The sequence below is a fragment of the Notamacropus eugenii genome, chromosome 6 (genome assembly GCF_028372415.1).
Source record: "Notamacropus eugenii isolate mMacEug1 chromosome 6, mMacEug1.pri_v2, whole genome shotgun sequence".
Taxonomy (NCBI): Eukaryota; Metazoa; Chordata; class Mammalia; order Diprotodontia; family Macropodidae; genus Notamacropus; species Notamacropus eugenii.
Genome location: NC_092877.1, coordinates 361,791,299 through 361,863,387, shown reverse-complemented (window position 1 = coordinate 361,863,387; position 72,089 = coordinate 361,791,299). Strand labels below are relative to the sequence as shown.

Below are 72,089 nucleotides of genomic sequence, written 5' to 3'. Positions count from 1 at the left end.
TTATTTAGGTTGGGTTAGAGACCAAAAAAAAAAGACTTTAGTAAGTGTGATTAAGTGGGTTTGGAGGAGGGCAGTTGCCATGAGAGTGGAGAAATGAAGACAGATAGAAGAGATGCTAAGGTAGAGTCAGTGCCTCTTGGCAAGTTATTGTATATACAGGATGAGAAAGAATGAGGAGTCAGGGATAACAATGTGTCTGAGAACTTAGATGTCTAGAAACATGATTAAGTAGTCAATCCTAAAAGGAAAGATGAAATGAGGGTAGATAAGAGGGAAATGACAAATTCTTTTGGATGTATCAAGTTTGAGATGCTATAGTACATCCAGATCCACATATCCAATTGGCAATTGATAATGGAGGAACGGAACTCATAAGATAGACTAGACAGGGGTAGATGTAATGGTGAGTCATTTACATTGGGATAATAATTAAACAAAAGGTAATAATGACTTCAAATTTTTTTATGTAGTAACAAAAGTGGAAAAAATGTACTATTGCAGAGACACAATATACTTACAGTTAGGATTTGAAATATAGGTATAAGATAGCAAAAGCAACTGAAATGATTATTTAGGCATCAAGAGAACTAAAAGATAAAAGTATCAAAGAAATGAGGAGAGGAGAATTTATCTAGGAGCAGAAGATAATTAACAGGGTCAAGTGCTGCAGAGACCCAAAAATGCTGAAGAGTGATGAAGAACCACTTGGTCTGGGAATTAAGAGACCATGGACAATTTTAGAGAGAGTAGTTTCAGTTGAGGAATGAGGTCAGAAGCAACTTACAAGGGACTGAGAGATGAATGAGAGAGAAAATGAAGGCAATAGGTATGGTTTTTTTTTTTTCCCTAGAAGTTTGGCTGTGAAAAGTAAAAACCTGGGATAATAGATTGAGTAGAGGGTTGGGTTGGGTCAGGTTGGATCCATGTTCTCCATGACCCAAGGGAGAAAATCACACTAAATAGCAACTGAATACAAATATATAGAGCTTGATTTTCAACCTAAGGCATCAAATGCTATTAATTTAATGTATTCCTGATTCAGTGTATAAGAAAAATCTCAGTATGCCCTTCAAACAAAGAAGAAATAGTAATCAACTTAACCTGAAGTGCTTTTAGGTTATTTTAATCAAAATTGTACTTTGGTGCTTCACCCTGGTATGGTGGTGATTCTGGGTTCTCAATGGCTATATCAACATAATAAAATTATTGATAATTTTAGGCACATTAGTTGGAATTTGGCAATATCTACCTATTTGTCTGTCTGTCTGTCTGTCTATCTATCTACCTATCTATCTGCATGTCTGTTTTCTCTGTGCATATCCATATTTCAGTGTCTATCTTCTGAAGACTAATCTAAGTATGAAATATTTGTTTAAAAAAGATTGAACACCTTCATTAGATGATAAAATTTGGGGGTCATAAAATCCCGTAAATGAAATAAAATGTCATAGAAATAAAATATGGTCCTCAGTCCAGTCCAGTCCCTTTCTGTTCTTGCAGGGTTAGTGGTGATATAATAGAAATGGGGACAGAGGTGGATAAGAAATGCAAGGCTAACCTAAACTATTAATTAACTCTTGTTTAAGAGGAAGAATTAAAAAGAAGATGAAAGGTGATGTGGCATAGTCCACGGATATACAGCTGGCCTCAAATCCAAGAAAATTTAGGTTCAAGTACCACCACAGACAAATATTGGCTATGTGTCTCTGAGCTATACAGTTAATCTCGCATTACTTTGGTGATTCTCTAGGAATCTTCTTTGGGGAGGAGGTACTCATATGAATTAGTAGAAAGTTCTGCTTTCCCTGGAATTTCACATTATTAAAGAAATCACAGTTCTATTTCCTATCTCCAAACTACTATTTATGCAACTGTCAATTAGATCATTCACAGTGAAATAACTGAACCATATCCATAGTGACGTTTTCACTCTAAATGAAAGCAGAACACACAAAGAAATTACATTTAGGTGAAAACAGAGCTCACAGCTTTTCCTTAGTGAGGTAAATAAAGCATATGCTACAGTTGGTTTCATGTGCTAATAAATCATTTCCTTTGATCTTGATCATTTTATCTTGCAGTCTTGATGATGAACATAAACGAATGAAAAACCACCATGGCAAGAACATGGCGATATACACAATATTTGTAGAGAAAAACCTTTAAAATTTAAAGAATGTGAAAAGATCTTTCGCATGATGGTAACGTGCTTCAGTATCTGATGATGTCAATTTAAAAGTGAGCATGGGGCACACGCCAAAAAAACTGCATTGGAAAACATAAATAATAAGGAGATAATGAAAACCCTTGGTCAGCCTTCCACAGCTAAGGGGTATCAACCTAACTAGCCATCATGAGTATTTCCTCCAAAAAGAGTAGCCACTATGCCAGGCATAAAAATAATAAATGTCTTCACCACAAATCCAATACATTATATGTTTCTAGCTCTTTACCCTGGAGAAGTCACTTAGGCTTTTATTACTCCAGGTGTTTTTTTGAGATTATAATTTTTAGAGCAGAAAATTATGTATGCGTTACTTTAAAAATAGTTTAATGAGAATTTTCAAATTGAGTCACAGATCTCATGTGAAAACACATAATGAAAATAAATGTAACAAAAAAAATCTAATTTCTAAATTTTGTTTATTTCCCCAGAAACTAGTCAAGTTCCATGAGTTCAGTATGTGTTAATCACATAATTTCATTGAACTGAATATTAAAGTAAATCTACTCCGATGGAAGATGACTTTAGTTACATGATTTTGTGTAAGCAATAAATTAGAAATAAAAATAACAAGATAATCACATTTGAATTTACAATATCAATGTCAGGTATGCAATTCTGAAAAATTAAATGGCCAAAGACATTGACTTTACCACAATTTCCTTAAGTAATTTAACTAAAGCAAAAGAGTTCCTGGTGGCTCCCAAAGGCACCTCAGTCAACAAACACTTAATATCTTTGACAAGGAGACTAATATGACAACTAAGAGTAAAGAAGAGTTTAGAGTATGGATTGAGTTTGCAAAACACTACAGAGCAAGTTGAGGGACAGTTCCAAACACCATCCTCCCACTAAAGAATAAAATAAATTTTGAAAAGAGTTTCATGAGAAAACCATCTACAAAAAAATTTCTGGACAATTTTGGTAGATTCAATCATTTCAATTAAAAAAAAACAACTTTTATTAAATACCTGTTATATATAAAAGCCACTATGCTAATTGATGGTGATATAAATGGACAATGAATAGAGGCCAAATACCGAGGGTTTTTATGATGCTCTATTGTTTTGAGTGATGGGAATAGGTATTATTTTTAAATTCTCTCATCTTTGTATCTCCAGTGTATACTAGGTAAAGAAGATGCAAATGCACTTACAAAAGATAAAGTGTTTTCATTTTCTTTCTTTTAATCACTCAATCTTTCAATAAATAAACATTTTCCAGGCACCCCTAGGTGCTGGGCATATGAAGACAAAAGTGAAAATACCTCCTGACCTCAAGGGAATAGGAGTTGATCCTGACCAAATGCTTAGAGAATAAATCCATGCTGTTGATAATATGATTTTAAAAGACATTCAATCGTCAAGTCTCAAGATAACCCAAAGAGAGGAAGTTCCCAAGAGAATGAACAATGTTGTGGTCGGGTCAGTGCTTTTCCTCAAAGAGATGACCAAATAGAGATATATAACTGCAGGTCCATATATCTTCTTTTTTAATGGAATTGTACAGAAAATATTAAAGCAATTCTTGTTGAAAATATAAAAAGGAAACAGTGTCTGGGAGATTTTTTATAGTAGAAATTGTCTTTGAAACAACACTATTGCTTGAAAAAAATATAGATGATATGAGGTACCACTGTGGTTATTGCTTTTTACTGAAAAACACACTTTCAAGTTCTCCTCTGTCAAGATCCCTACCAGAAATACATAATAATCATGGATGTCTCCATGACAGATAAATCTATGGAAATACATTTTTGTAATGATTCATTTGAGTATTGATATCCAATAAGGTTTTAGTAGAGGCAAATGTATTTATCTGAGGTGTTCAGGAGGGTTATTTTTTATTTTTAATGAGTAGAAACTTCAACCAAAGAAGTATTTTCTCATGGTAGAAAGATTCTCCAAATAGACACAGACCTGTTTTAGTTACATGATGCTCTAGAATTCAACAAAAATTGCTCAAATATAATTTACAGCAATATGAAAGTGACTGACCTAACCACCCAAAGAAAGTGACAGACAGAAATGGTTATTGTCCATACCAGGGCATGCAAAGAGGTACCTGAGTTAATTAGTCTTTTAATATATCAATACTGATAAGTATGTGTGTATCTATGTTTATGTCTGGATCAGCATATATATGTATGTGCATGTATTGTTTATTTGTATCAATGTTTCTGCAGGTGTCCACATGTCCATTTTTCTATGTATCTATATAATTACTATTCATCTCTAAATGTGCATTCTGTTTATCATTCCCACATCTTTCCCACATGAATTTTGGACTTCACCTCAAAACCATCCTGTATTTTTCCTTTATATTACCTAGAACCAGTTTTATATTTCATATTTGGCTATCCCCCAAAACATCTCATTCTCTCACTACTATTCCAGATACACTATTTAAGTATTTTCTCTCCTTTAATCTGTCTGACTGTCTGTCTCTGTGTCTCTGTCTCTCTCTATCTGTGTCTCTGTCTGTGTCTATGTGTTTCTGTCTCTCTGTCTCTCTCTTCCTCTCTCCCCCCAAATCTCATTTTGATATCTGTGTAGTTCTTTCAATGATACCAAACTACTTACTGATATATAAAACAATCTTTTAAATGAGATACGCTCCAGGTAACACTATATATTGGTGGATTGTCAAATACTATGATCTTAGAATAAATCAAAATAAGAAATAACACAAAATATAATGAAAAGACATATAGTATAAAACTCAGTGTGTTATCACCAATAGGTTACATATTGAAAATGAACTAAAATATTATTGAGAACATATATGTTCAGGGAAACTGGTGGACTCCATCATGAAAACCACAATTCGAAAATGTACATCATTTAGTGGTCCACTCAAAACATTAAAATCATAAGATGGAAAACTTTAAGGGAGGTAATCTTACCCTATATTTATGTTTTAGGGTCATGGAGCCCATTGACAGTTGTGTGAAATCTATGGACTCCTTCTGGGAATGATATTTTTAATACATAATGTAAAATGCATAGCAGTACGAAGAAACCTGATTATACTGACATACAGTTCTCACATCCCAAGTTAAGAACCCCTGAGCTGTGTTGAGTAAAATGAAGCCCAGATATGTTTTAAGTCCTTTGGCCAAGATCAAACAAGCTAAAATTGATAAAACTTGCTTTACCATCAAAATCTTCTGACTTGAAATGAACAAAGTCTTTATTTTCCATAGTGCAATTTTTTAAAATTTCAAAACACAAAATTGTGGGGGTTTTCATGTACTTCCATCATAGTGTCTGACTCGTAGTAGACATATAATGGAAATTTGATGTTGCTGAATAGAACTGCTTTAAGACCGTCTTTCAACCTCTAAAAAAAATTATTTTATTTTGAGCCTTCTATAGACTCCCAAAGAAACTTCAAGTCGAATCCAGGTGGTAAATGAGGCTAGCCAACTTTAAGATAACTTATAATAGGCCATATTTAAGATGAAAAGTGCCTAAACTCAAGGAGAAGAGGACCCAAAGGGGGAATAGAGGAATAACAGATTGAGTTGTTGAATTCTTTGAAAATTTTTATGCTCAAGTACAAATCAAACACGTTTCAAGTTTTAAAATACATTTTAATAGGCAGAATATAAATGTGATGCATTTCTGATATGTAAAAAGAAACAAAAGACAATGAAAACTTTTTCTTTTGGTCAGTGCCACTACTTTTCTTCCCATCTCTCTTCTGCATTGGAAAAATCTCAACTTCAAGGTCATCTTAATGTTAAGGCGACTTATTTTTACCCCCATGCTTAATATAATGTATACACCATCCTTTTCGTTTCTCCTTGAGAGGCATGTATACAGTCTTTTTTGATTATACGTTACAACTAGTTTTATAATTTACAGTGTACAATTGACTTCATTTTCTGTCAGTTAAAATCACGTTTTCTTTTACTTGTTTTGCTGTTAGTGTTTATGATGGGAGTGAAAGTTGAGAAAATGTTTTTCAGCTGACTAAATTACTCAAACAATCTTTCACCTTTTCTGATAGAATGAGTGCTACCAATCTACTCTGCAATGAAAGAACCTTTTGTTTTATGAAATTCTTCGGTGTTCTGGGATCCTTCTCTGTGGTGCTGCAGTCTTCCATAGTGGAGTGTGAGAACTTTCTATCAGGTAAAATGAGATATTCACTAAAAAAGGATGTCTTGTGCTACTTCTTAGCCAGTGAATCATTTCTGTTCTGGGGCGAGGAAATCAGAAAAGAGGGAAGACCACAACTGGGAAGTTTTTACTAAAATTTATGGCAGATTTAAGGTGCTTCTCATTGACCTGGAAAATTTTAAATGTCTTCATACTTTGTGTTTTCAGAATTCCTGAAATAGTGTTGGAATTAATGGTCCTTAAATTACCTTTCAGTTCAATCTATGAGTCTAAGCTTCAATGCCTACCTATCTCTTTTCACCTAAATAAGAGTTCATGCCTCATTAAAAAATGAGTATAAGTATTTCAACAACATAGTTGACTCAAATAAAGCAAATAAAATAAATACTTTTAAAATGCACACTTATCGTAGAAAAGGTACTATGGTATTTGCTGGGAACAGAAAAATTTAAGAAATCTGGTCCCTGATGTCAAGGAGATTACTTTCTACAAAACTCTGAATACCATTTTAAAGTCAATTTTAAATTGTGACGTAAGAAGTACTGCAACTAACACTGGAAGGAGAAATATTTGGAAAGTATAAAAGGAAATAAGAAAGAGTTAGTGGGGCCGGAGAGGAACAATGACCATCCAGGCTCTGCTTATTCAGAAGGCATTTTGGGAGGTGCCTGGGTTTCAGCTGCCTCCAAAAAGCAGACATTTTTATCTTGTCATATGTCACTGGGAAAGTCTTCCCTTCAGCTTCCTAAGTCAAATGCTCTGTCTTTGCAGTATAGCACGTTATTTTTTGTTTTGTTTTGTTTTTCAAAAGACTCAACTACCCTTTTGCCGGCAGCATAAAAGCTAGGTAGATGATTATATCCTTAGAAAGGCTAAAGTAGAGACCTGAAATCTGCTGAACTACTAGGGAAAAATGAGCAGTTCCTTCCAAATTTGTCTTAATGTTAACTGCTAATGGGGAAACTCTACTTATTTCTAAAATGAGTTACTTAAAACAATAAGCTAACATGTTTTTATGGAATTATTAAGTAATAACCACAAAACAATCACAATAATTGCTGAAAAAAGGATGAGTTCCAACCACATTTTATGTGGGTCCAGTGTCTGTTGAATGATGTTAAATATAATGATTTGGAGACAGATCTGTTCAGAGTCAGTGTGAGGTGGGTGTAACTCAGAAGAAAGAACACTGAATTCAAGGATGTAGGACCTGACTCTGCCACTCATTTTGTGAAGTTAGTTACTTAAGCTACTTCGGTATGGGGAGATACCAGTATGGAAGATCACTCTACCAAAGTTCAGTTAATCGCTACGTAATTTATAGGTTTAGACATTTTCCCAGACACTGAGAGATTGTCAAAGAATACTAGCTAAAATTTAAATAGGACTTCAGGGTTTGCAAAGCACTGTATATGAATTATTTTATTAAATTCTCAAAACAATCTGGTGAGACAGGTGTTATTACAATCTGCATTTTATAGATGAAGGATCCAATATTCAGTGATGTTAAATGATTTAGTGCGAGTTGTATAGCTAGTATGCACCAGAGGCAACATCTGAACCCAGGTCTTCCTGTTTCCAAAACTGACACTCTATCCACTATCCATAAAACCTTGCTGCAAATAAATTTATACCTCCCAGCAACAAAAACAAAACAGCACAACTTCAACAACAACACTAACAACAAAAGTTATATCTGGAAGAAACCTCAGAGGCCATCTAATCCAAACCATGAGGAAAGTGAGGCACAGAGTTTAAAGGTAACATTGGAATTGACACTGGCAACATTTGAACTCAGATTCACTAAAGCGGCAAATACAATGCTCTTCCTCTTGGTTTATGTGATTTCTCTTCTACATATCAAACAGGAAAGCTTGGAAAAAGATAAAATATATGAATTGTAGTGCAATGAGGGAGACACCTTATTAGAGCAGGAATTAGAACTTTGTATTGTCCACAGCCAGGTCTGTGTCCACAGTCACTAATTGTGTGTGCCAATCAGTTAAATCTTTCTGGAGCTCAATTTTCTCTTTTGTATTACATTGGTGGTAGTGAACTGGAGGATGTCTAGGGTCCCTTTCAGGTCTAATGCCCTATGATTCAATCAGTAATAGACTTGTAAAATTCATCTCACATCTAAGATGCCTCATAATGCTTTGTTCTGTATTCTTAAGTATTTCCTATCTGTATCCCCCTAACATCAGCTTATCCCTCTACAGGGTCCTTTGTTGAAGTAACATTTCTTATAAAAGCATACCTAGCTACCACTGAATTGATTAGGGAGGAATTCTAGATTTGAAATTCACTGCATGGTCAAAGAGGAGAATATACTCTGGCTGTTAAAAATGCATCTTGCAAGGTCATTCAAATTCCCAGTGCCTCAGAGGAAGGTGCTTTCTTATTCTTGGTTCTGATGTATTATTTTTCTTCAGAGAAACTATTTGTCTTTCCCCAAACCAGTGAAGGACAGGGAAAACGAAGTTCCCAATTTCATACTTTTTTCCCAGGCCATGAGATATGCATGTCAAATTTTTTAACTCATATATCAGAAGCCTAACACTTATAGTTCAGTCGCTCAGATTATTTCTTTCATTGCCCTTCAGAGTTGTTACACATATAAGCACATTTTATACTCAACACAGCAACGTATGCAGAGTACTATTGTCTTTTCTCCATGTATTAAATCCAATTGTATTAATGTGTATTTCCCATATGAGCTGCTGCTGCTTATGCTCCATGTATATAATAGCTTCATTCCTTTCTCTCTGTTACTTTTTGGTACAAAATTTCATGAACTGCCATCTTTTCCTATCACAGTCAAACCAATTGACTTGCATCTTGCTATTTAAAACTTATGGGTCTTTGGTCATGTCAGATCACTCTCTTAAAATGCCATAATGCAATTAGAAAGGTATTTATGTAGCACCTACCACGTGTGAAGCATCTTATAAAATGACTGTCCAATTTACCTAGTGTTGTATGTAATGGGTTGGCAAAGTGCTTGCAGGTCTATCAGCTCCCTTGATCCTCATAAGGGCTTGAAAAATCTTTTTTTTAATCATTAAAAAGTATTTGCATGTTACTCATATTTATAATTCCATTGTCTTTAATTCCTTCCTGCCCTAGAAATGATTTACTGATCCTTGATATATTTCTGCCTCATTTCACCACTTCTGACAAGTTATTTCATCCATTACCTTAATATGATCTAAAAGTCAGCATACCTCTCTGAGCTTAAGATCACAGATTTAGCACTAGAAAGGACCATAAAAGGCACCTATTCCAACCCTCCTGCTTACACATGAGAAAACTGAATTGCAAAAAGAAGTCATGTGACTAACTAAAGCTTATGCAGGTAGTTAAGAAGCAGAGCTACGTTTCAAGCCAGGACATATTGATTAGGTGCTAATCATCTAGTTCAATTCTATTGGACAGATGAAGAAACCGAGGCCTAGAGACCTTAGATTATTTACTCAGTCACACAGATGGCAAATGTCAACACTAACATTTGAACTTTGGAATTCTTATCACAGATCCAGCTCTCTTCTCACTAGACTTTTTGCTTCTTCAGTCATATTTGTTGGTCATTTAGTCAATTAGCATATCTTAAGTTCTTACTATATGTTAGACATTGTGAAAAGTACCAGGGATATGAAGAAAAAGGAAAGGCAGAGTCTCTACCCTAAGGGAGTTCACATTCTAAGGTAGATACACATGCAAACAACTATTTACATACACAGTACACATCGCATTGGTGGAAGGTAACCTCATTCTACAATGACTATTTCTTTTGCCCATAATTTTTTTTTTAAGTATACAGGTCTTTTCCAACATCTTTTATTGTCTTTCAGTCTATTAATATGTGTCTAACAATAAACATCCTTCAAATCTCGATTCTTATATAATAATCCTAGATATTTGACTCTGCAGGTCATTGGTTTCCTTTTGGTCTTCAGTATTCCTGAGATGTCCCTCATGCTGTGTTGAGGTATGAAATTTTAACCTTAAGTATTTATTGTTTTATTTTATGTTTCCTTTACGTGATGGAGTGGGAAATATATATTCCCATACCTGGTCTTTCTGCTGCCCAGTCTACTTCTGTAAGCATCCTGTCTGCAACTCAGACTTATACATATTTTGTATATCCATTTAGCTCATGAATTTTAAACAAATATCCTATCCTTTTATGGCTCTCTTTTGCTTTTAAACAGTGTGAAGGGTCCCCAAACCCCAGTCCCTTCATGCACAATCAATGTTTTGTCGTATCTCCTTGGTTGTTTGTACAAAAATTACTTCCAGTTTGCCTCTACTCCCAGCTGTCAGCAAATCTGGAATGATGCCTGTGGATGTGGTCAGCTGGGGAACCTCACAGGTTATCAACACTGATCAAAGGCAGTTATTGTGTGGCTTAAATTCCTGTTCAGAATATCCCTTCTTTTTGTTTACTGGCTCTGGGCTATCCACCTTGTCCCTAGCCCAGCTCTCTCCAATTTGCTCGCTGGTACTTGTCTATGTAGTATTGGATGGACTGCTTCTGTGAGGTTTTTTCACTTAATTGTAAGGTGAGAGGGGGTTGTGCATTGAAGCTACCAAGGATACCTGGTGCACCATCTGGCATCTTCCTTATGAGTGAACTTGTGTGCTGACCTCACAGTTTGGTAATCAGAGAGAAAGCCAGTGCATCTCAAGAAGCCCATGTCACTACTTGACATCTTGGGATAAAATAGTAGGGAACATACTCCTCATTCTCCCCAGACTTCTTGCGTGTATTCTTCAAGGTATTTGTCAGGGGACCATCTGCTGAATGAATAAATTAATTAGTTTAATTTAATTAAAAAAAACATGTATTAAGAGCCTTCTATGTGTAAAGCACTGTGTGAAGCAGTGGGGATAGAAAGAAAAATATGTAGACATTCTTTATTTTTAAGGCGTTCATGTTGTAACTGAAGAAGAAACAAACAAAAAAAAGTTTAGTGGCAGGGCAGACAGAAGGACTGTCAGGGAAGAAAGCCAGTGGTCTGTCCTTCAACTCTCTAAAACCAATAGAGTTCATGATTCTGATCGCTGTTGAATAATGAAATTGGCTAGTTAACTAATGGATTCTAAGAAGTCAACAGCTAAAAGACAGAGTGAAGAAAAGGGAGAAGGATGATCCAAGTGGTCATGGGGCTTCCCAGCTATTGTCAATGTGTTCTGGTGTTCAAAGATCAGGCTGGCTAAGTTTAAAAGAAAATTGCTACTAGGTTGGGTTCACAGTGATAGATTATTTTTCTTCTATAGCTACTGTTACAAACACAATCAATTAAACTGGGACTGGAAGGGCTTTTTGGAGGATGGAGTATCTGTAGACACAATCAGATAAGCGATATAAAGCTGAAGCTCTGGTCAATAATCAGAATAGTGTTGAATATAGTTATTTTGGTGTTTGCATTCATGAAGGAATTCTTTATGATCAATCAATTGGTGAATTGACAGCATTTCTTAAGCACCATGAACTATTGTGTGAAACATTATGCTAGGTATTAGGAATATAAAAACTAAAGCAGAAAAATCCCTCAAGGAGTTTAGATTCTTTATAGAATAAATTTTGTTGATATATTTTGTTTTTATATCAGCTAAATTTTCCATTGTATCCCTTCTCTTCCTCTCTTCCTGAAAGTCATTCCTTAGAATAAATAATAAAAAAGGGAGAAAGTATGCTTTATTTTGCATTCATGGTTTGGAGCCTTCTTTCATGTGGTTGGCAATAGTTTGCAATCTCTTTGAGAACTATTTGGGTTTTTTGACCACTTCGGAATATATCTACTGAGGAATGACATTTGATCATAAATTTCTCTTATTTATCAAGGTCAAATATTCGGTCCTTATTTGAGTTATTGTTAGTTTTCTCCCAAAGTGAAACATTCTTCTTGTAATCATCAAAGAGACAGCCCACAAGTACTTACTAAATAATTACTAAGTGTTAGTCACTATGCAAAGTCATGGTGATACAGGGAAAGGGGTCAAAAAAAACCAGTTACAGATCTCAAGGGAGTTAGGACATGAATGCCTAGTGGGAAGGACAAAATTAAATGTCTCGGTACACACAAAATACAGAAATTTACATTAAAATAGTGCAGGGAGAGACAATACTATGGTGGACATAGTTGCATTAACTTTGTTCATGCACATATTTTCAATAATATGTAATCCAAATTATTTTATTGGTTATAATTGACTCTTTCTCTTGTTTATTCAGAATTCACCTGCTATCCATATATAAAAAGATATAGTATATATCTAGATCTAAATATATATAGTAAAATAAATAAATTTTTATGTTTGACCAGAAATCTCAGCTCTGGGATTGTATGGACTAGGTTTAATCTTGGTATCATCTCTCAAAAATCATTTCTATTCTGTATTTGCCCCACTCATGATCCTCCCTGAGGATCATAATATAGTTTACGCCTACGTCTCTGAAGTCTTGATTCTCGCATGTAAGCCCTCAGACTAATAGCTATACTCACACACTTAAGTACTGTAATGAATCTATGGGCTCATGAATTTAAATTTTCACCCCAATAATGAAACACATCATCAATTCATTGATCCCACCCATCCTACATGAATCTTATTCACATCCTCCCATCAGTTCATCAAAGACTGTCCACCAGCAATTCTAAACAAGGAAAATAAATCATAAGGTTGGCGCATACAAATGTCCGCATTGTAGCTTCCTCTCTTGCTGCTCTTACAGTTTGTTTCTCTATCAGGACATTTTGCCTGGCTTACACACATGCTGTGTTGCCACTGCCCTCCTCTGTTTCTTACTAAATCACTTGCATCTCCAGAGCCTAACACATTGCCTGGCACATGATGGGAGCTTAATGCATACTTACTGATTGTCTATTTTCTTGATCATTTCACTTGAATTGAAATATAGTATTTATACAATAGCCCACCAGTCCCCCCACTTTAGTGGCTAGAATGATTTCTGGCCAATCTGCACCCTTTCCCTGCTCCCTAGTGAAACATTTAATACTTGTTATGATACTGTGAGATCAGTATGGCAGATTTCCTCACTATTTCACAGGAAAAGAAATTGAATGAAAGAGAGATCGAATACCTCGTTCAAGGTTACAGGGACATATTTATATATCAGATCCCTAAACAGATACTAATTTACAGCTAAGTTTCTTTAAGACCTGCTCAAGAAATGAAGTATTATCTTTTAATATTTTATAAGAAGACAAGAAGGAAAGCCCACTAGTACATCTGGATATGGGTGCCGCTTACCTTGTTGTCTGCTATAGAAATCAAAAGCCATCCAAAGGTGTAGTTTTTCTAAGATGTTGTGGTTTGGGGAGGGAAGTCTCTAGCCTGGCCCTCTTCAGTTTAAAAGACCATAGTCATGCTTGAGTTTCTAAAATAAGGTGCTAGGAGTGAGGGGAAAACAAACACAATTTTGCTCAAGATCAAGATCACGTTTGTCCTGGTTTTTTTTTTTTTTTTGGATCCCAATAAGGTAATTTACACTTACCTGAGTTCAAATCTAATGGTACTTTCTCCATGTATTGAAGTAGCCCAGAGTACTGGGATCTTAAATTACTTGTGCAGAGTCACAGACAGTATTTGTCATAGAGGGAACTTGAACCCAAGCCTTCCTGGCTTGGAGGCAAGCTCTTTCTCCTCTATACTCCCTTAACTCAAGCAATAATTAGAAACAAGCAATTCCCTTTGGATTTAAAAGTCTACTAATTGTTCATCCTTGCAATATGTGCAGCCTGACTCTTTGCCATACTTTTTGTTTAAAGATCTAGTTTGTTCATATAAACATATACAGATATAAGTATACACAATGCATACACTTCTAACACATTTATATGTCTGTATAATTTGTTATACTCTTCTGAGAAGCATCCATGATATGTTTGATAAAAAGATGGCTCCAGTGTTAAGAAGTCCTGGGTTCAATTTCTGTCTCTGACATGATGTAATGGTAATTTAAATGGGAAGATCTTTTCCATTCATTAATAGGCCTATGTGATCTGCCTGGGTCACATGGAAGTCGAGTCACATGGAACATGTGGTGGGAGGAGTTTGTTGAATAGGTGGAACAGGAAGAGGCGGAGCTAGAGAATAACTGAGAGGAAATTGGTCAGAGTCTAGTCAGAGCTAGGAAGGGTACAGTCAGCTGGCATAACTGAAAAAGCTTGTTTGTGATTTATTTGAGGGTGTTGGCTTGTGGGAATCAGGGGGAAAGCTTGGGGATGATGGTGTCCTCCTCTTTGTTATTGTGCATAGATTATGATGGATCTGGCTTTCTGGTGCCTGAATAAATGTTTTGATTCTTTCTTCCATGTGGAGAATCTGTGACATTTCACAATTCAGAATTGTGCCAGGATATTCATGGCTGTCAGGGGCACTGAATCACATTGGTGTTATACATGGCCATATAATTCCAAGCAAACCATTCAACCTCTCAGAGAAACAGACAACACCTTAAGTCTATAAATTGGAGATAAAGAAGGAAGAGGACATTTTCTCATTGTTTATCCATTATGGCAGTATGATTAAAGATCTTAAAGATCTAGTCCAATAATAAAACTTTTCTGTCTATCCACCATGTTCAGAACATTAACACTGACACCATAAACTTCAAAGGACTTAAAGTGGGTCTAATCCATGGAATTCATTTTTATCCTTATGTCATAGATATCCCATCACTACCATCTTAGTCCCTTCCAGTGGGGCAATGAAGCACTTCGCTGCATTGACAGTCTTTTCTATAACTCTATCTGAGATTCAGTCCTTACTTTTTGTTCCTTATCTGTTATATCAAAATTTGGGGTGTCTAGTTTTTCTTTAATTTATTCATCTAAGAATGGTTCAATTAATTCTGACTTGGACATATTTGTTCTTATTACATTCCCCCAGAATTTTTTTCCCTCCCCTTTTCCATAATTGGCATTTCCATTATTCTTGATTTGAACTTTATCCTTGGCAATCTCAGCCCTATCCATCATTTGCCTGTGTTGATAATGCAACCAGTTCTCATGACACAATCATAGAATGTGAGATCATACATACCATATATGTCATCTGACTCTTAGATTATTACATATTTTTTCCTGCATAAGAAAAACTGCCTTCATCTTCATTAATATACGTTTTTTTTTCTTTTCCAAAATGCTCTGGCTTCATTAAGAATATTTGATAATCACATTATTTAATATTTAGCCTTCAACTGTTTTAAAATATTTTTTATTACTATTGACAATTGGTATATACTGACAAATGCAGGGTAGACGTAGATTGAAATACAAAGACACTGTATAGAACCTCCTCTATAAATTAAGTCACTTGTTCTTTAATGTTTTAACTTTGAACTTTCCCAATCAGCTTTGAGGACCTGAGAAAATGTAATTTCCTCACAAGAGCTTCCCATTCTGGATAACTAGGTGGCATAGTGGATAAAGTAATAGATGTGAGATAAAGAGGATCTGATTTTTAGGTACATAGAGGTGTGACATTGGGCACATTGTTGAATTTCTAAATCTCATTTGCGTATCTATTAAATGGGAAAAATAGGATCTACATCACAGGATCATAAAGAGTAATCAAAAGAAATAGTATGTATTTATACTTTGAAACCTTAAGGACAATATAAATGTAAGACATTGTTATGACAGTAAAGTCATTTTAGTACTCTATGCCAAACAATCTCCTCTTCAATAGGCACTGAACTCATCATTCCAGGGCTATTGTGATATTTACAGTTTAATTCATCTAAATATCAGGAAGTCTTTTGAGGATTTTTTGTCATATGGCTACCTAATGACTTTCTATTTTGAGCATAAGATGATGTTCCCAAGTTGGCTTTTTGCCATCCAATGTTCCTTCTCGTGGGTCCATACATTCCTAAAAGATAACTTGAGCTATCTTTCCTAAAACAGATTTTGTTGTTATCTATTATTTTCCCCTTATTTGTTAAATGCAAAGGGGGAGTTTGAGAGGTAGATAGAGGTGAAGAAGGGAATTCCAAGACTTCAAAGTGTTACTATAGTTTGGAGATTTTCAGTAAATGGGGAATTCAGATATTCTGTGCTATCAGGAAGGAAAACATTGGCCTCTTCTGAAATTGAGACAAAAATTTTATTCTAATGTCAATGAATATCAGTTATGAATTTCTGAAAGTTGACATTACATTGGATCCAAACATGGGCCTAATTTGGTGTCATGAATCAATTGAAATGAATCCAATGAAACTCCATTCTTATCTCATGGGCCTCTTCTTTACAAATACTGAGTATTCCCTTTGCCAGACACACACACACACACACACACACACACACGCACACACACACACACCCCAGATTCTTCTCTGTGTACTGAACTGAGGAAAGGTGGGGGCATGCTATCACTTTTTTCAGTGCAGCTGCACTACTTTTCGGTATCTATTTCACCTAATTGATGTGAGCCTTAATTGATATAATGGAAAATCAGAGAAAATTTTTATATAAACACCTTTTAACCACGAAGTCCATTGCTCTTTTAATTATGTCACCTACCTACTTCAATATGTGGAGTGATTTGTAAGTTACAAAGTGTCAAAAATGACAGCTACTATAATTATTATTATTGCTATTAGTATTATTATTATAAATGAAATTCCTTCTTGACCATGCAAAATTCTGAGTTTAGTTTTTGAGAGAGCTTGAGTTTTCCATGTGAACAGCAAGTCTACTGATATTTGAAGATCTATTCAGAGAGGATCAGAAAGCAAGCTTGAAAAATATACCAGTCCAAGACCTGGCATGTTGCTAATCTTGAATATCTAATTTCCATCCCAGCATGCTGTAGTCATCATAATTAAACTGACTGACATTATCATTTGTGACTGCTTCTTGTCAGCAAGTGCTGCCACTCTCTTCCCCAGAAAGCAAATAATTAAACTTTACAGGCAAGATTTTTTTGTTTTCTGGAGCCAAACTTTACAGCCAAATGCAAGGCTTTCAGTGAACAAGACTCAGCAAAGCTAGAGTGGGTTGTTTATATAGTTTTGGTTTGTCAGGCTGAGGCAAAAGGAGACAGCAACATAATTGGCATCTGGAAGTGAGTAGGAGATTTTGTACGAGATGGAAAGACAGACCAGTAAACATGTCTTGTAATTTCAGGATATCAACTCATTTATTTTCACGGGTTTTTCAAATAAGTCAGTTCCATATCTGAAGCTGCCAGAGCACTTGAAAAATTGTGAGCAATGTGGACAGTGTGGACAGTGTAAAATGTAGTAGGTGTAAAACTAACTATTCTGACATGTAATATTTTTGAGGTTATAAAAATCCTACATGACCTTTGAGTATTTGATAGTGCCAAATCACTTTCTCCCTCTGAATTCTAATCTCCCTTTGAGATTTTCCTATCATCTCTCTCTCTCTCTCCTCTCTCTCTCTCTCTCTCTCTCTCTCTCTCTCTCTCTCTCTCTCTCTCTCTCTCTCTCTCTCTCGGTCCGTTCTTTTGACTACTTTACTACTCTTTTTAAAAATCCATCCCCAGCCCTTTATCTTTTCACACCTGCCACCTTTAAGTGCAAACTCTAAGCATATGTATCACATCTGCTACTTCTATTCTCTGAATAGGATGTCCCGAAGGCACTTCAAACTCAACACATCCAAAGTAGGACTCCTTTTCTCCTTCAAACACATCCTTTTTGTTGAATTCTCTATTTTGTTCAAGGGCACAATTCTCCTTCCAGTAGACTGTTTGGTAATGTTGGTCTCTCAATCATCCAACATAAATAAGCAGCTGCAAAATCTCACCATTTCTACTAACATCTGCATGCGTCCTGTTCTCTTCACTCACACAATTATTATCCTACCTAGTTCAAATCCTTCTCAGCTTTCACCAGGAAAATTGTGATCACCTCCTTCTTGATATCTCTGCTTTGAATCCCTCCTCATTCTTTTATTTTTTTCCTTCACACAGTTGTCAGCATCATTTTCTTAAAGGACAGATATGACTTTATCATTTACCTTCTGAATAAGCTCCAGGGGCTCCCTCTTATTTCTAGCATAAAACAAAAATTCCTTTGGTATGTAAAGCCCATCACAATCTGGCCCTCTTGTTAGAGACTCTTCCTCTCTATGCACCCAATGGTCCAAATTGAGATAAGGAAAAGGAAAGTGATAAGACTTTATTAAGTACCTACTGTGTGCCAGCTACTCTGCTAAGCTGTTTTACAAATATTCACTCAATCGATCCTCACAACATAACTACGAGTTATGTGATATTATCAATCTTGTTTTACAGATGAAGAAACTAAGACAAACAAGGCTTAAAAGACTTTCCCAAGGTAAAGCAACTGATAAATGTCAAGGCCTAGATTTGAAATCAGATCAGTACTGCCTAACTGCCATTCACTATCTTCCTCTTCCTCATGGCACTCACTTTCCTATGGCTGCCTTTGCACTGGCTATATTCCATGCATTGAACCTAATTTGCTCTCAAGTCTATTTTGAGGATAGCTCAACTACCATCATTTACAGGAGCCTTTTACTTGTCTCCCCAGCTGCTTTCTTCTTGCCTCAACCCAACCTAGCATATATTATGTCTAAAGCTATATAAATCCATGATGCTCTTCCAATGTCAGGTCCCAGGAACTGTTACATTTACATGTTTGAATCTTCAGCATCTAGCCCATTACCAGGCACATAGTAGGTACTCAGTAAAGGCATGCTAATGGATTAACAGAGCATTGTTCAGGCACATATCTTCCTCATTAGGGGTCTCCACTGCTTGTTAACTGGCATTATGTTTCTAATTTTACCGGTATTCATTTACCAATCACCTAAGGACTCAATCAAATTTCCTAAATGCCATTTCAGTTAGGAAGGCTCCCTTTCTTTCATTCCATACCCCTTAGTCAAAATGTTATCCTCAGCCCCACCTCCCCCAGTAACATATCAATCGATTAGCATTCCTCAATATTATAATCACTGGCAGAGATTGGTAGAGTGATTGAATACATGAGGAAAAGCATAAGTCTAGATAATTATAACACTCTCCTACCTCCCTCCCCGATAATGGTCAGAGTTTCAAGTAATAGCTAACTATCTTGTGTTTGTTTACATTGGTTTCCACATATGTGTATCTTTATAGTTTATGGGGCTGAGTTCATTCTCATTTCTATGGCAGCCAAAAGATTGTTATAAAGCCTGAATTGTGGTTAGTTCCTGAAGTAGCATGGTTGAAGGAGGTAAGGACTCTTCCTCTCTCAGGGTAAAGGTCAAGGTGAGAGCTGGATGTCAAAGCAGTCCTGGGTTGAAAAGCCTGAAAAAATAAAGAAAAAATATTGCAAGATAAATCCAAGAGAAATCAGAGATTTTAGTCAGTATTATTACCATGATTTGCAGTTCTAGGTTGGGTGTTTGGAATAGGTTTTGGATTTCTTAGGACTGCTTACAAAACCCTGAAGTTTAATAAAGGAGCTGTGGTCTAGTGACTCAAGAATCTGACTTGGCACACATAACTAAACAGAACCATCAGCTAATGCCTAGAAATGAGGAAGACAAAACAAAACAAAGCACACTTTTTGGAAGAAGGAAGTTGTAGAGAAGGGGTAGGGATTGTAATTTCTCCAGCGTATATGATTTCTAGTAGGGAAATTGTGTCCACCAAAGCAAATCAGTGATTCATATTAAATGTATTGTTTTCAAGACTTAATAGTGGAACTTCGCATATTTGCTCATGATCATTCAGTAAAGATGTGTCAGAGACATGGCTTCAACTCAGAGTTTACAGATTCTAGGCCAGTCTTTCTTCCTCTATGTTAAGGATTGGGAACCTGCGATCTTGCGGCCACATGTGATGCTCCAGGTCCTCAAGTGTGGCCCTTTGAATCCAAACTTCACAGAACAAATTCCCTTAATAAAAGGATTTGTTCCATAAAATTTGGACTTAGTCAAAAGGTTGCACCCAAGGACCTGGAATGCAACATATGGCCTCAAGGCTACAGGTTCTGCATGCCTGCTCTGTGCCATGCTGCGAACTTCAATGCTATGTAAGCTTTTTAAGGATAGAGACCTGATCTTCTTTATCGTTGTATGCTGCCTTATGCTTTGCATTACTGAGAATTCAAGAAACATTGATTACTATGTAAGAATCAATTATGCAATAAAGCTTTTATAATAACCTGATTTGCCTTCAAGTTCTTGCCTTTAAGTAACTTACATTTCATCAATGCCATACTGTATGCCTATATAACCATTCAGAGATCATTTATAAAATAAGTAAAGAGAAATTTACAGAAGGAAGAGCTTTAGCAGCTTCAGAGGTTAGCTGAGGTTGGAAAAGAGCCAAGCATTCTAAGAGGTAAAGGTGAATGGAGAATGCATTCCAGGAACAGAGATAAGACATACAATACTGACTATAAGGCACATCAAGAAGTCCACAGAATGTAGACTCATACATGATAGGCTGGAAAAGTAAGTAGGAATGAGTTTATTGAGGGCTTTGAATGTCAAACACAAAATTTGTATGTGATCCTAGGGAGAATGGGGTGCTGACAAAGCTTTATGAAGATGTGTTCAGTAACTGTGGTAATGAAGCTACCACAAATAGTTAAAACAAGTACATGTCTTTATGTACTATTTTTCTTCTCTTACATATGATGTGTAAGCTATTAACTTTTTACTGCAACAATGTTTTTCATAAGTTTTGTATAGTGACTTTTCAAATATCCCATGCCCAGTCTCATGGTGATGGCCTATTTTCCTTTCATCATGTAAATTTCCAGTACTCCCAATTCATAGAAACACCTTCATAAATGATTCCTTAGGCAGTTGAATGATTTGTTTAGATTTATAATCCTTTAGTTTTACTTTACAAAATCACACTCTTGCAAATGATATATATTTTCCTTTAAAAAAAAGTAAAAGAATTTAATTTCTAATTGGATGCCACAGGTGTGAAGAATTGCTAATAACCATTACAATACTGAGAAGTCCAAACATTTCAAAAAAAGAGGAAAGAACAGAAGAGATATAGATAGTACCACAAAATCATTTGGGCTTTAATATCTAATTATCTAATCTTGAAGTGGGAAGTTCTGATTTACCCTTCACCAACACAAATACACGTCTCTCTCCCCACTCTCATTCTTGTCATACAGCTGTATTGTCACTCCTTCATTCAATGGATTGATCACACACCTAAATATTACGAGTCCCTGGGTTGAACTCACATAAATGAACCATGTAGATTACTATATCATCGCAATACAGAAACAGGTAAATGAATGGAGTGCCCCAATCTCTCTCCATCTATTAATTTCTCAAAGAGTCTGAATATATATATATAATATACATATTTAATATATCAAATATATTATTTATTATCATTTAATATATTAAATATGTTATTTAATATATTATATATATATTTAAAGAAAATCTACCTCATTCATTGCCTCTTTAGTCACTTATCAGAGTCATACTTTCCAGATTTTATGTGACAGTTATGATTTACAATAATGGCTACAGTTGTCACCATAAACCATCAAAATAACCTACAAGCTCCAATGTTTGGTCAAATTGTTATCGTAAGTCAAGTCAGTAAGCTTTACTCTAAAAAATATAGCTAAATAAAAAAGATTGAGACTCACAAAATGAGCAGTTCTACACACTGAAGATATTTTACAATGCTCACAGAAGTATACTCATATTAGTCTATATCTTGTGCACATAGTATGAATGTAAATGGTGGTTATAGCATAGCTGGTTCTAGGATGCACAGCGTAACATTGATGGGCTGGGAGAAATCTCATTCACTAGCTTTCATTGATATAATCATTAAGCATCGTCATGAATGTAGATTATCAGAAAATAATGTGGTATAATAAAACTTCTGATATATTTCAAAAAGGAAGTAAAAACTTTAGAGAGGATAGAAAAAATAAAAGACTGGAAAATCCGAAAGACAAAAGAATGGATACAGGGAGAAATAAAAATACTTCAACTTCTTTTTGCTTTGAGTAAAGAAAATAAATTTTACACTTGTGTTCATGCTTTAAAAATATATATTATGTACTTCCGGATTCTTAGGTAGTTAAAGAGAACATTCTGAATGACTGCACAGAAAACATTATATCTGATTTTGGGCTGGAAAATTGGACCAGCAGGAGATCATGGCTGGGCAGCAGTTTTATTGCAGGACCAAATAGTTCTGTGATTACTGAAGTATGGCTGTCACTGGAAATAGAAACCTGCAAGGAGCCCATCAGAAACCCAAGCAATTTCAGGCTTACAAATGTTTAAAATTAGAGTTTAGTAATCTATCATGGACATAATTTCTCAGCTGCTTTGTGAAACTTTCTTAGCTTAATTGGACATTTTGATTCATAGATTTAGAGCTGAAAAGGGCCTTGAAGATGATCTGCTCCCACTGCCTCATTAACCACTGCTCCAAGGATTAGTGATTTCTTAAGTAAAAATAGAGTTGTAACCATCACATTCCAGTTTAGCTCTAATATGTTAACTAGATGAGAGCAGGTCTCAACTAAGCAACCTGGAGACGTTAGACTAAGGGTGACTAGTCCTTCCAGCTAAAAAGATATTGCACAAGTTTCATATTTTGTTCCCCCAACAAAACTTGAGCACCCTATCTCATATTTCCAAGGGAGATGAGAAGAATAGGAATTGAATTGAGCGTGGAGTTCTAGCTGTGGGGTTCTTTTCTAGAAGGAACTGCCTAGAGTGCAAGGAGATGACTTTGAGAGAAAGATGTCCTAACTTTGAAGATTCCACAGTATATTGTAATTAACTTCTTCCTATTGGCGTCCTAGAATTACCCCAAGGGGACAGCATTAGCTCTCTTCTTTCCACTGCTGTCTTGAATGGTCCTCAACAACGTCAGTATTATCAGTAGCCAATGGCAGACTGGCCTCATAACTCTACATGTGTTCCAACAAAAAATCGATGACCATGCCTAAGAGGAAAATCTTAAGCACCACAAGAGTGGGAGCAAAGGACTTTAAGCAACCAGAATTTCTGTGCTAACATTTCCCACATGTGCTTTTTCTAAACTTGGGACTACTTTCCCTTGAACTATGTATATATTTGCAAGAGATTTGGCATGGATATTTGAAGACTCTTTTCTTTTATTCCACTTATTCTTATTGTATCATCTTAGTAAACATCCTTTTATAAAGCCTACTTAAGACTGACTAAGTAAATGATTCTCATCTAATAATGTAATAGGTGGGGGGGGGGGGTAGAATACCAGTAGGGGCTCAAGCAAATAACATTTGAGATTTACCCCTGACACCTCAGGATTACCCCTTGGAAACCTGAGCATAAGATATAGATGGCCTGCCTCTGGAAATCTGACTTGTCTGTGACAGTAGGACTACAGGAATAAAGAGGCTCAAAACTTATTCACATGGGTTACCCTAAAGTCTGGAATGTATCTTTACTGATTCTGAACAGAATTGACCCATGGTTTGGTAGATAAATCATAAAAGTTATCTGAGACTGAAAGAGGCTATCATTGCCTACGATTATACAGATTCTAAGCGTCAGAAGAATTAGTTAATCAGGTTTTTCCATTTCTAATTCCAGAAATATACCTACTATATTACTTATATTATACTTATATGATCCTCTCTGTTGTTCATGAAGGAAGGTAAATTTCTTCACCTAATGTATTTCATCCTAAAATATTAGGGAAGAGGATTTATCTTCCTAATACATTTCAAATCTTTCATTTGATGAATGACTAACCTGAGAAGCAAGATCATATTACTGGCTAAGAACAGAGCCAGAAAAGGAACCCAGGGCTCCTGAGACCCAGCCCAGGGCTTTTCATGTTGTTATTTTTTAATTTTTGTTTTTCATTACCCTAAGCAGTGAGGCTATGTCTGAAAGATAGCTCTCAACACTTTAAAGTGAATTCAGTGATATACTGGATTCAATATTAGTTGGGAATAGGAGAGGGAATGTAAGACAGCAGCCAGAGAGTCAACCTCAGAATTCGAAGATCTGAGTTGAAATTGACTCTGATGTGTGTAAGGTGGGTGACTTTGAAAAACTTGTATAACCTCTTGATGCGTTAGAGAAACTCTTTAAGCCAAGTGAAAGAATTATTGCTTATCTATCCTGCCAGGAGGGGTTTTCCTCACCAAGAGTTCTGTACATTAACGAAAAGCTAGAATGTTTCTTAACTACTATTCCCCCAAAAAGTCCTCTCCCAATTTGGTAGAAATCAAGCTTTTCTTTTTACCTGCAAATGATGATTCTTCCATGTCACATCTAGAACCAAAGCAATTTAACCTGTTTCCCTCTGTCCCATAGGCATTTGTGTCTGCTACCAGATAAGACTGTGGCAGGAAATAATTAACAGGTGTTGCTGACTTTTGCTGGTGATATAATGGTAATTAACCGTAATCACCATTAAACACATCCTTAAACCTTAGTCACAAGGGAGTTGGAGTAGTGATATCAGTGTCTTTGGCATAATGATGAAGCTAATCACACAGAAACACAGAAAAATGTGTTTTTCCCTTTTAAAATACTCATGTTGCTCATATGTAGGTGGGCACTATAGGAAGTTTTTGACCAAAATATTTGAATCAATAGATTCATTCTAATAACATCAGAGTGTTATTTCTTTCCCAATAATGGCAACTATGGCTTGGAGGCAGGAGAAAATTGGATTCTATACTAGCTAAGATATTTAATAGTTTTGATAAGAAATTTAACTTCATTGAGACTCAATTTCCTAATATATAAAATTAGGATCTCATGGCTTTTACTATCTCCCTCCAAAATTATGTTGTAAGGAAGACATTTCTTAGAACTTAATTCATGATACCCTTTGACCTAGGAACACCACCACTAGGTTTGTATTCCAAAAGAGATAAAAAAAAGGAAAAGAGCCTATATGAATAGTTGCTTATTTCTGGAGGGCAAAAAAAATAGAAGTTGAGGAGGATGTCTTTCAGTTGGGGAATGGCTGAACAAATTGTGGTATGTGATTATGATGGAATACTATTGTACCCTAAGAAATGATGAGCAGGATGCTCTCAGAAAAACCTGTAAAGATTTACATGTGCTGAGTTAAATGTACTGTGTACAAAGTGACATCAATATTGTACATTGTAAGATGATCACCTGTGAATGACAGCTGTTCTCAGCAATACAAGGACATAAGATAACTCTGAAGGACTTAGGATGAAAAATACCCTTCATCCCCAGAAAGAAGTGATGATGTCTGAATCCAGACTGAAGCATACCTTTTTTTAAACTTTATTTCCCTTCAGGATTTTTTATCTATGTATTCTTTCACAGAATGACTATATATACATGTATACACAAATACACATATATACACATATACATACAGTACATATATATGCATACACACACACACACACACACATATATATATATATATATATATATATATATATATATATATATATATATATATATATATATATATATATATATATATATATATATACACACACATAAAACCTGTATTGAATTGTTTGCCTTCTCAAAGAGGGGTGGGGATGGAAGAAGGGAGAAAATTTGGAATTCCAAATTTTAAAAAGGAATGTTAAAAACTGTTTTTACATGTAATTGGGGAAATTAGTGATCTCGTGATCTCATGAATACACAAAATCCAATAGGATCGAAGACAGAGAGGGAAAAGAGCATCAGAGGTTAGCTAGTTTTATTCTCTTATTTTATCTAAAAAGGATAATTTAAATCAACACAATTAGCTTTATCATCATCATTAACAATTCCAGGAGAACAATAATAACGGTGGGGCATTTTTGAGCATGGAAACATCTTCTTGAATACAAATATTTTACATTGACATTGTCATGTGATTTTGACTCAAAAATACAATTTCTGAATATTTTTTTCAAACTAGAGCTTTTTAGGTGCATCCACAAAGTGCATGATAACTTGTAAGGGAAGGAGAATAAAAACGTAATTGAAATACAAGTTACAGTCCATTATTTACAGATAAACTATTAGCACAAGAGTGATTTTCAAATACTTTAAATTATTCCCTAGGTAGACACATAGGGTAGAAGAGCAGCCTCAAGCATGTGAAGATTTCTTCCAGTAGATGAACAGATGAGAATAATGTGTTCAAATGGCCATAAAAGTGGCTGAAGCAGGCACTTTGGAATGCTTAGAGCTTGATCAGACATGAAAGATGCCAAAGTCATCCACTGCATCCTGGGTTATCACCACTTGTCTTGAACTTTTGTTTCAACACTGGACTTCAATGACTTTGGAAGAGAAAGTGAGGCTGGCAGTTGTGCATAACTCTCACCTCACATAAATCCAATTAATAGGTAAGTAAAGATATCACCCTGAGATGTCCTTGGTCCTCTTCAAAAATGGACTAACAAGAAGCTCCCATAAGCTATTACTGTGAACATTAATGACCCTTTCTCTGAAATTAGAGGTTATCAAAGAGCTTTTCAGCTGGATTCTTCTTTTCTATAATTTGGCTCTTTCAAAATTAAATCTTGAGATATCACTTGGCATGCATAGTGCCAATTTCTCTAGATCAAATGTCTACCCTTTTTTTTGTGTGCTATTCTGGTTAGGCCATATCTGAAGTGTTAGTTTCCTTTTTGTCTGCAACATTTTAAGAATGTATTGTGAACGTGGATGCTACAGAGAGTGGATGGAACAGGATGTTAAATGGCCTTAAATTCTTTCCATGAGAGAAGTTCTTGCAGAAGGAGAGGTAGAGAAGCATGTAATAGCTCTCTTCAAGTACTTGAAGTGCTATCATATAGAATAAGTATTAGATTTTTTTTCCCCTGCATGACCTCAGAGGACAGAAGTAGGAGTAAACTGTAGAAAAAGAAAAAAAAAAGACATAGATTAGCCTCAATGGCAGAGGAAATCAAAACAAAACAACTTCCTGAGTTAAAGCTATTCCATATGAAAGTGGTTACCTGCAGAGATAGCTGGCTCCCCTTTGTGGGAGGACCATCTCCTAGGAAAGCCTGGATGACCTTGAGCAGAGTATATTATAGAAAGGATCCCTTTTCATGTAAGGGGTCATGTAAGAGGTCCCCTCTCACTCTGAAATTTTGTGAAAATTATTGTTGGTATCACTTTATTTAGATATCTTTTGTATTTCTTTTATTTGTATACTTAAAAAAAAAAACTCATACTGAATGTATTTTGGATAGACACTACCCTCAAATACAATTAAACAAAATTGCTAAACAATGTTTAATGAATAAGAACCTCTCTCTCTCTCCCTCCTTCTCTCTCTCTCTCTCTCTCTCTCTCTCTCCCTTTCTCTCTCTTTCTCTCTCCCTCACTCCTTCTCTCTCTGTCTCCATCCTTCTCTCCCTCTTTCTTTCTTTCCCTCTCCCACTGAATAGTAGTTTATTTTTTCCAGTTATGGGTAAAACTAGCTTTCAATGTTCATTTTTACAAGATTTTGAATTCCAAGTTTTTCCCTCCCTCCCCAAGACAGCAAACAATCCGATACACATTATATATGTGCAATCATGTTACATATCTTTCCAACTTAGTCATCTGAAAGAAGAAGCAGAATGAAAAACACATGAAAGAAAAAAAAAGCAACAAACAAAAAAAATAAAATGTTATGGTTCATTCTGCATTCAGATTCCATAGCTCTTTCTCTGGATGTGGATAGCATTTATGAATCTTTTGGAATGGTCTTGGATCAATGCTTTGCTGAGAAGAATTAAATCTGTCATAACTGATTGTCAAACAATGTTGCTTTTAGTGTGTACAAAGTTCTTCTGGTTCTACTCTCTCTCTCTCTCTCTTTCTCTCTCTCTCTCTCTCTCTCTCTCTCTCACACACACACACACACACACACACACACACTCACGCAAAAACACATTTTTTTTTGTCCTCTTTGGTCCACTTTCTGTGATTTCCACTCCCTGTACAAGTTAAAAGTTTACAAATGTCTAATACTTACATGCTTAGAGATTTACCTGCCATTGTTTTTTGATTTTTTAATTCTCCTTAAAATCTCATCATTTAAAATAGGATCTTTAACTTCTCTCCTGGGTATGATTCAAATATTATGTTTCCACCACATTTTAGTATTTTAAAGTTTGAGTTCAACACATGTTGTCTTTTGAAAGTGGATTTTTATTGCTTTTCATTAGTGAGTTAGCTTGATATTTACAGTGGGCTGATATGGCATTCTTTAAGAAGACAAATAATATTTCTACAAACCATCTGAAGTGAAATTTAGGCTTATTTCAAAGAACTTGGCCAGTCAGTGAATGCCTTTCCCAATACAAGAGAAAATGGACCAGATATTGGATACATAAACCAAAAGAGTTTTCATGTGTTAGTAAGCAATTAACTATAATGATGGATTTGGTCATACTGGCACACCAAAAATCACTAGGTATGGTTCCATTGCAAACCACTTTCAAGAGCATATAATAATAATAACAACCATAATAATAAATAATTAACATTTACATAAAGTTTACTATGTGCCAGGCTCTGTGCTAAACACTTTACCACTATTATCACATGTGAGACTCACGTCTTCTCTGAGAGATAAGCACTATTATTACTTCCATTTGATAGATGAGGAAAGTGAGACAAACAGAGATTAAGGGACTCACCCAGGGTCACAGAGCCAGTAAATTCTGAGATTCCATTTGTACTCGTCCATCCTGACTCTATCCACTGCACCACTTGCTATTTCATTTACATCTAAGGAATCAAAGTATACTCAGAGTTAAGTGACTCTGTCACCCAAACTAGTATAGCAAGGATTCTGTTCCCTAGAAATGACTTTTATTGGTTATGTTTTGCCTTGTTTTTAATTTTTATCACTTTCACAGAATTCCTGGCACATATTAGCTGTATAAAAAAAAATACTTGTTTTCTTGATAAGGCCGTAGGGATTCATGATACTGTGTAATGTTGTCATATGATTTCTCCGTGATTTAATTCTTTTAACAAAATTAATTGAGTAAGAAATTTTAAAATTGATTTCTTAAGGGTTTTTGCTTGGAAATAATGCTAAATCAAATCCCTAAACAGATTCTGGAGCAGCAGAATGTAAAAAAAAAGATGAAGTGAAACAAATTTCCAGCTTAAGATACTTAGAAGGACTTCAGGAAAGGTGTCTCACTTGGGTCAAAGGGGAGCAAAGCCCATTGCAGTGTCTGGGCAAGTCAGTGGGAGGCTATTAGCCACAGCACAGATTAGTAACTGAGGTCCCTCAGTGCTAACTCGGCAGGCCAGTGGCACAGTAGGCCAGCTGTGAGGCCTCCAGCTTTCCTACAGAAAGCAAACTGCTAGCACCAGATGAATAGATGAAGAAAATAAAGTTATCTATAGTCATATTAAAAAAATCTGCTCTAAATCACTATGATTAGAGAAATGTAAATTAAAACAACTCTGCCGTAGCACCTCAGACCTATCTGGCTGGCAAATATGACAGAAAAGGAGGAGAATATGTGGGGAAATTGGAACACTAATGCATTGATGGTTGTTGTAAACTGATCCAATCATTCTGGAGAACAGTTTGAAACTATGCCCAGAGGATTATAAAACTGTGCATATTCTTTGATCCATAAATACCACTACTAGGTCTATGTCCCAAAAAGATCATAAAAAGTGGAAAAGGATTCACATGCACAAAAATATTTAAAGTATCTCTTTTTGTAGGGGCAAAGAATTGGAAATTGAGGGGATGCCCATCAGGTGAGGAATAGACGAACAAGCTGTGGTATATGAATGTAATGGGTTATTATTGTTCCATAAAACATAATGAGCAGATGGATTTTGGAAAAACCTAGAAAGACTTGCATGAACTGATGTTGACTGAAGTGAACAAGACCAGGAGAACATTATACACAGTGAAAGCAGCGCTTGGAGATGATCAGCTACGATGGACTTGGTTCTCAGTAATACAATGAGCATCCTAAGACAATTGCAAAAGACGCACAATGTAAAATGCTATCACATCCAGATAAAGAACTATGTAGCTGGAATGCAGATTGAAACATGCTATTTTCACATTTTTTTCTTTCTCGTTATTTTTTTCTTTTATTCTGATTCTTCTTTCACAAAATGGATATGTTTAATATGATTGTACATGTATAACCAATATAAGTTTGCTTGCTGTCTTGGGGAGGGGGAGAGAAAAAATTGGAACTAAAATCTTATAAAAGTGAATGCTGAAAACTATCTTTACATGTAATTAGGCAAAATAAAACACTATTAAGTGGAAATAATAAATTAAAAATCTATGTTGTCAGGTCTCAGAGGCTTTTCCTATAACATCTACCTGAAAATCTGATTACACAAATAGGAGAAAATTCCAGAGAAAAGTCAGTCTACAGGAATTTTTATACAGTCAGAAACTGCTGCACCTGGCAGTTGAAGTGGTTATAAGCCAGGAAGCTGGCGACAAAAAGAGCTACAATTTTAGTGTAAGAAGCAAGAGTCTAATACAAAGTTTTATATAGCCCTAAACATAAAAATTACAATGAGATCACAATTTTTAAAAATTAGCTGTACCTTTGGCACCAAGTATACTTATAATCTCCAAACACAAACCTTAAACTAACACTTTCCCTTAGAAAACAAAATACTGCAGCATGCCAACATGGCCAAATTTCCATTCAGTACCATAGTTACCAAAGTCATCTTCACTTTTGGAATTCTTAGAGAAGAAAGATACTTTACTCACATGATAAAGGTCTGAGAACTTACTAGTTTTCTGGAATTTCTAAATTCTAAGGAAGCTTTTTCTCATAGTCCTGAGAGTGATTTGAACTATCATGGTCTTTAAACTAGAAAGGAGATAATCTCCATTTCGGAGTTTTAAAAGGAACTCACACACAATCTTTGAGACATTTGACTGATAGATGCTCCATTTGTACTTTTGTACACACTCAATTCCTGCTCATCCATTCCTGAATCATTGCTTCTTCTGGATCCAGAGGTAATTAGAAAACTTTTCATCACTGCCTGATACCAAGCCTGAGTTACAATGGCAGGAAACTGTTTTCCCAAAGTTTTCATATGGACTAGGTGCAGGCAAAAGAATATATGCGCATACTTCAAGGACTGGGTCTTCATTGACCACACCTACTATTATATATAGAATTGCTGTTACCTTCTGCTGGCTATATCTCCATCCCCTCACCTTGGCTCATTATATCATTTTTATAATGGTAATGTGCATAAATCTGTCTCAAAGCTAGGAAAATCTGAATTCAAGTCCGATCTCTAATATAATATGGCTGTATAATGCTAAGTCACTTAACCTCTCAGCATCCTAGGAAACTTTATATATAATTTGGAAAATGTCTACTTTAGGGGGAGTTTCCTTCCCTGGGTTTCCCCTATACCAATTAATCATAATTTCAGTATAAATCTTATCTTTATCCTTTGCTGTACATCTGATGGCCCTGTGACACTCTATCCACTCCTTTGACAGAAAGACAGATGACATATTCATTCCATTGAGTTCTGAAATGCTATTTTAATAGATCTATATTATTATTTACCTTCAAATGAACTATATATGCATATGTGTGTCTGTATATATATATATATATATATATATATAATATATATATATATATATATATACATATATAATAACTACCTGCTTTAAGATAAAGAGTGAAATGTAAACTAAAATATTGCCCTTAGATCTTAAACCTTAAATTATATTATTTAATGCTATTCTGTTTTCTTGCTTTCACATTTAAATTTTGGATAGACCATAACAAAGACACTTTCTCCACTCAGGTTTCTAACCCCTTTCCCCGATCCCCCTTGGACTTTTTAAAGGTAAGTTTAAAGAATGAAAAAAAAGTATTGTCTTCTCTATCCTGAAAAACCCAGGCTTCATGTTATCCTGCATTTCATTTGCCCTTGGTAGCTAAACTCCTCAAAAAGGCACCTGTCTACAATAGGTGTCTCTACTTCCTTTCCTTTTTAATCCTTTAATCTAGCTTCTACAGGAAGACTTTCTCAACTACTCTTAATTGTAGTATTTTCCCTTTTAATTATTTCCTACTCATCCTTTAAATAGTTTGCTTTGTAAATATTTGTTGTCTCCCCCAATAGATTGCAAACTCCTTGCAGGCAGGGACTATCTTTTGCCTTCTTTGGTATCCCCAGTGCTTAGCATAGTGCCTGGCACGTAGTAGGTGCTAAATAAAGAGTGACTGATAAGAACAAAACACAACAAAAAAAAATTTCACCTGCAAGTTCAAAGTTAAAACATTGGGCAATGCTGGAAAAAAACCATATTTCTGGAGGTTTTGATCATTTGGAATAACAAAAAGCTATTTTAACATCACTAACTGATCCCCTGCATGGATTTTAAGAGGTTCATAAACTTGGATGGGGTCAAAAATATGTATTTATTTTCACTAACCTCCGGATGAAACTTAGCATTTCCTTCAATTATGAACATAGGCAGCAAATATTATTAAGAGATGTCTATAGACTTCACCAGATTTCTTAAAGGGGTACATGAAACAAGACTCTGGCTTAAATGGAATCATCATCATCACCATCACCATCACCATCACCATCATCATCATCATCATCATCATCATCATCATCATCATCATCATCATCATCATCATCATCATCGTCTCCCAAAGGGGTCACAAAAAAAAAAACAACATAACCGAAATGGCCCCCAAAGATCTATAAAAACATTTTATGAGAGTCATCTCTATATATATTGAGGTCATCCTTGAGAATATTAGCAGAAAAGAGGCAGATTTTTGACAGCAATATTTTTCAGTAGACCCTATTTCTCAACATGCCAATCAACTGAAAGATATAAGAGAATGCAAGATTTCACTGGATTGTTGTTTGTTTGCCATAAAAATAGGATTGGGGTTATTTATTCCTTCTGGAGAAGGAAAAATCATATTGCCTGAAGGGCATTTGTTCTGGAAAGTCAGGGTACTGTGAACCCCAGGTAGTACCAAGGACCATTCATTCAGAAGGGAATATCAGTTAGGAAATCAATCTCATAGGACATATATAAACATACAATTGCATGTTATCTTCTTTGTTATACACTCAACTTCCAGGGCTGGGATTAACTCATTTTTCCCTTTGTATTTCAATGCCTCGCAGAGTCTCTGGCTTAATAAGCACTTAAGTTGTATTCATAATTGAGTGATTCCACTGAAAATGTAAAGAAGCAAAGGCACGTTGTATTAAGAATACGTCTATTCATCAGTCTATTCTCTGATTTACATGTGGCATCAGTTACATGGGTGGTTTATAGAACATTGACTTTTCTATGAATCCTGTAAACTCCACACACATTCTAAATACTCCACAAATAAGTAATGCATGGAATGCACTGTGCCCATTTTGCCAATGTTTCATTTAGCATGAGATATGTTTCTGCCATTTTCTGCTTTCCTATCGAGTGTATAGAGAAATTGAAACTGAATTGTGTCTAGAAACGATTGGTTTCTGTGTATGATCCCTCCCTCTTTAAGCTGACATTGATTGCCTGGACATTATGTGATTGCAAAGGCAATTTGAACAGTTACTTGCCCCTCTGACTACTCTGATTTTTATCCAATGCATTGCATAGTTTTACCTTTCCCCCTCCCCTAACCTCCAAACCTTAATCCCAATTCACTCTGGAGCTCATAGCCTGGACATCAGGTCCCTACTCACCTAGTACAGAATGAATGTAAATACTAAATAGGAACTATTTCTCTTTTACCCAGGAACCCTGAAAGTCTTTCCCTCCCACTTTGATTTTTTTTTATTGTTATTAAAAAGGGACATTCTTGGAGTAACTAAAAAGAGGCTTATTCATTGGATGGGTGTATCTCACTCAATAACCTTAGTCTAAAATGATGAGGGTCTCACATTGCATCCTGGGCCATCTCCAGCCATCCCGATGAATATCAGGCCACTGGACCCAGATGGCTTTGGAGGAGAAAGTGAGGCTGGTGACCTTGCACAGCCCGTCCTCACTCAAATCACAGTCACCTGTAAGTCATGTCATCATCTTGATATCAAGGTCCTCTTCAAGAACAAAGGACAAACACAACCCCTAACCTATATCAGAGATAATTAAAGTTTAGATTTCTCTGATGTATTTTGATTAAAAAGGGCATTTTGAACTTTATTAATTTTTTTTCCAGTGAGAACTTACTTCTCTAACTTGCTTAGTATAATGGGAACTTAGACAACATTTCTCAGGTGGTGTTTACATGTGTAAACCCATTTAACAATTTTGCCTTAGCCAGTAGAGTCAGACAAAAAAAAAAGCAATTGTTTTAATCATGTTGATAAGTCAAAAAAAGCTGAACCATTTGTGTCTGTAGACTATTTATTATTTTTATAGCTCTTCTAAGTTTGTGAATAATGTTTTACATACATTACTTCATTGGAGCTTCATAACAGCTCTGTAATGTAGGTGCAATCATTTTCCTAATTTTACTGATGAAGAAACAGGAGCTGAGAAAGCCGGAGTGACTTTGTCAGGAGCACACTGCCTGTAACCGACTGAGGTAGGATTTAAATTTAGGTCTTTTTGACTTCATGTACAGCCTTCTAGGTACCATACCACCCAGTTACCTGACAGGCTAGAGAGGCAGGAAAGCAAACACATGGAACGGACAAAGGCTATGTATGATCCTTCTCCCTTCCCTTTTAGCTCCTACTCAAATGTGACTACAGAATTGTCAATGGCATTTTAGAAATAATGGAAAATAAAATGTAAGCTTCTTGAGGCATCTCTACCTACTTCTCTTTCTTCTCTGTCTCTGTCTGTCCTTCCATCTCACTGTCTCTATCATTCTATTTATCTATATACTTCTTTATCCACTCTTCATTCTCCATGCCTTAAACAAAGGAGTTTCTTAATAAGTATTTGCTGTTTTCAATTGAATGGAAAAGTGTCATGAGACCAGAAATTATCAAATGCCTTTCTCTTCTTTCTCCCCAAGGAGGCTGAGAGTACGGAAAAATTAACCTTGACTTTAAAATAGGAAGGAGAAATAGTGCAGATAATCTAAAGTACTAATGATAGGAGAAAACATGATTTCAGGCAAGTAGCAATGGAAGTGGAGTCAGAGGGTCGGTGTTCTAAACTTGGCTTTGCTAATTACATGGCTTGCAAATGAAGGCCAAAAATACATTTTTTTAAAATTTAAAAATAGCTTTATTTCATCCATCATTGCAAATGAAAGCAAGGACAAGTATTGGTTGGTTCCCAGAGAAAGCAGGTATTAAGCAAGTGGGCTTAAAAATGGGATATTTCCCATAGGAGTTCTTATGATTTATTAAAAAAAAAAACATGAATACACACTCACAATTTGGGTTCATAACTAGTCAATCGCTAGTTTTGGTGAGAATGTGCTTTGTTTTCAAGTCAATACGCATTTATTAAGCATGTATTATGTACCAGGCATTTATTTAGCATACAAAGAAAGGTAAAAATTAGTCCATGGTCATGGTCTAAAGGAGGAGAAGAAAATTCAAATCTGCTAGAGTGTCATCAGCCTCCAGAGTCTGCAACGAGGTGGATTCTGTCATTTAGCTGGTAATGCACAGAGGCTAGGGAAAAATAATGTGTAATACGGGCACTAGAATGGACTGTCTCTTTATTCATGAAGAGGAGGTTTCTTTCAAAATAACACACCCCATGTTGAGTGGGAAAATACAAGATTTTCCTTTCTGTGCTACATGACTACATAAAACTTTTGGGAACTCACACAAGTTATTTATCCTCTCAGATTCTCAAAATTCTAAAGCTCCTTCTAGTTTTTTATCCTAATAATAATATATAGATTATTAATGTTTACAAATATCTATTCTCATTACCCAAAACAAGCCTGCAAAAGAGAAGTTTTGAACACTGAAAATTTTGTTTTTATTCCAGAGTCATGTGTGTTTGTGCATGTGAATTTTAAATTTACTAGTTTACATTTTCTAAGTATTCAATGTCTACATATGTAAATCAAGTAAGGAAAAAAAAATCAATCTTCTTAGTCCAAGTGTGGACACATTTTCACCTTATTAAGTTCAGTTTAGGAAAGATTATGGTGAGAGACAGAGGGACATACTAAACAAATTTTACTACTTAACTAATTTAACCTAAGCAGACAAAGAAAATAAAATGTTTTAGATATAGAACTGGCCTTAGTGTCTATGTTATTTAGCTTCAAGTCTTTTCTCTGACATTCACAAATTTTGTATCATCATTTGTGGCTTAAGTGTTCTAAATAGTGCACTAAGTCTTTGGATTTTTATATCAGTGGAAGGACATAACAATGAACTATGGACCCACAAGTCCAGTTGAAAAAAAAAAACTAAAGAAAAAACACAATGGAAAGTAAAAGAAAACAAAACAATAAACTAAAAAATCGCCCACAGGTTGCTACAAAATATCAAAAATATGTAACTGACATGAGGAGGAAACTTCCAGCAAGTGTGTCTACATACATGAGAGTAACGAATGGCTCTTTTCTCCTTTCCTAGACTGAGAAACATGCATGTACTCAATTAATATTTTTAGATCATTTTGAATTGATATTCACATCAGTTCCCTGGTACAGAGGAGAAAACTCAAGTACCCTCATATCTTACTCATGCATTAGAGGAAAATTAGATTTTTAGTACAAAATTGGTTATTACCCTCATTAGGCTGCTGCTTCTTCACAGAAATTTAAAATGTTGGAAAATAACTCAGTGGCCCAACATGATCAGAAATAAGCAAAGAGTAGCTCAGCATGCTTTTAATCGGATCCTTCTTGTGATTGTTTTCATCTTCAGTTTCGATTTTCAAGGAACTGCTTTTTTCCATCATCAACGTTTATGAATTATTAGAAAATGTGCAAGAAGATTTGTACAATTTTGCCATTTTGCAAGATTCTCTTCACTTTTTTTTATAGATAATTACTAGTATTGAGATGCAAAATGACACACTAATTTATTGCATTTACTTTGTACAGGCAATCTAATGAGAGCTTATTCATCATATATATTTTTGTACCCACAGTTACAAAATACTTAAAAAAATAAAATCCTTGTTGCTGAAGTCTTGACATTGCCAAATGATTCACTCTAGAATTTCAATAATGAAATTTATACTATTTTCTCGCTGTGCCTAAAAAAGTATTAAACCTTTCCATTTGACATGCAGCTGAAATTTGCAGATGAACTTTCTTTTCTAGGCATTGTGCTAAGCAGTCTGAATATCAATGTAAATAACAGTCCCTACCTTCTAAAGTTTACATTCTAATAGATGGAAAAGTACACAAGAACAAACAGGAAAGTGAGGACCATATGAAGGTGGGCACTAAGGGGTAGGTGGAGAGAAGTTCCAGAAAGGGAGCAGAACTGAGCATGGAATGAGTATATTTAAAATCTCTCAAAAATTATTATTTAGGCCAGAAATTCATCAGTCAGGAGAATTAGCTTCAGAATGGAATTGTGAAAAGGGAATTGGGAGCAGGGAATGTCTATTTTTTCCATATTTGTACTCCCAGTGCTCTTTTCATAAGTGTTTAATAAATTCTCCATTAATTAATTAATTGTCCCTTAGCCTTCTCTTTGCTCTGTAGCATTTGACACCTGGACACTGTTTTATCCAGGATGATCTTTTTTCCCTTGGTTATCATGTTAGTAGTTTCATGGTTTTCCTCTTGCCTGATTAACTGCTTTTTCCCAATCTCCTTCCTGGTCCATGTTTCTTTTATATTTCTAAAATAGATGCGTAATAAATGCATGTTCAGGGGCTGATTTTTTTTCTTTCAACTCAGACTAAAACTAAGTCTATCTGATACCCAAACATTTCTTCAGTCATGCTTGTATGAATCCCTGAACTCATCAATTTAGACATGTCTTCCATACCTGGAAATGTTGGTCTCCTATAGAGACTTCTCATCCTGTATGATGTTCGAACATGCCTTTCTATAAATCCATCCTAAAAAGTCACTCCATATGTTAGTAGCCTTTCTCTAACACTTTCAACATCTTGATTAATACTTTATCAATGAAGCAGTCAAATTCTTCATCTATTACTCTTTGTTGTTTATCCATTTCTGCTCATATGCTTATGTGATGTTCTTTCTCAGGCTTCTCAGATTCAAGTCATCTTTAGTAATGCCTTCTGACCTATTTCAGACCTCCATAAAACTTTCCTTTGATTTTTGCTGTTTTTGTTCAGTTCTTCATTTGTCTGACTCTACATGACTCCATAGATTTTTGTTAGTGGAGTTTTCTTGGCAAAGATACTGGAATAGTTTGCCATTTCCTTCTTCAATGTTAGATCACTTAAAATTTTGATTCATCTGAAATTATTTTATTTTTTTTTTCATTTGAATCAATGTTAACAGTACCAAGAGAACATTAGTGATAAATATGTTGTATTTTTGTGATAGGGAATAGCTTGGAATCAAATAAAAGGTTCTATAATTTTCAAATACATTCCAGTATGTCCTTCTCTTCCTTTCTTTATTAGGGAGGCAGATTAACGTTCAACTGAAGTAACAGTCTAAGAGGTTTGTAACATTGTCATAATCTGGGAAACTGAAAATATTTTTTCTTATTTTCCCACATGTGCTTCCATTGTACTGGAGGCCTTTTAACATTCTGCAGATGGCCACAACAACAAGAATATTCATAGTTGTTGGCTGACATGTGTCATAGTGACACGTGAATTAACAGTTTAAACCATAGGCAAAAGAGGGGTGGGTCTGTCAAATATCAGACTTGCTTAAATATAATTTGGTTAGGCAACAAAACTTTTTTGATTAAATAAATCAACTAGAATTGAATGTGCACAGAGCCTATACATCTCCTTGAATAAATAAAGCCTATGTGTAAGAATATCAGTCATGGCCAAAGGAATAAATATGAAAGGAAGCAGCTATATCAGAACCCGATAAGAGATTCTGAGGCTAGAAGTGGAGAGAGAGGAAGTGGTGATATCCTCAGAGATGAGCTGAGAACAGGCATCTCTAGGATTACCAGCAAAAGGAGAAAAAGAAGATAGGATTGGGATGTGCAAAAGAAGGATGATGTCATATAGAGCCACTTGTTCAATAAACATCTCAGATCAGAAGACCCAGCACGATCTCTCTTCCACCTGACAGCCCATTAAACACTTGAAGAGAGATATTGTGTCTATTTAAATTTGTCTCTTCTTTTGCCTAATTACCCTCCAGCTATTTCACATCATCCCATAATGGCAGCATCCTGGGGTCCTTCACCACCTTGATTGCTCTCCTCTAGACATTCTCCAGTTCATCAATATCTGTAGTAAAACAAGTCACCCAGAACAATGTATAGGTGTTCATGACCAGGGCAAAGAACACTAGAAAATCACCTCTTTAGTCTTAGACACTGAATCTCTTAGTAGAGATTGCATTTACTTTTTTGACTCACTAAAAGGAAGCTTTCTCCTAAGATATTTCTCTAAGTCAATTCATCTGATAAATAAATGATTAGTTAATGGACTAATTAAATCATCTCCCATTCCACATAAGCAGGTTTCTAATGGAAGTAAAGGCATAATAGATGAAAGTGACTTAATGGGCCATTTTGATTTTCTCCCCCTCCTGACAGGTTCAGAATGATGTGCTAGGAGCAGTTATAAATGTTCTCTTACATTTCTGCATAATGTAGAACTTAGCACCTGGAAGTTTGGTGAAATGGAAGGAGGAATTGAAAATTACCTGCCATGGTCATGTTTTTAAGAACTGAATCAAAGGGATCAAGACCCAGTAAAAGATTTAGTTTATTCCCATTATCCCCATATGGCATGTTCATAATTAGTGTAAAATTGACTGTCAATGGAGAGATCACTAGATGATTTCAAGAATGGTGCTGCTGGAGTTGAATTTAACACTTTCAAGTCAATAGTTATTTTAATTTGAGAAGTCTCAATCCAGCAAAGAGTTACTAAGTGCTTACTGTGTATAACACACAGTGCTGGGTGTGGAGGATATAAAAGTAAATATAAAACATGCTATCCAGGAACATCTACTGTGGTAGAGGTAGGAGAAGGCACTAATAATAATGTGTGTGTTTGCCCTTCATTGCCGAAGAAGACCACGCCATCAGGGAAATGATGACATGACTTGCACTTGACTTTGTTTTTTGAGTGAGGGAGGGCTGTGCAGGTCACCAGACTCACTTCTCCTCCAGAGTCATCTGAATCCAGTGACCAGACTTTCATCAGGATGACTGGAGAAGACCCAGAAAGAGGCAATTGGGGTTAAGTGATTTGCCCAAGGTCACATAGCTAGTCAGTGTCAAGTGTCTGAGGTGGGGCAGCTAGGTGGTGCAGTGGATAGAACACCAGTGCAGGAGTCTGGAGGACCTGAGTTCAAATCTCACTAATAATAATGGTACAAGGGAGAAGGGGTTAAGATAAAGAAAAGTTCCAGTTGAAGTACTCCAAGGATCATGTCTTAGCATTTTTATGGAGCAACAAGAACCGTTGTTTTGAAGTCAGATGGCCTAGATTTTCAAATCCTAGATTTGCTTCTTATGTGACACTGAGCAAGTTCATTGACACTTCTGGGACTCAGTTTCCTCATTTGCAAACTAAAGGCTTAATACTGAGTGAGCTTTAAGATTCATTTGACCTCTAAATTGATGATCAAATTGTGACCTTGAGCAGATTGTTTAACTTTTCTGAGCCTCACTTTCCTTAGATTTGAAAATGTCCAATGCTACTCCTAGCTATAAATTCATTATCCCAAAGCCTCAGTTCAGCACAGTAGCATTGGCATCACCCATCCCATTTATGTGACACTTTACAGTTTACCAATCATTTCACATACACTCTCTCCTTGAATCATCACAAGACTGCAAAAATAGGTACTATTGTTATTAGCCCCATATTATGGTGAGAAAACTGAGATGGAGGCAGGCATGCTCTGAGCCTCACCACTTGAGACTGTCTAAGGTCGAATATTATGAATTAAAAATCGCTTTCAAAATACTTAGTTTGAAATGGGAGCAGGGGTAACAAGGGTAGAAAGATTGGGGCTTTGAATGCTAAGACTTTTAGTTTGAAATTACCTCGAGAAATCCGCACAGTACTGGCAAATTGCTGGTCATAGAAATTGTTGTCTATATCATGTGCCGTGGTAGAAGTCGTGGAAAATGCTTTCTACAGAAATGTTTAAAAAATATAATTTTATGTTCAAACAATGTAATCTCATCATTATTCAAATAAATAAAGTTCTACTTTGGTGCTTTCCTGTAACACTAAAGTGACTTTGGTTTCTCAAAGACCGTGAAATTAGAGCCTAAGCTTTATGTGATATTTTGTAAGGGGAGTCTTTGGAGATCTGGGTTGGACTAGATGGTTCCCAAGTTCCTTACAACTTTCAATTTCTGTGATTCTACAATTCTGCATTATCCTAATGATTAGGAATGTGTGTTACAGAGCCCCCACAATGTAATATACATTTGTTAGCTATGGATCAGGCTAATGCACCAGTTGGTTTTCTATTGACACTCAAAAAGAGTCTTTGCAAACATTTAGCAGGGTTTCAATCTATGAAATCAATGCTGTTCTAAGTATTTCAAAAGAAAAAGAGACATTTTATCATTAGGCCAATTTTTTTTTTAAGTTTTTAGTATTTTTGTAACTCTTTTACTATGCCATTATTTTTTTGTTCTAATTTTCTTGCATTACTCATTTAATTCCCCATTTTTCCCTCTACCACCATTATCTGTTTCTTTACCTCTTCCAGTTATTCTTGCTTGATTTGATATTTTTCTTTTAGTCTTTGCTTGTAGCTGTTCCTACGTTGTTGTCTTCCTCCAGGTTGATGTCTTTTTTTTTTTATTTAACTTTTAACATTCATTTTCACAAAATTTTGGGTTACAAATTTTCTCCCCTTTTCTCCCCTCCTCCCCAAAACACCAAGCATTCTAATTGCCCCTATGACCAATCTGTTCTCTCTTCTATGATCCCTCCCTTCCCTTGTCCCCATCTTCTCTTTTGTCCTGTAGGGCCCGATAGTTTTCTATACCCCTTTACCTGTATTTCTTATTTCCTAGTGGCAAGAACATTACTCGACAGTTGATCCTAACACTTTGAGTTCCAACTTCTTTACCTCCTTCCCTCTCCACCCCTTCCCTTTGGAAGGCAAGCAATTCAATATAGGCCAAATCTGTGTAGTTTTGCAAATGACTTCCATAATTGTTGTGTTGTATAGGACTAACTATATTTCCCTCCATCCTATCCTGTCCCCCATTACTTCTATTCTCTTTTGATCCTATCCCTCCCCATGAGTGTCGACCTCAAATTGCACTCTCCTCCCCATGCCCTCCCTTCTATCATCCCCCCCACCCTGCCTATCCCCTTATCTCCCACTTTCCTGTATTGTGAGATAGGTTTTCCTACCAAAATGAGTGTGCATTTTATTCTTTCCTTTAGTGGAATGTGATGAGAGTAGACTTCATGTTTTTCTCTCACCTCCCCTCTTTATCCCTCCACTAATGAGTCTTTTGCTTGCCTCTTTTATGAGAGATAATTTGCCATTTCTCCCTTTCTCCTCCCAATATATTTCTCTCTCACTGCTTCATTTCATTTTTTTTAAATTATGATCCCATCCTCTTCAATTCACTCTGTGCACTCTGTCTCTGTGTATGTGTGTGTGTGTGCATGTGTGTGTGTGTAATCCCACCCAGTACCCAGATACTGAAATGTTTCAAGAGTTACAAATATTGTCTTTCTATGTAGGAATGTAAACAGTTCAACTTTAGTAAGTCCCTTATGACTTCTCCTTGCTGTTCACCTTTTCATGGTTCTCTTCATCCTTGTGTTTGGAAGTCAAATTTTCTTTTCAGCTCTGATCTTTTCATGAAGAATGCTTCAAAATCCTCTATTTCATTGAAAGACCAATATTTCCCCTGAAGTATTATACTCAGTTTTGCTGGGTAGGTGATTTTTGGTTTTAGTGCTAGTTCCTTTGACTTCTGGAATATCCTATTCCATGCCCTTTGATCCCTTAATGTAGAGGCTGCTAGATCTTGTGTTATCCTGATTGTATTCCCACAATACTTGAATTGTTTCTTTCTAGCTGCTTGCAATATTTTCTCCTTGACCTGGGAACTCTGGAATTTGGCCACAATGTTCCTAGGAGTTTTTCTTTTTGGATCTCTTTCATGTGGTGTTCTGTGGATTCCTTGAATATTTATTTTGCCCTCTGGTTCTAGAATCTCAGGGCAGTTTTCCTTGATAATTTCATGAAAGATGATGTCTAAGCTCTTCTTTTGATCTTGGCTTTCAGGCAGTCCCATAATTTTTAAATTGTCTCTCCTGGATCTATTTTCCAGGTCAGTTGTTTTTCCAATGAGATATTTCACATTATCTTCCATTTTTCCATTCTTCTGGCTTTGTTCTATGATTTCTTGCTTTCTCATAAAGTCCTTATCCTCCATCTGTGCCATTCTAATTTTGAAAGAACTATTTTCTTCAGTGAGCTTTTGAATCTCCTTTTCCATTTGGCCAATTCTGCTTTTGAAAGCATTCTTCTCCTCATTGGCTTTTCGAACCTCTTTTGCCAATTGAGTTAGGCTAGTTTACAAGATGTTATTTTCTTCAACATTTTTTTTGGGTCTCCTTTAGCAGGGAGCTGATCTGCTGTTCATGCTTTGACTTCATGTCTCTCATTTCTCTTCCCAGCTTTTCCTCCACCTCTCTAACTTGATTTTCAAAATTCTTTTTGAGCTCTTCCATGGCCTGAGCCCATTGGGTGGGCTGGGACACAGAAGCCTTGATTTCTGTGTCTTTGCCTGATGGTAAGCATTGTTCTTCCTCATCAGAAAGGAAGGGAGGAAATGCCTGTTCACCAAGAAAGTAACCTTCTATAGTCTTATTTCTTTTCCCTTTTCTGGGCATTTTCCCAGCCAGTGACTTGACCTCTGAATATTTTCCTCACACCCACCTCGCCTCGTGATCCTCCCAGCCAGCATTTGGGGTCTGAGATTCAAATGCTGCTTCCAGCCTCAGGGCTTAGGCAGGGGCAGGGCTGCTTTTCAGTGTGAGATTAAGTTCAGATGCTCAGGTTGGGGCAGGGCCGCCTCTCAGGCTCAGTTCCCTCAGGGAGTTTATGCACAGACCTTCAACAATGGATCCAGGCTTCTGCCTGCTTGGGGAGCCCCAGTCTGCTGCCGCCCCTCAGCTTCTGTCTCCCGAGGGGGCCCGAGCCATGGGGGCACCCCACTCCCCCCTCGATCCACCAAAGAGACTCTCTCACTGACCCCTGTCACCTGTAGGTGGAGGGACTTGTGCGGCCGCTGGAGATCCCGTCCCTGAAGCCTGCTCGGATCTGTTTCTCTCAGTGCCGCGGCCGCGGCAGGGCTGTACTCAACTCCCAGTCCCGGCGCCCAGTCCACAGCGCAAAGGACCTTTTGCGAGAGGTTTGCAGGTCTCTCCGGAACAGAAATCTCCCTCGTTCCAATGTTCTGTGGCCTCTGGGTGCAGAATTTCCCATGAGTTACTTCTTTGTGGTTGTTCTAGGGGTTGTGGGTTTGGAGCTATGTGTATGTGCGTCTTTCTACTCCGCCATCTTGGCTCCGCCCCCAGGTTGATGTCTTAGTCTTTCCTCCCACCATAGTAGTTTTTAGAGTCAATTTCCTTTTGTTTTTCTTGTTGTCGTTTGTTCATTTTCCCAGACTTTATGTCAAAGTTGACCTGTGATTACCTGAGAGTGGGGAAACACTGCTTTGAATTTTATTCTGCTGATATCAGAGTTAAATTCTGGGGGTCAGCCAGTTTGGGTGTTTCTGAGGTGGTGTTATCCTGTCTAGGAGTGGTATTATTCTCTTGATCTACCCTCATCTTTACCCACAATCGGTCCTATTTCCCTATAGCTGCATGTACTTACATTCCTCTTGACTCTGTAACTTTGACTAGATCCCCTGTTCTTCTGCAGTTACATGTACAGCACTACTCTTTGCCCTAGAACTCTGACAAGGACCACTGGTGCCTTGTGACATCACAAATGCTCCTTTCCTGACTGGAAATGAAACCCAGAACTGTTTATGGCAATAGAATTGTCAATGAGCACCAGTTGCACCAAATGCCAGTAAAGGATTCCCTGTGATTTCCTTCTGACTATTTGTCTAAACCCCTCACCATCTCTGGGGTGAGAGCTCCTGAAGCTGCCATTATTGTGCTCATTTCAATAGACCACTCTGGTGCTCTGCTGGGCTCTAGGGCTACACCCACCTTAGTATTGGAGACCACTCCTGAGGACCTACTTAGTTTTCTTAGTCTGAACAGATCTCCCTTTGACCTTTGATGGCTCTGCTGCTCCCAAACTTGATCTGAAATACTATTTTAAAACTATTTGGAGGAGAATGTTCAGAGAGTTCAGCTGGGTTCCATTTTGTACTCTGCCATCTTGTCCTCTGTATAATTCTTTTTTAATAGGATCATTACCATAAGGTTAGAGCTGATTTTTACCACATGAGCTAGTAATGGGAAAATCAAATTTAGGAGATCATACTAAATTGTATTGTGTCTTGTTACTGGTAGATATTAACAACATTAAATACCAAACTAGAGAAATAGATCTGCCAGGAAGAGCACCTTACAGAGTACCCAGCAAATTAGGCCTAACATATAATTTTCAAGGAGAAGAATATTTTGAGTAGATCCAGGAATTGAAGGAATTTAAAATTCTTTAGAGTTTTCTTGGACATTCCTGGAGAGTTACTGAGGTTAGGATGACATCTGGGTTCAAACAATCACTAGTGAAATAGTGTTAAATTTAAATAGTATAATAATATTTTCTAAGCAGTATAATTTCCCACAATTTCCCTCTCCTTGTCTTAGATAACTAAGGAATTTCATAACTAAAGATTAGGGTGGGGATGCAAGATAAAATGTATTGATTAAATGAAAATTGGGAGCAAGTTACCAGGAGCAAGGAGATTTTATATTGTTTTTGTTTGCTTGCTTTTAATATTGATCACTTGTATTGCTCTGGCTTTTATTTTTGTTTCTTTGTTTCATGGTGCTTATGTTTGTATGCAAGAGGGGTGTGTCCAAATTCCTATTTGTTGTTCAGGAATAAGGGACATTCCTCTTGCAATTTTTTGGTTAATTGAAAGTATGTTTTCTGTTTTTATTGACCCCATCCTATCTAAACTTGACTTATGGAATTGTAATATTAACTGTTTGACATTACTCAAGAAGAAGTAAAAGACAAGTCTGAGCTTCCAAAAGTGATTTAGCTATTTTCAGCTACCCTAGCTAACTGGTAACATGGAAATCTCCCTCCTCAATCAATCCATTGTGAAACCTCTATATACAATTTCATCTGAGATTTGACTTAATTTACACATAGATTCTATTTAACAAGTTTTGTTCCCTTAAAGAATGTATGAGATTAGGACTTTGTTGAACTAATTTTGTTCAACTCTTATGACACTGAATGAAACATGGGATTATGAATTTTTTGTATGTGTGATACTAATAACCACAATATACTTGTTTCCTAGTATAATTTTAGTTCTCCTGACTTTGATACTCTGATACTCAGATTGAGCTCTCTGACTACAAGATATTGGGGAAAGTTTGTCACCAATCTGGCCTCTACACCTTCTTAATTTTTTTCTACCAAGCTTCAGATGAGATTTTGTGTTCGTTCTTGGTTGCCAAAGAAGACCATGCCATAAGAAAAATGATGACATGACTTGCACTTGACTTTGTTTTGAGTGAGGGAGGGCTGTGCAGGTCACCAGCCTCACTTCTTCTCCAGAGCCCCCTGAATTCAATGACCAGATATTCATCAGGAGAATGTTATTGAGTTGAGTTATTTTAATGAACTCCCTTTGAAATCATAACTCGGTTTTATGCTTTTATAATTATGGTTCCATTAGTATGAACATGCTGGACTTTCATAAGCCCAAGAGAGGGAAATTGTAGAAAAGAAGGTTGTTTGGAAAACTTATTGTTGTACTACTTCAATCCAACTTCATGTGAATAGAGATTTTTTAAACCCAGAATGTCATCTTGCCCTTAATAACTCCCCAGGAATGCCAGAGATGACTTCAAGGGATTTTAAATTCCCCAAAGTCATGAATCTACTCAAAGTATTCTTGTTTTGGGTATCAGTATCCAAGTCTTTCCCTTAGTAACACAACCTGTATTTCTTAGAGGCAGGATTTAAACCCAGCTTTCCAGGCGAACTCTCTATGTACCATGCTATGCCACCTCTGAGCGAGCATCTTTAATTAGGTGTTGATAAGCTTTGTCTTCCTCCTGAACCTCCTGTTTCCAACTTCCTTGTTTTGTACCTGGGCAGGACCATCTTTCTAGTTATCACCCAGGTTCTCAATCTTAATGTCCTCTCTTCCCCACATTTAACCTGTTGCCAATTTTTTTTTCACAATATATCTCATCTCTTTTGCTTTTTCTTCACTCACAGATCCCCTCTGCTAATTTAGGCATTTTTTTTAACTTTTTGCTTGAACAAAAGGGGAATATTTAAATATCAAAAATGAAGTGATTTCCTAATTGTTCTTTGTGCAAAGGTTTCTTACCATTCCATTGCTGTTGATTCGTAGTTCGCTGTCATGTGCCTGAAAGAACACCTTGTTATCCCTTTGCAAAGCATAAACCCTGTAATACAAAAAGGAAAAAAAGAAAAAAACAACAAAGACTAAGATTTTCAGGGGACAGTTGGGACAGAAAGTTGAATTGGCAACTGTGACACATGAGAAGACATAAAGAAAAGCCTGCAGTGGCACTGATAGAGTTTATTGTGGCTTGCTTGTTTGTTTGTTTATCTCAGGGTGCCCATAGCAACAGAGGTGGCAAAAGAGAAGGTTTCTAAAATCTTTCAGTAGAATAGAAGACCATGAGAAGGCATGAATAAGTTGCATCTGTATTAGTAGAAGGCTTGCTCCCATGAATTAAACCGCAGATACAACAAAATAGCCAAGGACATTTAATCACAGATCTCAGACACAGAATCTAAATCACAGAGCTAATATAAGGACCTTAAACATTATATAGCCCAACCTCCCCATTTGACATATAAAGAAATGGAGTTTGAGAGAGGTTAAGTGACTGGGTCAAGGTCATACCACTCATTAACTCAGTCTTTCTCATAATTCCACAGGCGATACCTCAACATGTGAAGCATTCCGAAGATAGTGCAGCAGAGAATGAAATGAGCAGGGTGCTGCTGTTGCCATTCACAAATGGTACAATTCTGCTGACAGCCTGCCATAGATCACTTTCATTAACTTCCATGGTAGATTAGTTCTGACCTATAGATTTATGGGTGATGCACTCACTGGCTGTGGCTAGGAAATGTTTTGATTGACGATTTAATATGATTTGGGTATTTTAAATGGGGTGAGTAAATTGCCAATGCAATCTCTGCACAAGTGGCATGACAGACAATACAAGAAGACACACACGAATAACAATATATGGGGCACGCCCACCCTCTTCCTCTTTTGACCGCAGGCTGAGTTAAAAAGGAGTCTTGGCTGATGGACGAGCATGATACGATAGAAAGATCATGCCTTTTAGGCTGCAGATACTCTCTTGGAGAAATGACAATGATCGCAAGACTTTCCTGACTCCTTAGGAGTAATTTTAGTGCGATCTGGCCAAGGGCAGCAATAACCAAAGGCAACGATTTGACATTGGGACGCTGGTGCCCATTCACTGAAAGTTGTTGTTTAAGACAAGAATATTACACCGGGCAAGACAAGAGGAGATTTTGTTTGTTTGTTTCTCTCTCAGTACTCAGGTTAATCACTGGCCTGATCTTCTTATAGGGAAACTTTCGATCTGTTACTTTTGTGTTTGAGTTCCTAGGAACTGGCACAATGCTAGGCATCTAATGAGCCTCTTTTATGGAAAGAGTAAGGGGTCTTCTTTTGTGTTGAGAATCATCGTCATCATCATCATCACCACTTTCTTCTTAAAGGATCTTAGCATCCCTGGATCATAAATAAATAGTTAGAAAAGACTTGAGAATCTCATTTTACAAGTGATGATACAGAAGTTAGGAGAGGGCGAGTAGCATAGATAAGATTAAATACGTGGACTCCATTAATTGAAAAGTATAATGTAATTCATTTAGTATTTACAATTACTTATCTAATTATACATACACACATGTATATATATATATATATATATATATATATATATATATATATATATATATATATATATATATATATATATATGCACTATAAGGTAATTTTGCTCCAGTATTTTACACATGCAAAGGTGACGATGACATAGTTGGTATTCTCAAATTTTATGAACTAGTTAGGGAAATAAGAACCAAGAAGGAATCTCCATTTGTGCTGTATTTCAAGTATACATTTTTTCAAGGCCCAAGGAACAAATACATAATCCAAGGTAAGTATCACAGCATAGGGAAAGGAAAAAATTATTCTCCCCATACATTTGAATGAGTTAGTAAAGTATTATGTCCTTTTGTGGGGAAAGACTGAGAACTCATTGCTTCTTCAAAGTGACCTTTTCTTTATGTTCTGGAAACATCAATTCAAATCTCAGCTCTATCATTTGGAGAGTTTAGATTAATTTAGAATTTTAATTTAGTCCAAGATTTTGGAGACAATTAAGTTTAATCCCCTCAATTTTGAATTGAAAAATGTAAGATAAAGTCACTTTCTCAGGGTCCCACAGTTAGTGAATGTCTATGACAATATTCACACTTAGGTCCTCCTGACACCAAGTTCAGCACTCTGTTTCATATATCATGCTGCTCCTTCATCCTTGATCAAAGCAAGATTTACTTCCCGTGTTATCTTGGATCAATCTTTTTTTTTTCTTTTAAATCTCTCAGCTTCAATTTCTTCATCTACAAAATGAGAGGTTTGGGACAAAATCTTGCTTGAAGTCCTTTTGGGCTCTGAATTGGCTCTGAATCGATGAAGTCCTATTTTTCCTTCTCCCCAAAATTCTCCCAAGAGCTGCTCAATTGGCTCAGTTTCCAAATTTCCAGCTAGAAATGGCTGAAAAAACTCTGGAAACACGCACACTTTGGAAAGAAGTGTAAAATGTGGAAGAGGCTAGGGAGAAGGATTAAAAAATCCAGGTGACCCTCCAACTGACTTGCTATAGTTTGATGGTTCTTGTTAACTCTTTAACCATATGTGTGTGTGTGTGTGTGTTTACTTTCAATGGAGCTTGTATAGTCCAAAGGCACCTGGATGAAGGAGTAATTTATAGATATTCTCCAATGGAATTATATATGACTCAAGTTGTACTCCAAGAACACATTGACAAATATTTTATTTTAGAAAATTGCATCTCTCCCCTATCTTCCCAAACCCATGGTACACAATCAAGGCTCACTCTTACCCCCAGGTGACAGAATTAGCTCTATTTCATTTGAAATGATAAAAGGAAAATCAACAACAATAAAGACAAAAACCCAATAATTCTTATTTGACAAAATTGTATATTTTCTTATTTTCTGAGAGAGAAAATGTAGAACTCAATTTGATGATCTTTTCATAACTCTGAATCTGACGTCTCATTCCTATTCTTTTACTCCCACTCAAGGACTTCAAAGCTCTTCAATGAAAATATATTTTCATTTCTTCTTTATTATAAATGGGAGAAAAATCAAAGAATGAAGTGGAGAAAGTTTTATTGAAGATTCATGGTGGAAAAATAAGAGATGCCTCACTGAAATCTTATTTCAAGCGTGAAATAATTTTCACTGTTTAGTGACAACCTAGGAAGACTAACTGCTTCGGAGTAATTGTAGACCACATACAGAAGGCTCTGTAGGAGGGCTTAAATCAGTCAATACACTGTTGTTGTCCAAACTTAGAAACATGTAGAGGACTTTCCCTCCCATACTGAATACTTCTTTCTTTAGTTTGAACTTGGTGCTTGGCTTTCTTCAGAACACAAATAAACAGTGGCAAATAATTTTCTCTCACTCTCACTGTCCTCAACTTTCGCTTTCTCTCTGTCACCATCTATCTATCTCTCATTCCTCTCTCTCTTTCTTCCTTACTCCTACTTTCCCTTCCTCTATGCCTGTGAAACATGGGCAGTCTACCAGCACCATGCTAGGAAACCCAATCACTTCCATTTGAACTGTCTTAGGAAGATTCTGAGGATCACTAGGCAGGATAAAGTACCAGACACTGAAGTCTTAGCTTGAACTGAACTGTCAAGCATTCAAATTATGTTTCAGAGAGCACAACTTGGATAGACTGGTCATGTTGTTCGAATGCAAAATATATGCTTGCCAAAAAGATTATTTTAAGGAGATCTCACATGTGGCAGGCAATCACATGGTGGTCAGAAGAAGCAATACAAGGACACTCTCAAGGTCTCTCTGAAGAACTTTCAATTTGACTGTGCAACATGGGTGACACTGGCACAAGACCGCTCAGCATGGCATGCCCACATCAGAAAAGGTGCTGTGCTCTATGAGCAAAGCAGAATCGAAACAGCACAAAGTAAACATAGGATGCGCAAATTTGGAGTATCTGCCCCAAATATTCACATGGACTATCCATGCCCAACCTATGGTAGAGCATTCTGAGCTTATTGATCTGAGCAGCCATAGTCGGACACATTGAAACTTGGGTTTATCATGGTTACATCATTTTGGTTGTCTTCAAGAACAAAGGAAAACAACCAACCCAACACACATGTGCTTAATGAATTAGTTTTCTTTAAATTTTATTCTGTATAATACTGCATCTTGTGATCAGAGATTTATTTTCTATTCACTCACAATTCAAATAATATATTCCACCTGACACACGCACATTCTTCAGTAATGAATGTCAAACTTCCTTTAGGGATATACCTTTTAACCCTTTGTGAATATACAGACAACATTTGCACATGTTGAATTTTCAGATTTCTCCACTATTCTACATGTTTTCTTAAAGATTAGCATCTATGGTGTTAAAAATTAGAAAAATTTAGAGAGAACTAAGAAGAGTCTTTTTTTCTGCCTGAGAGTTGGAAAATTTGTTTCATGTCCAAGTCTAAAAACAAATATACACTTAAAATGTTTCTGGCCCACAAGAGTTATTGCTGTAGCCAGACTTCCTTATATTCAATTGTCATTAGGAGAGGATAAAATTTTGAGTCAAATTATGTATCTTGAATGAAAGGAATTTTGCAATTTTTGTTTTGTTTTATTTTGCATTAGATAATTACGTAGCTCTACATTCTTCACTACACAGTGAACACACACATATAAGTGTGCATATATATGCATATACACATACACACATATTATATATATATGTATACACACAAATACACACATAATTTCCATTTTCTGGAAAATAAATGAATTTATTTCAGAGGCAAACAAATGTTCACTCCCACTTCATTTCCACTGTTAAAATAGCATTTAAGAATGATGATCTATTGCTCTTTTTTTTCAGTTTTAGCCAATCTGGAAAATGGGATTACAATACCTCTAATTTCCACCTTACAGATATTTTTTGCTTTGTTTTGGTTTTCTTCCTTTCTTTTCCTTTCCTTTCCTTTCCTTTCCTTTCCTTTCCTTTCCTTTCCTTTCCTTTCCTTTCCTTTCCTTTCCTTTCCTTTCCTTTCCTTTCCTTTCCTTTCCTTGCCTTGCCTTGCCTTGCCTTGCCTTTCCTTGCCTTGCCTTGCCTTGCCTTGCCTTTCCTTGCCTTTCCTTGCCTTGCCTTGCCTTGCCTTGCCTTGCCTTGACTTGCCTTGCCTTGCCTTGCCTTGCCTTGACTTGCCTTGCCTTGCCTTGCCTTGCCTTGCCTTCCCTTCCTTTCCTTTCCTTTTCTTTCTTTTTCTTTTTCCTTTCCTTTCCCTATATATTCCCTTATCTTACCCAGATTGGAAAGGCAATGGACACTTAAAACCTTATTCCAATTTTGATGAACACAGTAGTTTTGAGTTTACCAACTCATTATCCAGTCTGGTGCTCCAATAGCCTCACCACATTGATGTTAAAATTAGTGTGGACACATGATTGGCTTTATACATGCTGCAATTCAGAACTCCTGGGTTCAAGCAATCTTCCAGGATAAGCATGTGCCCCAGGTTCAGTTCTCACACACCCAGATTGCCTACTCACAAGGATATAAAGATAATACTACATTAAGGCAAGAAAAATCCTAGAAATTATCATAAATGTAACCCAACTTCATAATTAGCTTGGACTACACATATTGTAAGAAATCAAGACTTTTTTAAGGGCTTTAGACCTATGCTTGTGTAGGCATATGAAAATTTCATATTACAGCGCAAGCAGGCAATTTTTCTACAACCTAGAGTAGTCTTCAAAAATTGCTATGCTATTTAGAGTAACTTGTTTAGACTTATACCCTCAATTGTGTCATAAGCTAAACTTTACGACAATGTTTCCCTACACCAAGAACAGATTTCTATCTATTAATTACATGACACCAATTCTCTTTATTTTGTCTTATGTGTTTATTGAAATTGTCTTTGTAGTTTACAAAATCCTATTTCTTACATATTGAGGTCAAGTGAAATTATTTTTCACTTGCTCATAAAGTCTCATTTTGGTTACTATCAGACATTATTTAATAATGGGGAAAATGGGGGGTAATCCAACAGCACTTGTATGTCAACTTTCTCAATGCTAGATGATCATTAATTGAGGTGACTTTGTGCATAAACACTTGTCTATTTAATATTTGGGGGGAGATTTTAACTGCAACCTTCATGAGCTTCACTCTGGCACTTAATCCACTAAATCACATCGATATACACACCAGTTCTATGTCAGATTCATCTTGAATGGATATGTAATTGCACTTATCATTTAAGATATATAGAAGTGTTGCATATTGGATGAGGAATAAAAAAGACCTGAATTTGATACCACCTCAGACACTTTCCTCATTTTTTTTTTTAAATGAAGGTGTTGCACTCAATGGTTTCTTCCAGTGCTAAATGAATAATCACCTGATTCTATGTTTCTGCTACTTGTCTTTCTCTTTCCACCTCAAAGTTACTTTATCCTTTGATTGTTGTAGAAGAGACCTCAATGTGTGGGCTTCAATGACAGGGACAGAGAAGATCAAAGGGACGATCCAGGATGGCATTGTACACAGAAGACCATCAGCATAGTGTATAAGAGCCAAGCCAGTAAGGGACAATCCAAAGGTAAACATAAAGGAAAATCTCCAACACTTTAGGGATATCAGAATAAAAAGTAGAATAAGGAGTTTTGCTGGGGAGAAGGGATGATGCTAAAGGATGAAAATAAAAATTATTTGACATCTTTCCAAAAATCACACAAGGTGAAGGCCTACTGCTGCCAGGGAGTGAGAAGTAACCATGCTGGGGTTGGTAATAAGTGCTCCTGCTGCTGGTGTTTGACTTAGTGCCGCCTGGCACTGGAAATTGTCATTGTCAAGGAGAGTTGCTGCTGTCCAGGAATGGAAATAGTTGTTTCACAGGATTAAAAACAGCTTCCAATGCAGCCTCTGTTCTGCCTTATGACTGCCAAGAGTAAAGCACAGGGGCTTGGTTATGCCTGGGTAGGAAATTTTGTTCAGGGTTTTTGCAATTATGACTGTACGGAGGGAAGATGTCCTGTTTAATTATCTATATATGGATTAGAGATTTGCCCATTCCCAAGTGGCAGTAAAGATAAAGTTTTTCCTTCTATCCAACATAAATTGCAATGATCATCTCTGCTAATACAGGCATCAAGGGTGAAGGGTTTGGATGACTGATCACATGAGTCAAAGCTTTGCCTAGTTGGCTTTTGTTAATAGCAAAATAACAAATGAATGCCATCCAAGGATAAAAGCTCAATATTTAGCTGTGGCCATACGAAAAAGTTTTACTGTTAAAACTGAATGACAAAAGTTGAGATGAGTACCAGTATCTATTTTGGTTCTTTAAAAACAAGACGATAAAGACTATGATGGTTACCACAATCATTGCTGGCATTTATGTTACACTTTAAATCTTTCCAAAGCACTTAATAGATATTATCCTATATGTTCCTCACATAAGACATAAAGTGACTTTCCCAGGGTCACTTAACTAAGAAGTTTCAGAGGCAGAATTCAAACTCAGGTTTTCCTGACTCAATTTATCATTTTCTTCATTATAACCAAGTACTTCCCACTTTGTGAAGACTTTGGCAAAATTGTTTTGCTAGATAAATGTAATACTACCATGATCAATAATTATTTATTTGACTGGATCTGTGATTTTACAGTTGTGCAGTACTCCTAGTCAGAAAGTTCCCTTAACCCAAGCAGGTAGCAATTTCTCTTCTATTTGCCATCTTAAAAAAGTTTCATAGAGTCACTGAGAGTGTAGATGACTTTTCCAAAGGTTTCAGATGAGGGAATAAAATCCAAATGTTCCTGAGTCCTGCTCCCTAATCCCTATGTTATTGTACTTCTACATCATGTTCATACTTCTGCTCATTTTAAATTATTATAATTATTTTGGTCTGGACCATTGATTTCATTGATGTAGAGGATTCCACTGAATGAGAAAACACCTTCTACCAAAGCAGATCAGCAATTTCTGTTCAAATTTTAGTCTTAGAAAGTCATTTGAGAAAACAAAAAGATTAAATGACTTGCCTGGGGGCATACAGACAACATTTTTGAGAGACAAGAATACATCCCGGGTATTCCTGACTTCAAAGCTTACTTTAAATTTCTATCTCCTGATGTGTAGGTATGTACACACACACACACACACACACACACACACACACACATATATATATACATATATATATATATGCATAGGCATATGCACACACACACACTTTGTTTTGTTGCTATTTTGAATATTGAAAGAAATACTTTCTATAACCCAATCAAAACCATATTCAGAGGGAAAAGATGTGGTGAAGTGTAATGAATAGAAATAATTATTTAGGGAAATGGAAGTTAGAAAATGTGATCCAAATGAAGACAAATATCAATGAAAGTAGAGAATCTGATTTTCCACCGATCTGTTCGATTCCTCCTCAGTTCATCTGTTTTCTACATCTTGGTTTCTTTAGCAGATCTCCACTGAGATTCAGGTAATGATTTCTGTTACAGTACAAAGGCAGAAAATCTTTCTTGGAAGAGCTTGGAAAATACCAAGAGAAACTGACAGAAAGAATATGTGCAATGTTAACTTTTGAACACTAGAACTCTGAGAAAAAGAAATTGAGGTAAAGGGCACTGTAATAAGTTAGCCAAAACTTCAGGTAGGGAATTGTGGTATTTACATTCTTTTATATATATTGTCGCTGATTTTAAAATGACCTGAGTAAAGATGTTTTATCTTTCTGTAGCTCAGTTTCTTCATTCTTAAAACCTTGCAGCTGGGTTGTCAAAAATTAACAACCTGAGGCCTCCTGAAAACCTTGGTCTATGTTTGCATACACAAACTCTCAGATTAGAACTATACTATTTTCCTAAAGTCACCAGTAACTAAGATTCCACCCCCAAAACCAGCTCCATTGCATGTCTTTCTTTTTTTGGATAAATCATAGATTTGAGTCAATGACAAAGAAAATTGATCATTAATGTAACCTTCTGGTGGCCAATAACTTTCAGTTTTGAATTGATTCCCCCTGTCTAGCATTGCCCTGGACCTTAATAAATACTTCCAAAATTGCATTGAATTTTCATAGAAAGGTCATGTCCCCTGACATATTGATCAAGTATTTGGTTTGAGTCTAGAAACACTAGAGTCAAATCCTATCTATGAAGTTTGTTAGATATATGATCTTGGGTAAGTCAAGCAATTCACTGAAACTTATTTATTCAATCCTGTATAGTTCATGATTTGCCCTCCTTGACTAAATTCCATAGAAGAAGAATCATAAATCCTCATCTCATCATGGCATTAAATTCATCATAGGTGAAGATCAAATGGGAATAGGTATGGTGAATGATTGTGAAGACAGAGTGTGTGTAGCAGCAAGCACACCCCGGCATACATGGGGGGCCTACTGTATAGGCTCTTAGATTTGCTTTTCTAAGAGGAAAGCAATTTTTGAGGGGTCAGCAATCTACTTTAATTATGTTCACCAACAAAGAAAATTCAAGAAGAGAAATAAAAACCAATAGACAGGACTTCTAACTGTCTGACCATAACAAAAGACAGATCCAACTGTCGGACCATTACATACTTACATACCAGAGATAGAAGTGCCAATATCTGGGGGTTTGAAGCCAGAGGACTCCTTAACAGCTACCCAGAATTTCATCTGGCACATAAACCTTTTTCAAAGCCCCCAAAGCAAAAACAAAGCTTCCTATTTAAGGAGGAAATACTATAAGGAGCCAGAAAGAAAAAAAAAAAATGCCATGGAGCCACAGTTTGAATAACACAAGATTTAGCACTTCTGCATTAAAAGATGAGAGGGATTTAAATATGATATCCTGGAAAGCAAGCACCATAGCATTATAGTCAATAATAACAAGCCACAAAACTGTGTATGATCCTTCATGGAAAAAACAGGTTTTTTAATGAAATAGAGAACTTTTAATTATTTCTGATGAAAAGATCAAAGTTGAATAAAAATAAGAGACATTCAAACCCAGGATTCAAGGCAAGTATAAAAAGATAAACAGGAAAGAGAAATCATTAGGGATTCAATGAAGCTAAACTGTTTATATTCCTATCTGGGAAGATAATATTTTTAACTTCTAAGAAATTTATCATTAAATTGAAGGCAGAGGATCTAATTAATGCTTGAACCTTTCTCTCATCATTATTGACTCAAAAATATGTATAATCAGTTGGATTTAAAAATTTATCTTACCAAAAATAAAAGTAAGAGAAGAAGAGGATAAGGGAAAGCAGGAGGATATTAACTGAACAGACAGCAGATAAAGGGAGGCAATGATCAGAACTAAAATGGAGTTTTGAGGAAGGATAAGGTTAAAAAAAGATAAAGAGAGAGAAGGTTAAACAGGCAAAAATGGGAAAAAGGAATCTACACAGTTATTAATCATAACTGTGAATGTAAAAGTGATAAACTCATCCATAAAATGGAAGTGATTAGCAGACTGGATTAAAAATCAGCATTCACCAATATGCTAATCAGAAGAAACAAACGTGAAAAACAAACAAAGTATAAAAAATAAGGTGCTAGATTAAAATATTCAGATGAAGTTAAAATGGGTAGCAATCATGATGTTAGACAAAGCAACTTTTAAAAAAATAGATCTAATTAAAAGAGATAAGTGGAAAATTTTCATTTTTCTACAAAGGTGATACATACAATGCAGTAATCATTAGTAAACATATATACACCAAATGCGATAGCATCTAAAGGCTTAAAGGATAAATTATATGAGTTGCATGAGGAAATAAAACTATACAGGAGGGGGCCCTCAACTTTTCCCTATTAGAGCTAGATAAATGTAACCATGAAATTAACAAAAAAAATTATGACAATTAATAGAATTTTAGAAAAGTTAAATATAACAGACTTCTGGAGAAAATTGAAGGAGAATAGAAAGGAGTATTACATTTTCTCAGCTATACAATAATTGACCATATGTTAGGACATAAAAGCCTCATAAACTAATGCAGAAAAGAAAAAAAAAATATGAAATGAATCCTCTTCAGAACATAATCAAATAATTTTTTTCATTCAATATAGGGCCATGAAAACATAGGTTAAAAGGTAATTGGGAAATAAATAATCCACTCCTAAAGAATGAATGGATTAAAGAACAAATCATAGAAATAATCAATAATTTCATCAAAGAGAATTAAAAAAACAACGAGCCAACATATCAAAATTTTTGAGATGCAGTCAAAGTAGCACTTAAAGAATATTTGTATCTGTAAATTCTAGCATTAATAAACTAGAGAAAGAGCAGGTCAGTGAGTTGGACATGCACCAAAAACAAAACAAAACAAGACAAAAACAAAAACAAAATCCAACAACCCAGAAAAAAGAACAAATTAAAAATCACCAATTAAACATCAAATTGGAAAACCTGTAAAACAAAACAGCAAAGTTGCAGGATATAAAATAAACTCACACAAATCATCAGTATTTCTATATATTGTTTACAAAGTCCAGCAACAAGACATAGAAAGAAAAATTCCATTTAACATAACTGGAGATTACATAAAACACTTGGCAGTCTACCTGCCATGACAAACCCAAGAACTTTATGAACACAATTGCAAAATGCTCACAGAAATAAAGTCAAATCTAGTCAACTGAAGAAATATTAATTGTTCATGAGCAGATGAGCTGATACAATAAAATATCAATTCTACCTAAATTAATTTACTTATTCATTTTCATTCTAATCAAATTACAAAAAAATAGAACTAGAGAAAAAAACATGATAAAATTCATCTGGAAGAAAAAAGTAATCAATGAAAAACAGCTGAAGGAAGGTAACCTATCAGTACTAAAATTTGACCTGAATTACAAAGTGGTAATCATAAGCACAATCTGGTACTGGCTAAGAAACAGAGTGATCAATCAGTGGAAAAGGTTAGGTGCACAATACACAATATTAAGTGCTCATGGTAAGGTGGTGTTCTATAAATCCAAAGATCCAAACTTCTGGGACAAGAGCTCACCATTTGACAGAAATTGCCAGGAAAACTAGAAAGAAGTTAGGCAGTAACTAGGCATAGACCAACATCTCATGTTGTTCAAATAATTTTTCTTAAAAATGAAGATAAGTTAAAAATGGGTACATGATTTAGATATAAAAGGTACAAACAAATTAGGGGAGCATGGAAAATATTACCATTCAAATCTATGGGTAGGGGAGGAATTTATGACTAAAAAGAGATAGAGAACATTAAGGCATATAAAACTGATAATACAGATTACATCAATTTAAAAAAAAGTGTGGCATAAACAAAACCAACGCAGCCAGGATTAGAAAGAAAACAGAAAACCAGGAGGGAAATGCTGCAAGTTTCTCTGATAAAAGCCTAATTTCTAAGATATATCGATAACTAAGTCCAATTTATAAGAATATGCATCATTCCTCAATCAATAAATGTTAAAAGCATCTAAAGAGTTAGTTTTCAGAAGAGGAAACCAAAACTATCTGTAAGCATATGAAAGAATACTTTAAATTATTATTGACTATAGAAATGCAAATTAAAACAAATTTGAGGTACTACTTCACACCTGTCAGATTGGTTAACATGATAGAAAAGAAAAAAAATGCAAATATTGGTGAGGATGTGGAAAATTTAGGGTATGAATGCAATGTTGGTTGAGTTGTGAACTGATCCAACCATTCTGGAAGATAATGTGGAACTATGCCCAAAGGGCTATCAGAGTGTGCATACCCTTTGATCCCAAAGTTCTACTATCAGGTCTGTTTATCAATGGGAAAAAAGACTTACTTATATAAAAAATATGTATAGTAGTTCTTTATGTGGTAGCAAAGACCTGGAAATCTAGTGGATGCCCATCTTTTGAGGAATGGCTAAAAAAGTTGTGATGTATGACTGTGATGGAATACTATTGTGTTCTAAGAAGTGAAAAACAGGATGGTTTCAGAAACACCTGAGAAGTCTTAAATGAACTTATGCAAAGTAAAGCTAGGAACCAGGAAGACATTTTACATAGTAACAATAATATTGCAAGGAGGATCAACTGTCAAAGACATGTTCTTTGATGAACACAGTGATCCGGGATAATTCCAAAGGACCCATAATGAGAGATGCTATCACCTCAGAGAAAGAATTGAACTCTGAATGCAGAGAAAACATACCTTTTTCACTTTCATTCTTTTTTTTTTCAATTTTGTGTTTTCTTTCACATGACTAATATGGATATATGTTTTGTGTGACTTCACATGTATAATAAATATCAAATTCTTTGTCTTCTCAAAAGGGGTAAATAGAAGGAGGAAGAGGGAAAAACTGGAACTCAGAGTTTTTAAAAAAATAGTCTTAAAATATTTTTACCTGTAATCTTGAAATATTTAATGAAATAAAATGATTTCAATACCATAAAATTCATGATTTTCTTTTTATGCACATCCTCTTGTAAATTTTAAAATAGACAAGTTCAACATATCCAATAATTAACCTTTTACAATAAAACTAAATAGACTTGTTCATGGGTGTTCCCATGTGAAGCAAAATTGTATTAAACTATGACTATGTAATCTTAGAGGTGAAGGGGGAAAAAGGAAACAGAGGCAGAACAAATCTCCAGAATTAAAGTTGCTAAACCTTAATAGGGAGAAAAGTATGAGACATAAATCTCTTGAATGAAAATAACTGACTTTCAGGATGGGTGAAACAGAGCATGGAGCAAATCTCAAACAAAATACCAACACTCCAGAGGATTACATCCATGCTCTATTTCCTGTATATAAATGTCTCTAAAGGTGATGGACAATCTCATTCAGTGTTTGTGGAAGTTGCCTATCTCTATAAAGCAGAAGGCGTCAGTCATTGAACCCTTTATGAAATTGGCTGCAAGATTCCAAGCTGAAAAATGTGAAGAAAGCCACCACATGGCTAATTATTTTCTTTAAAAGGATTAATCAAAATGTTGATGCTTTCATGGTTGTGCTGCATAAAAGAGAAATATAAAAACATAATATGGAAGTGATATTTACTTATTCAGCCTATTCGCACAGATGACTTAATTAAATATTGTAACTATAAAAATGAATCATTTTTTCTTCAAAAGCTAAGGCATTTGTTTTTCTTTTGGAACACCTTCAAGGCTCAAATTAAGGGCCATCTGTGCCATTAAACTTACAGTCAAAAGAGACTATGGAGGCAAAGAACCTGGGTTCAAATATCGTCTGCGATGCTCATTACTTCTGTGACCTTAAGCAAACCACATTACTTCTCTGTGGGTCTCAGTTTCCTATCTGTTAAGGGAGGACATGAGATTAAATGACCTCTAGATCTCTGATTCTATGTTCTGTTTTCCTTGTTTGAATGAGAAAAATGTGAAAAAATGTCATAATCCAATGTTTTTGAGATAATTTCCTCCATAAGGAAAATCAACTGGAATTTATTATTTTTATTGGGTTACCCTGGATTCTTTTTAAAGACAGTGCTTTCACCTTTTGTAACAGAGTTAGCTGATGTTTTTCAGTGTGTTTCTTCATAGTTCTGATTTCTTCCTTTATGATAATGTTTGTCTATAAAACTTGATCCGTGCTCAGGAGGGCATTTGAGTTTTTCCAGCTGTGTGACAATGCTGATCCAACCCTGTTTTGTCACCCAATTCCCTTTGTGAACAAGAGCAAGCATTTACTTTGACAGCTGGCAAATTTAGGCATGAAGTCTGTGGTCTAAACAGCCCACAGAGAAGTGGAACTGAACAAAGCTAGCTGAGATACCCAGGGATCACACTCACACTGAACCAATTGAGCTAACTCACATCATAAATGCAAGCCGAACTCTATGAAATTTATTGGCCATAACATTTGGTGCTATGCAACTGATTCAGGGTTCGCATTTCAGCCGTGTGACCTCAGAAGACTGATCCCCTTACTTATGGAACCATGGAGCCTTGCTCAATGGCAGTCCCATAAGTCTTTACTGTTTTAAAAATGGGCAGAACCAGTAACCATGGAGACTGTTAGTTCTAAAGAAACAACTCTCCTCTTATAAGAAAGAATCTAGGAAGGGGGCAGACTAAGTTTTTTTCACTTCTTTTTCTGACTGCAGCTGCCCTTCCAAGGACTCTTATAGCCATTACTTTTTCTATGCTGTTGACATTTCAGTCCAAACAGCCTACTTATTGTTTTCTATGCCCAGTATTCTGTATCCCAATTTTCTGGCTTTACACAGGCTGTCTCTATATCCTTCCTCAAGTCTGCTTCATAGAATATCAAGCTTCATCCAGTTTCAACTTAGCCAGTCAGTCAATAAAAGTTTATTAAGTGCCTACTATGTGCCAAGCACTGGGCTCAGCACTGAAACTCAAGTGCTACCTCCTCAAGTGCTACCCTAATTCTCCCAACTTCAAATGCCCTCACTCCAAAATTATTTTTGTTTTTATTTTTTTAATCTGTATTCATGTTATTTTCTCATAATGAATGTTAGCTACTTAAATGAAGGGGGCTGAAGTTTTGTTGTTATTTTTGTCTGTTATCTCTAGCATGTAGCATGATTCCTGGCACATAGTAAGAATTTCATAAATATGTGTTGAAGGAGCAAATAGAGCATTGAAATATGGCCTTACATACTTGCTTAAGCTATGTGATCCTAGGCAAGGCATTTTACGATTTCCTTTTATTTCTTCATCTATAAAATGGGAATAATGCTAGTTCCTACCTTCCATCATTGTTATGAGGCTCAAATGGTACCCTATTTGAAAAACACAAAGTACCACACAAATGCTAGCTAGAAACAGCAATGATAATGTTGTTAACAATAACAACAACCATCCATTCAAGACTGTGGGATGAAAGGGATTTCATATCTCGATAAAATATTAGGATTTCCACCATAAATTATGAGTAAAAACATGCTGATGATCACATGATTAGGATTATGAAAAAAGAAGCTTCAAACAGGACTTGAGTAAAAAGATTAATGAAATCTTGGAAATGTACAACAATATGAGAAATTAGAGTCATATGTGATATATGTTCCCCAGTTCTAGAACAAGTCCTTTTAAATCATGAAGTGAAAGGGTCTTCAATTTCTAAGAAAATCTCCTACTACCTTTCTGGGCTTATTCTATTTATTTGTAGCGCAATTAAAATTAAATATATTAGTAAAATCCAGGCACTTAAAAATAGAATTTTTGACCATCATCACAATATGAATTAAAACTCCATCCAAAGGGATTTCTGACTCTCCACCCATCTTGAAATCTGGCTCTGAATTCTAAATACCCTGAAACTCTTAAAGGACCAAGCCATGCAAAATTGTCCTTCAACTAGGTATTGGAAATAGACACTAGATATGTGCAAGATTAAATCAATACCATATGCTTTATTAACAACAGATGTGACATTTAACAACTGTGCCTTAATTATCTCCTGAGCACATACTAATTCCCTTTTCTAACCACCACATCCATTAGCATCCAGATGAACTAGCGCCCAAGGTCTCTTCTATTTTCTAAATAGTTGTTTTGAAGTGCTGACAACCATAATTGCTTTGAACATCCTTATTCTCTGCAAACCTCCCCCCACCAGCTTCATGCAGTTTAACTTAATTCTCCTTCTCATCCTAGGTACCCCAAATGCATTTGAATGAAAATGGCATAGGTGAAAGAGAAATCTTGTTTAACGTTCTAGTGGAAGTGTTACAACATCATTCAATCATGAAAACATGGAATTATAGGGACTCAATAAAACAAGTAGATTAAACAAAAGCACATCATTTACAAACTTAAAGACAAAAAATTTGTATGTACATATGTATGCATGTATATAGATATATGAATACAGTGTGTCTAAATAATATTTGTATTTATGCATATCATGAATTGTCGTTTATTAATAGTTTGAACCTAGACTTATATGGCTAGAAAATGTCTAACTCCAAAAGTTCACTGTACATAAATACATGCATGTATGCATATTTATATATTTGTGTGCACATACATATATTACACACATATATAATCTCTGTGTATACACATATATGTATATGAACACATATATGTATATATATATATATTTGTATATGGATGCATACATGTGTATATGTATCTGTTTTCTCTGCAAAGGAGAATGACCTTGTAGTTGATGACCAAGAAAAATAAGGAGATAGTAAGAGGATACCTACCTGTCCTTTAGAAAATTCAGAGCTCTTGGTAAATAGGGGTTACATCCTCAGCCACTAAAAAAACTAACCAATGTGATTGTTGAACTCTTGCTGCTGATATTTGAAAAAAATCATGTAAAGCAAGAGTAATACCATAGGCCAGGACAAGGGCAAATTCTCATGGTTTTCCAAAAAGAAATACAAGAAAGTTAGCACCCTGTGGCCCAGTGAGCTTGACTTCAGTTATTGAAATTATTCTGAAAAAAATGAATGAAGAAATTTTGGAAACAATTAGAAAGAGAAGCAGTGACTACAGAAAAGGAATATGGCTTCAGCAAGAACAGATCATCAACATCTAGCATCATATACCAAAAAAAAAATCAAATGAATACATGATAGACATGAAAGTATCACAAGTGTACTAGAAAAGCAAAGATGGAATTTTCAGATTTATGAAGAGGGGAAAAGTTTATGATTAAACAAGTGATATAGAAAATCACAGAAGATGAAATGGACAGTTTTGATCACAAAAATTTTTTAAAAAAAGTTTTTGTGCGAAGACACCAATGCAATTAAAATCACAAAGGAAATAGATAAGTGGGGAATATCAAGTTTCGAGTAAATTTCTTTTATAAAAGTCTTATATACAAGATATATAAGGAACTGATTCAAATTTATGTAACTAAGAGTTATTCTCCAGTGGACAAATGGCAATCATATAAGAATTGGCAATTTTGAGAGAAAGAAATCCAAGCTATCCACATCTATATGGGAAAAAATATTCCAAATTATAAATACACACATATTGAAGAAACTCTGACATTCTATCTCATGCCCATATCAGACTGCCAAAAATGTTAGATGAGATGCAGGGAAAATGTTGGAAGAACAAAAGTAAAATAGGCACGTTGTTCATCTATTGGTGGAGTTGGGAATTCTTGCAGCTATTCAATAAAACATTTTGGAACTAGTGTCTGAAAGTTGTCAAATACTCATGCCCTTTCACCAAGCTATATTACTACCAGAACTATACCTCAACTATACTAGAAGTATACTTCAAAGACAGCAAAGGAAGGAAAAAAACTTTAGTGTGCATTTTTAGAGCAACTCTTGACAGTATTTCCAAACTGGAAACTATTGGAAATGGCTAAATAAATTGTCATATATGAATGGAATGGTATCATAAGAAATGATCAAATAAATGGACAGTATCAAATGAAATGGGCTAGATCTCTATGAATTGAGTCATCCTTCAATAATAAGAATAATGTATACAGTTCAAACCTTACAAAGAAATAAACTTTGAATGTCTTTAGAATGATAATCAATGCAACGAAAACTTATGAATATATAAAACTGAAGAATAACCATTCCACCCACCTTCTGACAGAAGGTCAATAGATTTAAAATACATAATGATGCATACATTTTTGGACATAGCCAATATGGGAATAATATTTCGTTGGGTTATGTTTACATGTAATAAGGCCTATATCTTTAATTTAAAATATTGTTCAACGAGGAGTAGTGAGAGGGGTGCTTTTTGAAATATAGAATAAGCCATGTGAGAATAACATTTCTTTTTTATAGCATTATTAAAGTTATAGATTAAAGGCATACTAAAATACATTGTACTTTACCTAGATTTTAATAGAGTTTTTAAAATTCAAATAACATACTATTCTTGTGGAGAGTTTTGGAACTGATCATGCAATGAGATGGGTTCAATCTTGGTTGGAGGGTCATTCTCAAGTATTACCTACTGTTGGCTTAATGTCAATATGCCAGGAAATGTCTAATAGAATTATCCAAAGGATTCATACTTGGGCAACCGAACATGTTTTTTATCCATATCTATAGCTGGCTTGCTCATCCAGTTCACAAATGGTACAAAACTGAGAGGGATAAACAATACAATGCATAATAAGATAAAAAGTTTTTTTTTAAAGTTTTGATGTGAAAGAGTATTAGTCTGAATTGAATAGGTTAAAATTCAATAGAGATAAATGTAAAGTCCCTCACACTAAAAGTCATATCCACTTGCCTAGGACTGGGGAGGCAGCAGTTCTGAAAATGGTTTGTTGGTTTTAATGGACTGAAATTTCAATATGAGTCACTAGTGACATGGCGGTCAGAAAAGGTAATTTGATGCTGGACTCCATTAAGAAACATGTATCTTTCAGGAATAAGAAGGTGATTTACCACTGGATTCTGTCATAAACTGATGTCATCATGGGTATTGTGTTCCATTCGAACAAATGTTAGGAATCTGGTGAGTAATCCAGGACAACAATGGGAAAGGGTCTTATTCCAATATCATTTGAAGACTGATTGACTTGGGCTTCTTAAACTTGGAGAAGAATTAAAAACAAAACCAAAAACTCAGGAGTATTGTAGGAAAGGTTGGGGTCTGCAAGTGATTTAAAAATCTGTTACAGAAAGTTTGTACGTGTGTATGTGCCCACGTGCATATGTGTCTATGAAACATAGACATTCTACCAGCACTGTGCAAGGAACCTAAATCACTTCCATTTGCACTATCTTAGGAAGATTCTGAAGGTCACCTGGCAGGATAAGATATCAGACACTGAAGTCCTTGCTCAAACTAAACAGCTAACCATTCCAACTATGCTTCAGAGAGTGCAACTCTGATGGGCTGGCCACGTTGTTTAAATGCAAAGTGAGCACTTGCCAAAAAAAAAAAAAACCTATTTTATGGAGAACTCACATGTGGTAGACAATCACATGATACTCAGAAGAAGCTGCACAAGGACACTCTCAAGGTCTCTCTCAAGAACATTGAATTTAATTGTGCAACATGGGAGACACTGGCACAGGATCACTCAACATGGCCTGTCCACATCAGAACGGGTGCTATGCTCTATGAGCAAAATATAATTGAGACTGCACAAAGGAAATGTAGTGCAAATTTGGACTATCCACTCCAAATGTGCCCAATCTGTGGTAGAGAATTCTGAGCTTTTATTGGTCTGATCAGCCACAGTTGGACACACTGAAACATAACTTTATCATGGTGATGTCATTTTGGTCCTCTTCAAGAATGAAGGACAACTAATGTGTACTTTGGGAAATTTAAAACAATGTATAATCAAATTAAATATGCATGTACCTACAGAAATATGTCAAAAATTATTCAAAGCAAAAAGGGCAAAGGCTTTGAAAAACAAATAAATTGAAAATAGTTTCCTTATCAGAACTGAGCCAGCCACTATCTGGAAGTCTTTAATCTATAGAAATGGGGAAATAAGTAACAAATACATTTCCTAGACAAATTAGTGTTCATGGTTGAACAATATCTTGACAAATCTAGGCAAATTTGATTCCTCAATTTTGTATCTTATGATTAGCTGAACAGAGCAAAGCTCCTACAGCTACCATATAACATACTGAATCTTCTGAAGTTATTTCAAGTCACCTTTATTTTAGTCACAAAAAAATATAAACTCCTCAAAGTAAATGAAAGCTGGATCATTTATGATTGACATTTTAATCCACCATTTTTTTTAAAGCAAGGCAACACTTTGTGTCAGAACAGGTGAACAAAATTTAGACAACTTCACACTAATCTCAGAAAGAAAAAAAAGTACACCAGTGCAAACCTTACCTTGAAATCTTTCACCTCCTTGAGGTCCAATAAGAGCAGCCATATAGAGTTTGGCCTTAATATATACTTGCCCAGAGTTTTGGCTTTTGCTTTGGGTTTCCCACATTCAAATATTTATGATTACTCATATGCACATCAGTGGAACTTGCCTTAACTTGAGTATGAACTGGATTTAAGTATGACAGAGTTAAACAAAGTCATCAACTTCACTTTCTCTTCTAGAGTGATCAAAGTGTAGTGGAAGGACAAGAATCAGGATGATTGGCAATGGCCAAGGATGTAGTGGATGACCTTGATGTCTTTGATGTGTAGTGCCAATGCAATATTCACAGTGCCTATGCAGTCATGGATATCCAGGCACAATTCTGAATCATGAAATACAATGGACTCTCCCCATGGAAGACAGAACCAAAACATTTATTCAGATACCAGAAAGCCAAATCCCTCATAGTAACAAAAATCTATACACAACAACAATGCAGAGAACAAGACCAGCCCCAAGCCATCCCCCTGCCAGGCTTCCCACAAACCAGCTCCATTAAACAAAATCACAAACACTCTCTTTCACTCACCTTAGCCACCTGCATCCTTCCTAGCTCTGACTGCTTTCATGACAAACTTCCTCTCAGCTCTGCTCCAGCACTGCCTCTTCCTGTTTCACCTATTCAGCAAACTCCTCCCACCACGTTTCCTGTGACTCAGACTCATGTGACTTAGGCTCCCATATGACCTGGGCAGATCACAAGGACCTATTAATGAATCAAAAAAATCCTCCCATTAAATGACCATTACATGATGTCTGACCAAGTTCTAAGCACTCCATAGCACCTACTTCAGTTATGTTCATGACCATTATAACTAATTGTTCTCATCTGCCCATTCCATCTGGGGAAGTCTTCACAGGCCTGGGGTAAACATTCTCCTAACTGATATGTACAGTCCCTTGAGGCAGCTAGGTGATGCAGTGGATAGAGCACCGGTGCAGGAATCAGGAGGACCTGAGTTCAGATCTCACCTCAGACACATGACCCTCACTAGTGGTGTGACTTTGAGAAAGTCATTTAACCCCAATTGCTTCATCCTGGGTCATCTCCTGTCATCCTGATGAATATTTGGTCACTGGATTCAGATGGCTCTGGAGGAGAAGTGAGGCTGGTGATGTGCACAGACCTCCCTCACTCAAAACAAAGTAAAGTGCAAGTCATGTCATTATTTCTTGATGACATGATCTTCTTCAGCAATGAAGGACAAACACACATTCACACGTACAGTCCCAGGGAATACTCTGTTCAAAACCCTTATAAAATGCAAACCTAAAAGATCCTAGGGAGGGGGACATTTTTCTGTCTTCCCTCCTCTGGCAAATGATCAAGTAAACTTCTTTCTAACATTATTTCAAATTGTGTGGATCTTCTCCTGATTAACTTGGTAAATTTTAAATTCTTGACCATTGTTTTTCTTACTTAGCATATTGTTCCAATCAAAGCATGTTCATTTCTGTCCATCATAAATGTGCTATTAATCCTACTGGTCTTAAGTTAGCTCATTTCTAAGTGCAGTAAGATTTCCTTTAAACCCATACCCAAAAGAGCTATAAAACTGTGCATACCCTTTAATCCAGCCATACCAATGCTAGGTCTATATCCCTAAAAGATCATTAAAAGGGAAAAAGGACTCCTATGTACAAAAGTATAGCAGCTTTTTTGTATTGGTAAAGAATTGGAAATTGATGCAATGCCCATCAATTGGGAAATTATTGAACAAGTGTAGGTAGATGATAGTAACTGAATACTATTTTTCCATAAGAAATGATGAGCAGGTGGATTTCAGGAAACCCTGCAAAGACTTACATGAAGTTATGCAGAGTGAAGTGAACAGAACCAGGGGAACTTTGGCCACAGTAACAGCAACATTGTGTTATGACAGACTTTGATAGACTTAGCTCTTCTTAGGAACGCAATGATCTAATACAATATTAAAATACTCATGATGGAAAATGCTGTACACATCCAGAGAAAAGAACTATGGAGTCTGAATTCAGATCAAAGAATACTATTTTCTCTTTCTTTATCTTTTTCTTTCTCATGCTTTTTTTCTTTTTGTTTTGAATCTTATTTCACAATGTGACTAATGTGTAAATATGTTTAATATGATTATACATGTATAGCTTATATCAAATTTAGATACTCAAAATCAAATAAAAGTGAGTATTGAAAAGTAAAAAAAATTAATTAAAAAGACTTCATTTAAGAAACACATATTTATGAGTGATGTGCTTTCAAGGTGTCACTTCAGAGAAGAAAATGAGCAAAGGATGTTTCCAAGGAATAGGAAGATAGATAGATATGGAGATCATGTATTGAGTATAAGATATTGTAGACAGAAAGTCAGTTTTCCACTGATACAGTGATGACATTGAAAAAATAGGAGAACACCCTCAATACTTTGGGTAAACTCTCTCTGGTAAACTTTTGAGAAAATAGGGACAAAAACCATAAAGAACAGTTATATATATATATATATATATATATGTATATATATATATATATATGTATATATATATATATACATATATATACACATATATATATATTTATATATGTACATATATATATACACATATGTGTATGTGTATGTACGTATGTATATATGTATAGTAATCTACATGGTTGGAAGGAATTTCCAAATCAATTAGATCTCCTTTTGAATGTATGAGTTTTCATTCTTTAGTAACGAGTCTATTCACTTTGAGTTCCAATATGAACTGAAGGATAAGAATTCAAATGGAATGTAGAAGTATATGCATAATAAAAATGAGAAGGAGAGAGAGAGAGAGACAGACAGAGAGAGAGAGAGAGAGAGAGAGAGAGAGAGAGAGAGAGAGAGAGAGACAGAGAGAGACAGAGAGAGACAGAGAGAGAGAGACAGAGACAGAGACAGAGACAGAGAGAGACAGAGAAAGAGACAGAGAGACAGAGAGAGAGAGAGACAGAGACAGAGAGAGAGAGACAGAGAGAGAGACAGAGAGGGAGAGACAGAGAGAGACAGAGAGAAACAGAGAGAGAGAGAGAAACTGAAGCACATGGAGGGAATGATTTTTGTTTTCATGTATTTGATTCACAAATATATTCAGACATAACTTAAATGTACAAGAAATCAGGCTTTAGGAAAGGAACTCAGGGTTTGCCAATTGGCAAAAGTGTTCAAAACCACTTTGTGCTTTTTTTGGGGAAAATGACCCTTGTAATCTTAGCGAAGGCAATGTCAAGTTAGATTTTGTGTTGTATAAATCCTAGTTATCCTAGCTGTTTCTTCCCTAGAGAGTCTAAGTTTTATTCACAACAATTTAAAAAGTTTTCTGTTCCCAGAT

The 72,089-nt window shown here is 35.8% G+C and overlaps 2 long non-coding RNA genes across 2 annotated transcripts; one reads left to right on the top strand and one right to left on the bottom strand.

Moving 5' to 3' along the window:
- Window positions 1–18,909: 18,909 nt before the first annotated feature.
- Window positions 18,910–45,470, bottom strand: LOC140511782 (uncharacterized). The gene is made up of 3 exons (XR_011969667.1): window positions 45,257–45,470; window positions 41,433–41,523; window positions 18,910–19,665 (listed from the first exon to the last, which is right to left on the bottom strand). It is a non-coding gene; the product is annotated as an uncharacterized lncRNA (long non-coding RNA).
- Window positions 26,435–30,642, top strand: LOC140511781 (uncharacterized). Its single transcript, XR_011969666.1, has 2 exons — window positions 26,435–26,707; window positions 30,054–30,642. It is a non-coding gene; the product is annotated as an uncharacterized lncRNA (long non-coding RNA).
- Window positions 45,471–72,089: the final 26,619 nt, after the last annotated feature.